The sequence below is a fragment of the Staurois parvus genome, unplaced genomic scaffold (genome assembly GCF_062004578.1).
Source record: "Staurois parvus isolate SC_StPar_1 unplaced genomic scaffold, SC_StPar_1.0 ptg000318l, whole genome shotgun sequence".
In the NCBI taxonomy this organism is placed as follows: domain Eukaryota; kingdom Metazoa; phylum Chordata; class Amphibia; order Anura; family Ranidae; genus Staurois; species Staurois parvus.
This window is the reverse complement of record NW_028318114.1, coordinates 2,658,128-2,723,080: the sequence shown is the minus strand read 5'-3', so window position 1 is coordinate 2,723,080 and position 64,953 is coordinate 2,658,128. Positions and strand designations below refer to the sequence as shown.

The following is a 64,953-nucleotide window of genomic DNA, read 5'->3' as shown; positions in this document are numbered from 1 at the left end:
CAAAACGGCCCTAGTGTGAACAGAGACTTAATGTTCTCATATATAAATTTTGCTACATTCTAGAGCTACTTTTACAAAGTATCAGAAATTCTAACTCTAATTCTAATACTACATACGTAGTTATCAAATATAATCTTGAATCTCTTAAAAGTATATTTTCCATCATAATGTATGCATTATAAACTCTCAGAATAGTTTAAAATTAGTTCTACCATTCTTAAAAACAAAATGCTCCCTGTTCCTTGTGTGTTGTGGTGGGTTTTTTATGTTCACAAAGCTTGACCAAAATGTAATTTTTTATTTTGGGTTTTTGAAACATCTAAGTCATGTTGTGTATGGAGTTATAAAATCAGAATATTAGATAAGGCCATTATTGTGTAGCATTGTAAGACCTGCTATAAAGAGAAATAATGGTTTGGGCACATTTTGATTTCAGGTTTATGAGACACTAGATGGCAACATTACATTACACAGCATTAACAGCTGAATACCAATAAAGATTTTTGTCTCCATCTCTGAATTTCTATTGCAAATATGACAAATGTGCTCAGGGCTTCTACACTGTGTGTGTATATATGTGTGTGTGTGTGTATGTGTCTGTTTGTCTGTGGGCGTTTGCATATCTCATCTGTATTGTATGTTTATGAAATAAAAACTTTTTCGAAAAAAGCTATCAAAACCATTTGTTATATTTTATTCAATAGACTAGGTAATGTGCATGACATAATGCTGCCTGTAGACACTGTTGCTATAATTTGCTATAACAAATGGACTTTGTGACAGTGTTTGCTGATGTATGACCTTGGTTATTTCTTTAAGTGCCTATGGGGCTGAAAAATTGAAAAAGATTTCATAATGTATGTAACGAAGGCCATACTGATGTATAGATCAGTTCATTGCTATACAGCATGAGCTATCAAGTGAAATTACATGTATGCTTATTTGTATTCTGATGTAAATGATAATGTATATATGGGTTGCTGAAAGTAGTATTGTTTCTTTTATGTATTATTATTATTATTAATATTATATTTTAATAGTAAATATAGAACAACAACTGATTTTTTTTTTATAAAAAATAAAATACTTTCCTAAATAGACTCATAATTACATAACTTAGTATTTGAAGGTACTGGAGTACAAAACGTTAAATGCTACCATCATGCAGTAGGAAAGGAAACCCCATATATATGTATAATTATTGGACAGAGCAGGAGATTATTAATTCTGCATTCTAAAAATAGGATACATTAGATTTTGCTGCTTAGATATATTATGCCTTCATAAGCCTTGGAGCCAGGGCCGGAGCTTCCACTAGGCAAACTAGGCAGCCATCTAAGACGCACTGCCACCTAGGGGTGCCTGAGTGCAGCACAGGCTGGCACTCTTTCTGTGTGGGACACCATCATGTCATGAATCCTTCACCTAAGGGGAGGGGTGACAGAGGGGGGGAAGATAGGACAGAGGAAGATGCCAGATGTCTGGGGCCAGTGTAGCAGCTGAACTGCTGCTTCCAGTGTTCCTCTCAGACTCAGTCCCTTACTGCAAGCCGGCTGGCAGCTGCTGCTCACTGTGGAGTTCCACAATTAGCTGGTCTTGTCTAGGGTGCAAAATAGTCTAGCATCTACAGAATCATGTTCAATATAATTCCTCCTTCACTGAAACATAAAACTTCTGGGTTTGATCCCTAAGCATTTTCAATTCAACAATCCTCTCCTAACCTTAAAAAAAGGAGATTCTAATTCTTAATCATTCATACCCGTAGTGGCTCACCTAACAGAAATACTTCCTTAGCAATTTATTTGTTTGGTTTCCTAGGCATCATATATATGCGTCAATATCATTAAGGTCATGGAAATGCAAATCTTACATTTTTAATGGCTTAATCTGTAGTTTTCACAATGGTTTAGTCAACAAATTTGTTAGTTTGTTACTGTCATGTGCTGGGTTCAGTTCTCTAAGCATTATACTTATATTAATTCCTTCTGGATCATTGGAACTTTACCTTGCCTGACAGACATAATCAAAGTTAAGGTTATTTAAAATTATATGACTCTTCTTTTATGGAATATTAATATTTTCTGCCTAAAGGTCTGATATGCCAAGAAATGCAGCATAACATGTTTCAGCACTATGATTATTGTAGTCTGGCAGATGTATACAACTGTGTGGTCTTACTATCCGCACTTTCATTAGAGAGTGATTTCAATGAAGTATAATGCAACAATTTATTGTATATAGCTGTTTTTCTACAGTGGACAACACATTTTAAATGCATATTCCTGGTGTCACAAAACAATATCCCCTTTTTAATGCATCATCTTGGCTAATGCAAAATATTACCCTTCTATGACATATTATACATATTGACCAAATATAGGTAATTAGGTAACCGGGAATATTATGTATTCTGGTAAGGGCAAAATAGTGAAAACTTCTCTTTGACAGGAATTGACGTGAATGTTTTTTATATAGTCTACAAAGTCATTCAGTATATATATTATACACATTTATTTGAGTTTGTTTCCCCCTTGCTAGCTTCAGAACATTTTTCCAGTACACCTCCTCATTTCATCAATTTCCTTCCATCCCATTCTTTACAATCCAGGTTCTATTACATGTATACCCATGTGTGTTGTACAGGCTGCATGAGAAACAGAGGCGAGTCCTAGAGCTACAGAGGACAGACAAATATCTGTGGCCAGTATATCTCCAGCAGTAGAGACACTCATAGAACTGTTAACATAGCAGTCAGCGAGATCAATGTATAATTAAAACAAAAGTGTTAAGCTGGGTATACACTCATAGGGTGTTATTATTCAGCCCTTGTAGATGTGAGTGTGTTAGAACAATAGATGGCTGTCACATTATTGTATTGGTGTTCTAATTTAAAGCCTAAGTTTATTTTTTTTAAATAGCACACAGGACAGTACTTACAGTCTTTGTGATGTGTCCCTTGTGATGCTGGCTCCTGCTTTAATTGAAATCCTCCTCCTCTGATTTCCCCTCCTATTCCCACTGCCATAATCTTCCAGTGTGGTGAGGAACCTGTCATATGCAGTCATCAAGTGTGCCAACTATGCCGACACTTTCAGCCCCTCTCCTCCATTCATAGAAGCTTTACTATAGCTTTTATAAATGAAAAATTATCTATGAATGAAGTACAGACAGATATATGAAAGGTTCACCTCCTCCATTCATAGATTTTATTTCATTCATATTAGGTATAGAACATCTTCTATTAATTGAGGAGGGGGGGGGGGGCTGAACAGGACAGAAATAGTCTGCACTCTTGAAGAGTGTGTATTACAGGTCCCTCAGCTCCATTGGAAAATTACAGCAGTGGGGGTGGGGTGAAATGAGAAAGACTGCAGCAGAAGCAAGGGACACATCATATTTACTGTAAATAATGCCCTGTGTACTGATCTTTTTCTTTTAAATAAGTTTAGACTTTAATGCTAAAAGCATCTGTCTGAGCCCATGCTTGTTCCATCTGTGGTGTTAACACTGACAGCTATATTATACATACAGTACTTTTACTGCAGACAGGCGGCAGCTACAGGCAAAGCGATGTACTGGTATGTCCCTCTGCCTGTACTAACATAGAGGTGCACAGAACCTACCCCCCCCCCCCAACACTGCTGTGTCCAGTAATCGTGACCCACTGATCATGTGATCGCTATGTAATCACATGATCACAATGCTAGCAAAGCTATTATGAATCATAACAGCTTTGCTACTGTTCCTGGTGGGCTGTGGTTGGCCCACGGCTCTCACATGGTACATGGGCCAATCATAGATCCCTGTACCATTTGACCAGCTGGAGTCAATCACAAATCACTGTATTTTGAACTGTCATTAACCCATTCATGACAGTTCAAAGCAAGCATTGCTTTGCAGAGCAATAATCTTTATCCGGCAATGCAAAGTGTAAAACAAAATCCTGACACTCCCCCCCCCCCCCCGGAGTAATACCATGTTACAGTGGTAACATGGCACTACTTTGATGAAAGCATTTTTTTAATAGTTAAAAAAAAGAAAATTAATATTAACAAATATATAAAAATAAAATAAAATACTGAGAACATTTAAAAACTATTTTTAAAGGTTTTTTTAAACTACTTGCCAACTGCCCGCCTACAATGTGTGGGCAAGCTATAGTTCTGGGCAAAGTGACGTACCCTTATGTTGCTTTTGATATCTGGGTGTGCCTGCGCATGCGTGCACCCCTTGCTGATCCCTATGCCATCCAGGGAGAAAAGAGAGAACACCACATTGTGTAAAAGCCCTACATTTTACACACCCACACATTAGATTAGCACATTTAACCCTTGTTTGTCCCTATTAACCTTTTCATGACCCCATCACCCAGCCAGTGCCTTTAATACAGTGTCAGTATATAGAACTATTCACTGATCACTGTATTTCTGCCATTAGCAACATCTGTAAGTACCCCTTGCAGCCAGGGTCAGCTAGCATTTGATTGTCTGCACACTATCGCAGTGCTGCTACAGGTTGCTGATCACCGCCATTACTGGTATACTGTTTGTACAAATCAATATATTGATCACGAACAGAGCTATACTAGTGCTTTTTTGGTATAGTGTCACCATAAATGCAGTATTAGCAGGATCAGTCCTGTTCACTGTCAGCACTAGCATTTGGACCCTCTGCTGTTTTTCATGGAAGATTTATATGAATGGATTATGGGCCAAAGCAATTTATACACATAACAGTACATCACCGCCCACCCAGATTTATCTCTTGGCAGAAAATTTGCATGAAAACCTATCACAGTTTCTGAATTTAAAACTTTGAGGTCTAACCCTCAATATGGGCATTACAAAAAAGAATGAATTGTGGTCATATTAGTCCACAGACCCAATTCATCATATGCCCATGTTCTCTGATGTTATATACACTTACCGGCCACTTTATTAGGTACACCTTGCTAGTGCCAAGAAAATATCCCCACATCATTACACCACCACCACCAGCCTGAACAGTTGATATAGGATGGGCTCCATGCTTTCATGTTGTTTACACCAAATTCTAACCCTACCATTTCAATGTCGCAGCAACCAGTCTGAGCATTCTCCTCTGATCTCTGACATCAACAAGACATTTTTGTCCACACAACTGCCACTTACTTGATAATTTCTCTTTTTGAACCATTCTTTGTAAACCCTAGAGATGGTTGTGTGTAAAAATCCCAGTAGATAAGCAGTTTCTGAAATACTCAGACCAGCCTGTCTGGCACCAACAACCATGCCACGTTCAAAGTCACTTAAATCCCCTTTCTTCCCCATTATGATGCTTGGTTTAAAGTTGTCTTCACCATTTCAGCATGCCTAAATGCATTGAGTTGCTGCCATGTAATTGGCTGATTAGCAATTTGTGTTATCAATTAATTGAACAGGTATACCTAATAAAGTGGCCAGTGAGTGTATATGCCCAACATGGCTTTCATGTAAAAGCAATCTTAGTGTGATCAGATGATTTAAGGGCAGAGGAGAGATCTATAGTCTAAAAACCCCCAGATTTTCCAGTACCTGTCACTGCCTATTGTTATCACAGGATATATTTACATTCCCTGTGATAACAATAAAAGTAATTACAAGAAATTAAAGAGACAGTGTAAAAAAAATCACCCCCACCTTCCCTTCCCAATCACGTGCAAAGGTGAACGCAAGCGTCGGTCCAGTGTCGGTATGTAAACAAAATTTTGCCATGCATGTGAGGTATCACCACTAACGTCAGATCAAAGGCAGTAATTATAGCACTAGACCTCCTGTGTAAATCTAAAGTGATAACCTGTAAAGGCTTTTAAAGCATCGCCTGTGGATTTTATAGCTTTACTTAGTTTGTCGCTATTGCACGGAAATGCACAACTTTAAAGCATGTCATGTTTAGTATTTATTTACTTGCTATAACATCCTTTTTTATATTTTATCAAACAAGTGGACAATATATTGTGTTTTTGTGCATTAAAATTCAAAAAGTGTATTATTTACAAAAAATGTGCGTTTGAAAAATCACTGTGTGACATAAAAAAATTGCAACACCCACCGTTTCATTCTCCAGGGCCTCTGCTTTAAAAAAATCTATAATGTTTGTGGGTTCAAAGTAATTTTCTAACAAAAAAAAAACAGCTTTTCTTATGTAAATAAAACGTGTTAGAAAAGGCTCAGTCTCAAGGTGATTATAAGAGTGGGTGATGTGTGGCATAAGCTTCTAAAGTTGGGCATAAAATTCCAGGATAGTAGAAGCACCCTCCCCCCCCAAATGACCCCTTTTTGGAAAGTAGACACTCCGAGGTATTTGCTAATGTGCTTGGTGAGTATTTTTGAGATCTAATTTGTTGCCACAAGTTTTTGGAAAACGAAAATGTACTTTTTTTGTTTATGTTCTTTTTCAAAACCCTGTGACAAAAAATTATATCTGAAAAATACTTACCATGGCTCTTATTAAATTCCTTGGGGTGTCTACTTTCCAAAAAGTGGTCATTTGGGGGGTGTTTGTACTATCCTGGCATTTTAGGGTCTCTGAAACTGTGATAGGTAGTGAGGAAGTGACATGAGTAAATATGCCCTTTCGAAGCCTGAAGGTGGTCGTTGGATTTAGGCTCCTGCATGTGACTAGGCTGCCAATAAGTTTCTCACATGTGGTATCCCCATACTCGGGAGAAGTAGAAGAATGTGTTTTGGGGTGCTATTCCACATATACCAACTGCATGTGTGAGCAATATATCATTTAAATGACAACTTTGTGTAAAAAACACAATACAAATACAATAAAATTGATTTATTATTTTCCAAAAATTCCTTGGGGTGTCTACTTTCCAAAAAGGGGTCATTTGGGGTTTTTTTTGTACTGCCCTGACCCTGGCTTAGAATCTCAAAAAATGTGATTGACCCTGAGAAAGTACAAACTTTGTAAAGTCCAATGTATACATTATATACCATATTTTGTAGACACTATGACCTTCACACAAACCAATAAATATATACATATTGGGATTTGTTTTACAAAACAAAGTACACATGTAACAGAATAAATGTTGGCCTACATTTATGACTATATTTGAGTTTTTTGGATATTTTCTATAGCAAAAAGTAGAAAATGTTGTTTTTTTTCTAAATTCATGTTGATTTTTCATTTATATCACAAATTATAAAAATCCCAGTGGTGATCGAATTCCACCAAAAGAAAGATCTATTTGTGTGAAAAAAGCACACAAATTTCATTAGAGTACAGTGTTGCATGACTGCGCAATTACCAGTTGAAATAGCACGGTGCAAAATAGCAAAAAGGCCAGGTCAGGAAGGAGGGTAAATATTCCAAAGGGCAAGTGGTTATGCAGTTTAATTCATTAAAATCTAAAATGAAAATGAAAAGGAAGCTATATATAATACATCTGCACATTTTTCTTATCTTTATCATGCAGCACTGATGCAGTGCCTAGCATAATCATTATCACATTATCAACTTAATGGTACAAATGATTTACACTGAAGGACATTATTACCTGGATTGAATTACCCATTGTTTTTTACAAATCTTTTTATGTTCTTGTACAAGTCTCCAGAAAACAATAACTTCCTTTGGACTTATTTCATGAGAAGTAATAAGCCTATTATAGGCACAAGGATTAAATTGAACTCTATAATTATTGAACAGAAATCTATCCAGAGGTGGAGTTATTTGTATGTGTTCTTTGTCAAGACAGATTCCTACAAAAACATCTTCAAGGTAAACATATTTCACATTAAAAGAGGCCCTTAAAATCTTTGGTGCAACATCCCCAGAAAATACATAGCCTGTTCCAGAGCAAAAGCTGGGGTAGATGTCATGAGGGTAGAGGGAATGTGGCATGTGCCATTTGCTATTCTTATTTCTGTGTGGCTGATGATTCTGAAGCAAAGAACCAGTAAAATAGTTTTGCTTTACAGGTTCATTTGGTTGTAAGAAGTCCAGGAGATGTTCAGTGTTGACAAACATATCGCTGTCTGTCTTCATTACATATTTTGCTCCTGCGCAATAGATGGAGACCCAATCAATGCCCATCATGGTTTTAATAGTCAAGTTTTTATAGGTATCCTGGAAATTTTTCTGGATGATATCATGATATCTCTCACTTTCCTGGAAAATTACATTGTGGTTCACCGTGCTATCAATGCCCAGCATGAACAGACGGACAATAGGAATGCCAGCCCCCAGGGACTCATTTCCCCATGATTGTCTTATGGCGTCTCGTTTTTCAATGTCTACTGCATTTGTTGCAATTATCAGGACTAAGAATGGACTTATGGCCTTACATTTGTTTGGTTCATTAATAATATATGGATAGAAGTTGATGTTTATATATCCTTCAGGAGGTGGTGACATAGTGCTAGGAATGCTATGAAGAGTCTTTCTAATCCATTCAAATGGAGTTGTTTCAGTCATTTCATGATAGTCTGAAAAAAGATCTTTCTTATCCACTGTTTCTGTTGGATAATTTGAATGAGCTTGCCAGTAAACTAGATATACAATAAGAGCACTGCAAGAAACAATGAAGTAAATTAAAAGCAAAATAAATGTCTTAATGGAACAAAATGGAATTTTCTTATTTAATGCCATCATGGATTTGCTGGTTACTCAACATGCAATTACGAAGGCTTTTGTCATTTTTATTTCACAGATGTAGCTTTGTTCAGTGATATTTAATTGCTCACCTACAATAAACAAACATAAACAATATTTAGTATACATGCAGTAGCAGACACCACTATGATAAAAATGGCAATGGTTAATAATAAAAATAAAAAATAATTAGTTGTAGTGGTACTAGACCTAACCATGATACAGGCAGTCCCCAAGTTACAAACATCCGCCTTACATCCGACTCATACTTAAGACCGGAGGCAGCATGACACCATGCTGGTCCTGGAAACCACCAGGCAGCCATCTTGCTGCTCACCCCATGCTGCCACCTACTGTCTGATGGACCTGTCAGCAATACCACATCACTGCAAGGGCAGTATACCCTTCCCTATGCTATCCAAAACTTAAAAATAATTTTTTGCCTGGAGTTACATTTAAAAAATGTACTTGTTCCAACTTATATACGTATTCAACATAAGAACAGACCTACTGTACTGAACTAATCTTTTTTGTAACCCAGGAACTGTCTGTATTAGTAGGTATTATTGATAAAATATGAAAGCATTACACACAATTTTAAATGTAGAGTAGATAAAAACCCTAACTGGGTCATGGGAAATTTGCTAAAGCACGTGTATCATAAACAATTGTACATTTTTTCAAATTCTGTTTCATCTTTTTTCCAAAGCTTTTGATTTGATATAACATATTTGGGAAATTCAGTATCCTTATTTTTTGTTTATTTGAGCCAGGGTTGCTAATTATTTTAGAAGGGTATAATGTCATTATTGCTACAAATGTTTAGCCCATTTGCTTTGCATGTTTTGTGCAGGTTTAAAAAATTGTTTTAGACCTAAATATTACATAAAACCCCAAAAATGTATATCTTCTGAAAGCAGACACCCTAGAGAATAAAATAGTAGTAGTTACATTTTTTTATGTCACACAATATTTGCACAATGGTTTATGAAACGCAAACTTTTGGTAATGAATACACTAAAGTGTTTGTGTGCCCAAAAGTTAACTTTAGGGCACACAAACATAATAGATTACCATATTTAATAGATATTTAAACATGTCAGACTTCAAAATTGGGCGTGCCAGCGAAACGGCAATACATTTCAGTACTCTATATTTTCCTTAGGTAGTGCAGGGCAATCAATGTTTTCATGCATGGACATTCTTGGCACTGCATTTACATTTGTGTGTAAAAAACTTTTTGGCTGGATATTAAGTGTTTGGGTGTAACTTTTTATACATTTTTTTTTACAAATTTTTTTTCCCCATCACATAGGGGACAAAAAGTCTCCTATGTAGCGCATTTTTTTGGTGGCAGGTTTTCCCTAATTACATATCCGGGGTATTTTAAACCCCTGATGTCTCACCTGTCCTCCAATGAAACTAACGGAGTTCAGATCACAGTCCATTAGTTTCTTCCTAAGTCCATTACACCAGGACCCGGAAGTAACATTCAACAAGTATTCAATGATCACCTTTCCCTTTACATGATGGCACCAAGCATGCTGGTCCTGGATCTGCCAATGGGCGTGCAAAGCCAGAGAAATATAGCAGAGGTGTATGGGAAGAGCTTCCATCTGACAGTCAGCTTGTCAGATTTACACACACTGCCATAGCCACCAGCACTGTGTGTAAAACCCTCCAAAGTAAAAGAGAAGGTATGAGGGTTTGAGTTTTAATTGTAGTCCAGGAATAGGAGGTTGTTCTTGGTTTTTTTTAAACAGAGTTTAGCAATGGCAGCCTTAGTAATTTCTAAGAAAATATTTCCTTCAATATAATGTTGGGGCTTTTTGCTATTTTGTCCAATAAATCATATTATTGGTAAAAAAAATAGCTGAATAGTAACATTTACCAAAATTTAAAAGAATCAGCTGTGAGCTGTCCATTGTGACATATGTCCTATTTTCAATATACAAACACATTAACGTGTATGTGTAATTCATTGTTCTATGTACTGTTCCTAAATTAAATAAATACAGTAAACTGTAGATTAAATTATCAAAAGATTTGTAAAGCCTATAATAAGCAGATAAATAGATAGGAAAATAAATAGGCTGCAATGGTCATATATACTAAAATATGAGAAGTCTTAAGTAGCATCATGTAGGTTAGTGCAATTTCATAGCTGAACTAAAGTATTTTGGCATTTGTTTTCTCTTTCACAATGTTTCCTGACACAACTGCCTAATTTTACAATACAGCATTTTTGTTTAAGTTTATTACACATGGTTTCTAATGAGCCCCTGCTTAAGAAATGTGCTCTTTGACCACAGCCTCATGGGTTGCGGTTACTTCCTCTGTTTCCCTTTCAAACAGATTTTTCTAAACACTGAAATGCACACATATAGCAATGAAGACATATGCACATTAGTTAAATGTTTAAACAGTCTGCTAAATCATCTGAAGCCTCCCACAGGGGCCAGCTGTATAGTTTAGACCCCGCTGCTCTTTTCTTTTATTTCCTAACAAGACCAACTGTGTGGCTGCCCTTTAGATGTCTTACAAAAGTTCCATTATTCATTATCTAATGATTTCAGCTGTTTAATAGGTGCCACTGTATGTTCACCTTTTCCAACCCAATGAAACAATCTCCATATACATATAGGAAGCTGTATTGAAGATTTTTTTTTACGGAGGATAAGCCATAGGAACATAACTGCAACTGTCAAGGCAAGCTACAGTTACAAGGAGACTATAATTAACACCTTTGTATAGAGTAACACATTACTTAGATTTCGGTACAATCTGCTAGACTGTGAATAATGCAGAAATCACTTTAGTTGTATTAAAGCAGCTCTATCTATAGGGTTTTGTCTGAACAATTGGTCCTGATAGGAAAAGCTCTAAAACTTCCCAGTAGTGTGTAAGCTTGCCATATTCTCCTGCTACCCACTCTTTAAGATTGTCCTACTGACCCATCACTATGACAGGCTGCTTTATTTACCAATAGGAAAAGCAGGAAGGGGGGTACAAGCAAGCTTAGACACTTTAAGAAAGTCTCCTATATTTACCTGTGAGAATGACTTGGAATTTAGTGTAATGGGGTGAGCTGGGGGCTGCAGAAAGTAGGTTTAGTAACATCACGTTTTTTGCACTTTATACCTAACAGCATTCCCCTTGATGAAAGAATTACTTTAATACATACTGTACTGTATATTATATAAAGGAAGGAGATAAACTTCCAGTTCACCCTCTTACAGTGTGCAGTGTGTAGCACAGTAAACCTTCTTTAGTTAATGGACTGCCCTAAACGCAATGTGCAGGAACTTGCAAAAAAGTGCACACACTCCAAGGCACCTGCATATCCTTAAAGTCAGTTTAAAGCTACAGTAAATCCCTTCTAAGGCTTCATGTACAGGAGCCTACCTTGACCACCGGCCACGGGAAAACGCATATCGCTGCAAAAACGCAGTACTGCGGTTACCATGTTTTGCGGTTTCCCGTGGCCGGCGGTTAAAACGTTCCTATCCTGAACATGAAAGAAAGAGGGAGGTTTAACCTCACCTAAACCCGGCAGCTCCTAAACTCTGCTAAAAGCCTATGTGTACATGGCCACATAGGCTTTTATGGAATTGAGTTTAGGAACTTTGGCAAAAAAATGCCGAAAGCTCCTAAACTCGAGTTTAGGACCTGCTCGTGTACATGAAGCCTTAAAGGAAGTGAAAGAGTAACAGATCTAATGACAACAGGTAATCTATGGTACTGTACATGGGATTCAGACAAATTGCTGTGCAAAATACTGGTGACAGCCTGCAGTGTAATCACATATCTTATCCCATCACATATCCCAAAAATAAGGATTATTTATCATTTCAGGACATACAAGCCATTCCTTTAAACCTGAACACCCAATGGATATCCAGAGCCACTGGTGTATGGTGCAAATATAGCTTAATAAAGTAGTAATATACATTCAGTTTTTTCATGTAATCATCACACCATCATCAGTGCAGTGTATGAAAACCATGGCTCCAGTAGGACATGGCTTGGGACTCAGTGAGACCTGTATGATTATACTGCTTTCTTACTGTATACAGTAAATGGATATTTGATGGATATTGTTAGAAAGTAATTCACACAAATTCAGCAGCAGTAGGAAAGATGATTATGGCACCAAAAAGCATACCTTTTTTTTTGAGCAGACAAAACTTAGGGATAGCACCAGTCATATCCAGTATTTACAGAAGGTGATGCTAAATGTAATGTATATTTACCAGCAGTAACACCACCAAAGCTTCCGGACTGATATGCAAAATTGCTAATTAGAACCATCTGCTCAGTGAAAACTTCTGCAAGCTGGATGAAAAGTGAAGGTTGATAGTGTTTTAGTTTACATCCCTTGCAGAAGCTTTATTTCATGATTCCTTTTTCCTATAGGGTTCAAAATTGTAATAATCCAAAACCCCATTCCCCTAGTCAATATCATATTATGATATTATAACATATCAGGTGTTTCTAAAAGGTTTGGTAAATGGCATCAGAAAACAAACAAAACAGAAGATACAAACATATTACCTTTATCGGCCTGCAAAATAATCAGCATCCTGCATAAAACACTTTTGGCAAATTTCATAAAGCTTCTGGAAACTCCTAAGGCCTCCTTAGGAATCGAACACAGAACCACTGTCACACATTTTTGGATTGCCACCATGTCCGCAAAACTTGTGCCTTGCATGACACTCTTCAGGTGGGGAAATAGAAAGAAGTCCGCAGGTGCCAGATCAAGGGAGTATAGTGGATGATCGAGAACAGGTACACCACGCTGAGCCAAGAATTGGCGCACACAAATCGCACAGTACATAGGCACGTTATTGTGCAGCAACTTTCACTGTCCAGCCCTGGGCAACTCTGGGTGAACATGGCAGATGCGTCACAAAAACTGTCCCAAAACTTCCTTGTAGAATGCAGTGTTCACGGTTTCCCCAAATCTTTAAGGACGATGGTGTGCACCATGTCCTTGCTAATGCCCAATTTCTCAGCCATCATTTGTAGAGTCAATCGCTGATCTCATGCCATCATGTATCACACTTGCTTGATCATGTCTGAGGTGCTGCATGCCAATAGCTGACCCGAACGTGCCTCATCCTCAGTCATTTTCTTCCTGTCGTGAAAGCGTTTGAACCAATTGGAAACACATTTTCTACTCGCGGCTCCCGGCCCGTACATTTGCACCAACATTTCATTCATCTCTGTCACCATTTTCTCCAATTTGTAGTAGAACTTGATGTTCACTTATTGCTCCACTGCACTGTAACCCTACTTCTCACACTTACTACTTTCGACTTCCTGCAGCAGATTTACCCTTAAGGTCATGTGTACTCCATGCAAGGTGGCTCTTCTTGACATGTCTCTGGATAGCAAAGTGCATACACAAGAACCTGGCCCGTGTTGCCGTTGAGATATCGGACCATTCACCAAACTTTTTTAGACACACCTTGTATACTTATAAATGTGTGTAGCTGTCAGGAATGGATTCACCACTGGTGGGGGACTCACCTGCCGTGTGGGCTGCAGTACCAGGGCTGGCCAACGGGTGCTCTCAGCAGCCAGAAGCTCACTCCTGCAATCAAGCCATCACCTGAGGCTGATTGCAGGAGGTTTATTTAAGGAATGGCCGGGCCTGCAGTCAGTGCCTTGGTGTATTGTTCCCATGAGCCCCTGTACCTGCATCCTGTCTGCTTCCTGCCTGATCCTGACTTTGCTTTGATACTGACTCTGCACAAACTCTGCCTGTACCGACCTCGGCTATTCCTGACCACTCTTCCACCTGCTCCTTGCACCTTGTCTGCCCGATTGCTACCGACCCGGCCCGCCTGACTACTTTTGGTGTTGTACATATTATTATCTGTTGGAGGTTTGGTTTGTTTGCACTGTGTTTATGTTAGCCTTTAATAAATTGTATTGTTTTATACTATACCTGAAGTCTGCGTTTCCCTGTGTTGGTCCACACATCTCTGGTCATACCCGGATTCCTGACAGTAGCTTCCCACACGTTCCAACTTCTATAAGGCCATAAAAGAATTGTTTTCTACTCCCCAAAGAGGCAGGTCTGCTAGTCAGAGAGGAAACCTCATCCCTGAGTACTAATCGTACTATCTCCTGCTCTTCTTCCTATTCCAAGCGATGCTGTCCCGCTTTATTTTTGTTTATTTCATTGCTGTGTCTTCCTTCAGTATGAGAATAGCAATGAGATAGTAAGCAGAACTCTAAAGTTGGTCTTCTTCTAGCACATTTGCTAATATAACAGAATGGCTGAGACTCTTAGTGACAGTGTTTTCCCAGTAATAAACCTGGTCACCTTCCTTTTTTTCCTCTCCTAAAAACCAGCACAATTTACACTTTCACAGAAACAGCTTTTCTAGGGATTTGTAGCATTGAACTGATTTCATGTGCTGATGGTGCTAGCTGTACCTTCCTCAGTGCCCATGGCAGAGATGTCCTTTCTCAGTGATATTTCAAGTTATTTTTTGTGATTCTGATGACACTTATTTCCTGAGAAGCTACTATATAGAAAGTGACTTTTTTCTGTAGTGGAACTCTTTTGTGGTAGATTCAGTATCTGATTGAATGAGACACTGATGGCTGTAATGGTATAATCGAAACTGTCACAGAACCATAAATACACAAATGTATATTTATTAGCAAAAGAAAAAGTAAATCAACAGTACCAATAGGTTGAGAAGATTTGTTTCTTTTTTTAATCAACAATACATACAGAAAAAGTTTCTAATGGACTTAGAAAACAAGGATCTCTACAACAATTTTCTCAAATAGAACTCATAGGGATAACTTACATATAATATAACATTGAGCCACTAGAGACCCTTAAATGTTTTCTGATTTGAATCAACTCAATTTTTTCATCTTACAACGTATATTCTTCAAAAATTTATAAAAATAAGAGTGCTGTCTACTACAAGTGACCTAAGTTTAGTTCTAGTAAAATACATTACTAATAAAAGTCATTAATATGACATGTCTTATACAATTACATTTTATCTCTAAAATAGATCTCAACTAAAGGTTAAAGTAGATCTTTTTTTTGTATTCTTCGATTTATATCCACTGTCCTTGACATATACAAGACACCTCACAACATGTAAAGAAATTATAAAAAAAAATATACAGTATACTTTCCAGCATGCTGGTACATGTTCTTGTGTCTAATTTTTTTCCTCTGCTGCATGCAGACATTGTATGTTTAAATAGTCTGGTATTTTAAGATATATAATAATAGTACACTTTTATTTTCCAGCATATTATTTTTTTTTGCCTCTATGGTTCTTTTGTGTCCTAGTACCTAACTTTAAACAGTCACTCCAACATTTAATTGAAATTTTGTTAAGGTTTAACAATGGAGAAATGCCATCTGTTACTGAAGGTTGGGGACAAGAGGTAGATGGATAAATAAGAATATAAAACACATAAAGTTACAGGAATTCTATTATAGTTTTATTGTGGAAGCCCTTTTCATAGACTTGTATAGATATGAGATATGAAGAGTAATGATCTTTGCATTTTAGTGAACTACCTATCTTTTTTTTTTCCCATAAATTGTTTATTAATAACAAATGGTATCAACAATTACAGGCCAGGATTATAGATAAGTGAAATCACAATAGCAAGAAAAGCAATACAGAAAAGGAAAACAAAACACGAATAATTGGTTTACAGCATAAGACCAGCAAGAAAGACCCATATCTTTTACAGTAGAAGAGAAGCATTCAAGCATTACTGTGCAACAATAATTCGCAAATCTCAAAAGTAGGTCTATCACATCACTGGTGTCCGTACAAAATGCAGCCAATTATGCTGCTCACTTATTAGCTCAGTTCGCTGGACCTACAAATATAACAGGGTTTCAAAATGAAAAACGAAAAAAAGAAAAAAAGGAAAGAGAAAATAAGAATAGGGGGGGGTAAGGTGAAGGGGGAAGGAAAAGGAAAGAAGAGGGTGTGCACCAGCCAATCGGCCCTCCTCTCCCACAAGGAAGAGTCTCCCCATCTAAGAAAACCTGATCTCCCCCCACTGTTAGTGTCCGGGGGGAACATCTAGGGCCAGGCTCCCCAACTGGCCCATCCAAAAAACAGAAATTCAGAAGAATGTCTCTCTGCGAATTCAGTTAAGCATATCTCAGATAGTCTGCAGTAGACTTAAAGCGGATCCAGTCAGACCAGATAACGTGAAATTTCTGTATGTTTTTGTGAGAAACATGAATAAGCTTTTCCATTTCTTCAGTTTTGTTAACTCACAAAAAGCATTCTCTAATCATTGGGATAATCTGTGAGTTCCAGTGGGTTGGTATACACATTATAGTCACATTTACCATGTGCATAGCAAGGGATTTGAAGTATACCCTGCTAGGGAGAGTAGAATGGTGCAACAGATATTGAGACAGGGTAAAATCCAGGGGCAACGTAATTTGATGAATTATTTTATGGACAGATGACCAGAAAGGTGTCAAAAGGTCACAACTCCACCACATGTGAAGCATAGATCCCTCCTGTTTGCAACACCTCCAACAGAGGGTAGATACTGAGGGGTAGCCACATTGAGTGAGCCTTTGTGCATTGAGCTTTTCCCAGTCATCATCTGAGAAAGACATTTGAAGTTCCCTTTCCCATGCCCCTCGTGCCCCATCCAGTATAGCAGGAGAGTCTGCTAGCAACATAGAGTATATTGAAGAAATCAAATGACGTTGGGGGTGCTTTCAAGTACACAGGGATTCAAAAGCCAATAGGGACCTATTCCAAGTTTGAATTTCAGTAATAGGTTGTAAAAGATGTTTGATTTGTCTATAGGTCCAAGAGGAAAAAGCCAAGAGGAGATGGATTCAAGGTATGTAGGCTTGACAAATTTACCCCGAAGGAAGAAATGACAGCTCAACACATCTTTGTGGGGCCACTCAGGTCTCAAAATGAATCTGATAGCTCTGGAGGAAAAGCCTTATTACTACGGAGGAATGTTAACGGGCCAGGGCTCGACAAAAAAAGTGGGGACTTACATGCCTCCTGAAAGCTTTAGAGTGAGGAACCTATGAGAGGATGAGTTAGTACAATTTTCAGCCAATGCTGGGGAAGCTCTAGGGTAGGACTCTCAAAGATTGTAGATTCAAATCCCTCTCCAGGTCTACCCATGCTTTTCCTGCAGCATGGATACAACGGTCCACAATGCAAACTAGTTGGCAGACTAAATAATATTTATGGAGATCCGGGAGGCCGATACCACCTTGCATTTTTGGAAGGGAAAGTCGAGAGTATTTGATTTGGGGTGCCAAATTATTCCAAATAAACTGGGCGCAGGAAGTCTTATATATTTTAAAAAACAGTTTAGGGAGAGCAATGGGAATAGTTTGCATTAAGTATAGCAATCTTGGAAGTATGTTCATCTTAATCAATGCGGACCTCCCAAACTATGAGATATTGAGACCAGCCCACCGTTTGAGGTTGCCTTGAATCGTATTAAGAATTAATTTTAAATTCCTATCATAGAGGTCAACAAGAGAGACTGAGATCTGAATACAAGGTAAGTAATAGCATGGTATTGCCAAGTAAATGGAAAGTGTTCCTTGCATTGGGTCAAGACAGGCTGTGGCAAATAGATTTTAAGCGCTTGAGATTTATGGTAATTGATCTTTAGTTTGGAGAGAGTGTTAAACCGATCCAATACAAAACTGTCCCTGAACCTCAAAAATTGGATGGCCAAACCTCTCTCTTTCTTTGGAAGGGCAGCTACGGTTAGGATGACCATCTTGCCTCTCATTCTATACCTTTTTCATACTTTTCCCATAGCCTTGCCGAAAAAGTGCTTTGCGCAACTGAATGCTGCAATACGATCTTTTATTTGGTCTAGCAGGAGACCTTGCATTGGCCTATGTATCCTTTCCAAACCAAAAACTGGTAGTGGAATAAACCTACCTAATTTCTTATTGTACTACCAAGCCACCCATATGGCACATACTGGACTGGAATTGCAATGCACATAATAAATATTGGGTGGCACTAGAAAGCAGCTTTTCCCAGACCCCATTACGGTTTACCCCATGGATTCCTTGAGAAATTTGCCTAAAACCTTTGAAAACACACCCTGTGATTGGAGCAACTTTACTTGGATTCCATAAGGTGTCTAAGAAACAAAACTACCATTCCTCTTTGGGGCCGTTGACCGCGTTGGCAAGAAACCCAGATTTTGTGGCAGAACTCACAGAGGCTAAACTGCCGCAAAGGCCAGACCATACCCCCTTGGTGGTGACCCATTGCCTCATTGGGGGCAAACTAAAACCCTTTAGGCAATTGCAAGATGAGATGCCTGCAACGCATTTCTCTATGTGGCAATATATACAACTTCATAGCTATGTCTCTTCTGCGAGTAGACGTGGATATTTCACCAGACCCTCGTCCTATTTTGAACAATTTTGCCTTAGAGGGGTTGAAATTGAAAAAACAACATCACTGATGTACAGCTGGTTGCAGTTTTTTGAGGAGGATGCAGCACTGGGCTCCCACAGGAGTTGGGAAAAGGCTTTTAATATGACATTTACAGATGAACAGTGGTGCAACGTATGCACACTAGCTCACAAATGTTCAATTGCCACCATTTTCCAAGAAACCTCATATAAATTCTTAACCAATTGGTACGCCACTCCAGTTCGACTGCATGCTTTGTTCCCCTCCACCTCAGATCTTTATTGGCGATGTGGACAAGAAAGGGGCACCATACTGCACATATGGTGGGAATATCGGTTGCTTGACACCTTTTGGAAAGAAGTTTGCGGTTTGATTAGACAAATCACAGAAACAAAATTACAACTCACACCAGAATACTGTTTATTACACATTTCCACGTTTTCGCTTGGTCAATACAAGAAATCCCTAGTAAGACACTTACTGACTGCCGCCAAAGTTCTTATTCCTAGACTTTGGAAAACGACACATGCACCTACCATCCCTGAATGGTTATGTTTAGAAGAGTACATTAGTGATATGGAAGAAACTGGCAATACAAGGCTTTGTGGAGACCGTGGTTTCTTTTTAAATATTCAACTTGTTATACTGCGTTGTGCAAGCAATGAACTTGCCTTTCATGATAACAGGGATACCTTATCCACAGCCAGTGATAACACCCCCCTTATCCCTCCCCTTACCCATATACTTTTTTATATTCCCTCCCTCGTCGCTTTTTTTTTTCTTTTATTATCTGACTTGTTTTGCTTTGTACTGAGCTCTTGGGTTTTCCTTTTTATCTTTCCCCTTTACAAGTACAAATATTTTCTTTTAAAGACATATTTATGCTGTAGTATGCAGAAGACCACTCAATCATTTTTGCTAAACACCTACAAAATATATTTCTTCTTCTGTGCAAGATAATCATTGTACCAAATGCATGCTGAACTAAGCTATTGTGTAGCATACAAAGTTTTTTTCTTCTCCATGTCAAACATGTCAAATATGTCTAATATGTTAAACATGACTTACTTTCCTCAATAAAAATTTAATTAACAAAAAAAAACAATCCAATTGATGAAGCAATACAGGCAAAGATAGTTGGGGTGATTGCAAGAACAGCATGAGATCATCAGCAAAAGCAGCCACCTTGTATTCGCTACCTCCCACAGGAAGGCCCTTTATATCCTGATGCAAACAAATTCTATTCAAAAAGGGCTCTAGCATTAAAACAAAAATGAGGGGGGATAGAGGACAACCTTGTCAGGTACCATTGGTTATAGAAAAGGCCTCTGACAGGTTCCCATTGGCCTGAACATGAGCGGTTGGGTTGGAGTATAATGCTAAAATATTGGTCATCATCCTAGGGAGTAACTCGGAGAACTTCCTGCATGTACGGCCAGGCTACCCTATCAAATGCCTTTTCAGCATCAAGGGACAGAAAAAAAACCTGGGTCTTGCTAGATGTAAGCCAATGGTGAAGGGTGAGCACTTTAATAGTGTTATTACGAGCCTCCCTTCCTGGAATAAAGCCCACCTGGTCTCACCCCACCAAAGATGGCAACAATCGAAGTAGTCCGTTTGCTAACATTTTTGCATACAGCTTTAAATCTACATTTAGAAGTGATATTGGTCTATAGCTTTCATCTCTTAACGCATCCTTGCCTTCCTTAGGGATTACCATAATATGTGCCTCCAAAAAGCTTTAGGAAAGGGGGCAGAGTCTGCTAGAGAATTAAACAGCTCCAGCAGTCTGGGTGCTATTACTTCTTGGAAGCATTTGTAGTATTGTAGCATCAGGCCATCTGAATCTGGGCTCTTTTCCTGGTTTCAACTGTTTCAAGGAAGTTATGAGTTCTTCTATAGAAAGGTTGTGTTCAAGGTCACAAGCCACCTGCCGGGAGATAGCTTTTAGGCCATATTCAGCCAGAAACCGTCCAATCTGGTGGGAATGGGAAATGGGAGCAATATGTTCTTCCGAGCGTAAATTGTAAAGATTCTTATAGTAGCATTCAAATTGGTGTACTATCTCATCATTTCTATAAAATAGTTAGTTTAGGGTATGATAGCACCACTAGAAAAACACCTAATTAAAAAAATATAATAAATCTATAAATAAAAGAGCAGCTAAAACCTCGCCCTCAAACAAGGTAAAAAGTGACAAAGATTGAAAAAAGGTAGCGCTCTAACCAAGTAATCAATAATAACAAAAAAAATCATTAGAACATAAAAAGAAAAAATATATTACTTAACTAAAAAAAGAAAAAAAGTGAAAAAATTGTCAAAATCCAAAAATATGATTGTAATTGCAAATGAATTATCCAGTATCATAATAAGAAAAATATATACTCTAAAAAATCAATATCAAGCATCAAAAAAAATGTCCAATAACAGTGTCCTTAGATATAAAAAAAATACGTGAAAAAAACTTTTTACATCAATCAGATTTCAATGTGTTAAAGGGTTGTCTTAAACTTCAGTGCTCCAAACTATTAATTCTTGAAATACACAAAAATAAATTTGAAAAAACCACTACCAGATGAATTAAATAAACTCACCAGAGCAACATGCTGCTCAAATTATAAACCAGCACACATGCTTTCGCTCTGGGAGCAACGATCTGCAGATTGATGGCCGGCAATTGGGAGGTGATTCAATGCGCATTAATATCTTCTTGACATCAAACACACTCATTAAGGAAGAGAGAGGGAACTAATAGTGTAAAATTGTATGGCAATTTTATTCATAAAAACAGTTAATAAATTACACTCACATTCCTTAGTGTCAAAGCCAACACTAGCTTGAACAGTGTATACAGCACAAATTCAAAAAAGCCCACTTCGGTGTCAGCTGACACCGACAGCTCACTGGCTGTGGTGACGTCACTCCAAAGCTCCACCCTATGCATTTCGTCACTTGACGTCCTCGAGGAAAAGAGTTCCGTAAAAGGGAAAAGAGTTCTGGACAGTCAGCAATCACCACAGGGGTTTACTGTAGGGGGGTTGAGGAAAGACTATGCCTGAATAGAGGCTGCGCAAGTGGGGGATATAGATTGTAGTAGCATGAGAGTCCACATAATGCATGAAGCAAATCTAATGGTGTTCCCTGCAAACAAGTCATATCCTGAATACTGTAGCAAAAGATCCATGTAAAAGAGGAACTTAAATGCTTTCAGAGAGGAAAAAAAAAGAAAACTCTTGAATTGCAGGTGATAGGGCAAGTAGCAGCTGAAGTTGGCCCACCTGCAATATGGAAGCATGATCTACGAACAGACGCGCTCCGCAAGAACCTGAGCGAGCACCGCTAGGCGAGATCAAGTCTCACTTCGCCCTTTCATTAGTACAAACACAGAACATCATGCGGTAACAGTTAAATCAACAATGACAAACATTCTAGATTTGTTTCACAGTGCTAGATTCCTCAGGGGCTGAACGACCCAAATGTCATCAACCCTTGATGTAAATAGCAATGTATGCTACTGGACTTGCACCTATTAGGATCCATTCCCTCTGCAGCATGTCACTGGGGTGCATAATGCAAGGGATGGCGGCCAATGATGGGAAATGCAATAAGACAGCTCCAGCATTATGAATAAGCCATCAACCCACTGCAATGAACAAAACTCAAGCAAGTTGTGACCATGCTCAAGGGTGAATGGATCTGCAAGCCAAACTCTGTTGTGCATCCAGACCACTACTTCTGTATGCCTAGTCATTAAGGTACACAAGTACAAGAGTACAAGGTACTGCAAGCAAGCCATTGTATAGCCATTACCTAATGTTCAGAACATGAAAACATGCAAAACTAACCCTGCAAGGGAGTAATAGTCACTGGCAACACATCCATGTTGTCATTGAGATTTCCGCCCTAGAAATGATTGGTTGTTTTATATTACAGGCAAATACTCCACAATCCTAAATAGGACAGGTGTAAATAAATCAGCACAAAGTATCTCTACAGTGCTCAGAGTAACATGAGATCTACCATACAGGTGCAAGGCACTCTCCTTAGCTACAGGCACACCAGTAGAAATGCCGAATTAACAATACATGCAGCACTTAGCTGTGCCAGATCAGGAAGGAGATCCGCAAAGTCAGTCTTTCCGGTGAATAGGTGAAAAACCTGGACTGCATCTGTCTGATTCCCTGCGAGGAGGACGAGGGGCTGGTGAGGTAAGGTCTAGACATCAGCGATGAGTGCGTGACCTTTGCGCTTTAGGTGAGGGATTACTGGATACTGTATTCCATGGTTCCAAAGGGAAGTAAAATGCATACCATTCGGGAAGTTTCATTGGGGGGATATCAAGTTCAGTGCAAAAAGCAAGGAGATCTTCAGGGGTGCGGAGAAGAGTAGTATGCACCCTAGAGGTTGCAGACAGACAAAAAGGAAACTTCTATCTATATGTGATGCCTCACATCCTAATAAGAACATCCAGCAGAAGTCGCAAAGCTCTACGATTTTGCCGTGTGAGTTGTGATAGATCCTGAAAATAATTTATTTCAGAGTCATTGTATGTAATGCGGTTCCTTTCTCTGGCTTTACGCATGATTTATTCCTTGAGCAGAAAGTTAACCAAACAGCATATAACATCCACAGGGGTTCTGAGTCTCGGAGCCATGGTCTCAGGGCTCTGTGAGCCCTTTCCAGTACTATAGGAGTATCTGGTGGATAGCCCATTAAATCATTAAAAATTGTGCACAGGGCAGGCTGCAAGGTTTCTGAAATACCCCACACTCCAATGTTATGGCGCCTGCCCCTATTGTCGAAATATTCAATGTGTCTATGCATGTCCAAAAGATGGAGTAGGTGGACATGATAGTTACACTTGTCTGATAGGTGACACTTGAGCTTGTCTGATAGCATCTGTGTGAAGATGGGAGGCCTGCTCAATTTCATCCAACCTGGAAGCCATAGCTTGTATGTCTGCTCTAAGCTCTAAGGTAGTGACTGTGTTCTTGATGTCAGAGGCCACTTTCTGGAGATCAAGGAGGTTCACACATTTAGTAGAGGAAGTGTAGGTGGCCTGGAAAGTGTCACCACCAGTGGCTGACAAGTCCAAACAGCTACTCGGGGATCGGGAGGTTCCAGTCTGGTAGGCCACATGGCTGCCCGAAGTCTGTGAGCGGAAGAGTTCTGGGATATGCCGGGAAAGTTGCGTACCAGGGTCACTCTGTTCCCAGGGGATCTAGGCACTCCGCCCGATCTTACCCATAGTCAGCCGGTGTTCATGGCTCTCAAAACAGGAGTAGTTTATCCCCCTTCATGCACGGCCATCTAAGGACAGCGGTCAGGTCCCGCCCCCTACCTATCCATTTTTCAAAATAACAGTTGCAGTGATAGGTATTCCATTTGTGTAGCTATTATGTAAGATATGTCTAAATGTTTATCTTTTGCATGGGATCTCTTTTAGTAATATAGGCTGCTGAGTCTCACAGGATGAAAGCTAATTACATACAACTGAGGTTGTTTTGGAATTCAACACTCATTCCTGAAGTGACCAAGCTTATAAATTAGATTTCTATTGAAAGCAGATTTGTTATGAGTAAGGCTTTGTAAGCCAAAATTCGTAAACTGCATCCATGATTTTTAATAAATAAATTCAGCCTATCTGTGAGACCAACTGCTGCATGGTGATAAAAGCCAAGAGGTGAAGATAAGATCGTTTGTTTGGTTAGTTTTGGAAAGAGTAGGATATAGTTGAAGAAGATTTAAAGTCTAAACTTTTACTTTTTTTTCTTGTTTAACCACCTCCCGCCCGCCATATAGTCCAATGACAGGCGCAAGGTGGTTCTCTCGTTCTGGGAGGATGTCATATGACGTCCTCCCATTCTCACCACGCATTCGCGGCTCAGGGAGCGTGCAGCATGGCGATCAGCGGTGCGCTGTGTCCCTCTGACACAGCGGATTACTGATCCATGGAAAGAGCCGAAGATGTTGGCTCGGTCATGTGATCAGCTATGTCCAATCACAGCAAATCACATGTAAACAGGGAAATGCCAGTTATCGGCATTTCTCTCCTCACGAGCTGTCACGCTGACAGAGGAGAGCCGGTAATCGGTATTCTGCGGAGGGGACATCTACACTGATTATCAGAGCACTGATGATCAGTGTAGCCCCAGCAATGCCACCTGTCAATGTCCATCAGTGCCAGCTGTCAGTTCTCATCAGTGCCACGTGCCAGTGCCCATCAGTGCCATATCAATGCCACATGTCAGTGCCTACCAGTGCACATCAATGCCACATATCAGTGCCCATCTGAGCTGCCATTCAGTGTCACCCATCATTGCCAGTCAGTGCCACCTATCAATGCCAATCAATGCCACCTAGCAGTGCCTCCTATCAGTGTGCATCAGTGCCATCTATCAGTGCCTGTCAGTGCCGCCTAACAGTGCCAGTCAGTGCCGCCTAACAGTGCCAGTCAGTGCCACCTATCAGTGCCAGTCAGTGCCGCCTATCAGTGGTTTTTGGTTTGTTTAAGAAAAAATAAAAAACCCAGAGTTGATAAATACCAACAAAATAAAGCTCTATCTGTCTCAAAAAAAATTTCATATGAGTACAGTGTTGCATGACCGCGCAATTGTCATTCAAAGTGTGACAGCGCTGAAAGCTGGAAATTATTCAAAAAAATGTTTGGGACTGCTGACATAGAGCTAGGGTTCTATTAGTGTGGGCAGGAAGTGATCCACCCAATCCATTGCCAGATTTTCCGATGTCATAGGATTTTATCTAAAATGGTCACCTCAATTTTACTGTGGATCATTGCCTGAGTGATCCTATTCAGTGATCCTATCCTCTGGCCAACCTGGACCTCATACAGGTGGGGTCCATCTAAGAAGAAGACCTTGCAATTTCACAAAGGAAATAATAGCTTGGGAGCGGCTATTTCCAAGTGTGGCAGCACTACCAAGCAGTGAGGGGTATCTGACCAGATCTGACCAGACCTACTGTAACGGAACCGGAACCCAGACCGCACTGAGTTTTTCCGTTATACCACAGCTTCCCCTGTCCGAACACCATCCACGGACCACACCCTTGAAATCCCTCAGGAAAAAGACAGCACCCAGCTCTTCTTAAAACAGGAAGCCAACTCTTTTTATTTTAACACAAAACACAGGATATATACAGAGGGCGGGGAAACACAACCAGGAACAGGAAATACATCATCACCCCTCCCCATCCCACCAAGACACAGAACAATGGGATGAAACACATGGCAAAGGACATTGACCAACCCCCACACCAATACACAAACAGTACATCCCATAATAGTTGGCTGGACAGGAAGACACAGCACAATGGGGGGTAGCACATGGCAAACAAACAATGGACAGCCATGTGGCCAAGAACAAAGGAACACACACTGTACACAAGACTCAGACATTCACATACACACCCTGTACCCCTTAACAGGCACAGGGTGCCTTAAACATAATGGGAATTTGGGAAGATGATACAGAGGTCCCCCCACCCCCAAAAGTCACTCCTGTTACATATCTCCCCTTTCGGCAGGAGACTAAAGCAGGAGTAAATCCCAGATGGATGTACTCTGAAGTTAGTCGGTACTTCCAGTCCCTCAATGCTGGCACCCACACAGTACCCCATGCAAATTGTCCCACACCAAGCGTTACTCACCCAGCCAACCTCTGCCTCTCCCATAGAACATACCTGCCGCTGGGGAGAAGTACAAACTGGTCCTTCTCCCAGAAATCCTCTCAGCCGCTGGGGAGAAGACAGGGTGGCTGGGCCACCTTCATCCTTCTGTGGGGGATCTGGGCTGACTTCCCAGCATCCCTGGGGTATCCAGGTGGTGGCTGTAGTTGCTAGGCAGAGGCCAGCGGCACTCTGCCCTGTTGCCAGCACTTCTGCTGGGGACCCCACATCTGCTCCGGCTAACTGTAGGGGAGGGAGGCCGGCTTCCTCCCCTCCCAGACTGTGGATCTGCTGCTGGGATGGAATTCCGCTGTCACTGTCCCCCTGGTGCACAGATCCTGGCTTGGGAGGGAAAACAGTTTCCTCCACTCTGGCTGACTGTGGGGGAGAGAGGACAACAATCTCCTCTCCCTTCTCACCCTGGGCCTCTGAAACTACCACAGGTGTGGGGCAGAGGTCAGTACCATTTGGCCCTGTTGCCAGGTCTACTGCTGGTTCCTCCTCAGCCAAGAAGTGTATCAGATCCCTGGTCTCTGGAATTGGTGTTTGGGGATCGGGGGTCACCATCTCCTGTCCGTGGAACTCAGGAGACATTACCGGTGCTGGGCAGAGTTCAGTACTGTTTGGCCCTGTTGCCAGGTCTACTGCTGGTTCCTCCTCAGCCGAGAGGTCTATCAGATCCCCAGTCTCTGGAATTTCCACTGCTGATTCTTGGGCATGCTGCTGAACATGTCCTAGCAGTTGCCTGTATGCCCTTTCTAGATCCAGTTCTTTCTTCAGCAGGTATTCCAGATCTGGTTTAAGTTCTGAGACCCCTGTGAGACTGAACATAGCCTCTCTGCCTTCTCGTAACTCCTTCAGAGTAGGTTCCCCTCTATCGCCAAACACAAAAAGATCTGTAAGGCTCTCCCACAGCAATCCAGGCCCACCAAAGTCAAGTCCCTCAGGAGAGCACTCTGTTGACACCCCTAAATATTCGAGCTCTGCGTACCACCGCAGAGCCCGATATCTATTGTCCAGTTCTATCTCCTGCTGGACCAGTCTGTCCAACTCAGCCACCCATTGCTCCTGGGGTTGCTCTCCTAGGAATGGCATCTGTGACTTCCGATTGTCCCTGGCCTGTTCCCCTGGGGTTGGGTAGCACTTGCCTTTGTCCATACCAGCAGCCTGGACCGCTCCTCTCCAAAGCACCTCCCAAATCCGCTGCCTGAGCTCCAGGTACTGATCCGTAGACACAGTCCTGGGGTATGTTGCAAGGACGATCTGCAGCAGCCCTGGGAACTCTGTTGCCAGGTCCATAGCTCCACTGGGGTGACTGACGTCTTTTCCTGCTCTTGAATCCCGGTGGTGGTTTGGATGTGTTTACAGCTGGAAGCACAATCCCACCGCTTGCCACCAATGTAACGGAACTGGAACCCAGACCGCACTGAGTTTTTCTGTTATACCACAGCTTCCCCTGTCCGAACACCATCCATGGACCACACCCTTGAAATCCCTCAGGAAAAAGACAGCACCCAGCTCTTCTTAATACAGGAAGCCAACTCTTTTTATTTTAACACAAAACACAGGATATATACAGAGGGCGGGGAAACACAACCAGGAACAGGAAATACATCATCACCCCTCCCCATCCCACCAAGACACAGAACAATGGGATGAAACACATGGCAAAGGACATTGACCAACCCCCACACCAATACACAAACAGTACATCCCATAATAGTTGGCTGGACAGGAAGAAAAAGCACAATGGGGGGTAGCACATGGCAAACAAACAATGGACAGCCATGTAGCCGAGAACAAAGGAACACACACTGTACACAAGACTCAGACATTCACATACACACCCTGTACCCCTTAACAGGCACAGGGTGCCTTAAACATAATGGGAATTTGGGAACAAATACAGAGGTCCCCCCACCCCCAAAAGTCACTCCTGTCACACCTACATAAGGATCTTTTATGTCCTGAGGTTACCCATTCTAATGCACATTGTGATTGTGTATCTGGTGAGTGCGCAATCTTTACATATTTTATCACCTCATCCACGGATCCAGCCACTGGATTTTTGAAGATCATCTGGGATCTTATTTGCACTCACACTATAGACTGTATTTGGTTTTAGTGTCCAACACCTATCAGTCACCAATTAGTGACATTTCTATTTGCACTTTGTCACCGATTTTATGTGATTTTCTATTATATTGCATTTTATATGAGGATGTTTGAACATAATATGTTTATACGATTTAGCGGATCATTTTAGCGCTGCACCCTGCTTTATTCTGATCCTATTTTTGATTTCTATAGAACAGAGTGATGGGGATTTCCAGGCCTTTGCTTTGGTCTGCTTCGTGGCTGTCAAGATTTGAATAGCAAGTTTCGATTGTGATTTTGTGAGATCAGGATGGCAATGATTCAGCACTGCAAAAGCAAGGTAGGGAGAGATTGGTTTATCAAACAAGGTGGAGAGAATTCTAAAGATATCAAACCAGAATTGCTACATGATCGGACAAGTCCACAAAATGTGTACATGTGTTCCCTGTTCACTGCAACCACGAAAGCAGGCAGAGGGGTAAATAGGAATAAATTTAGCAATTCTCGCTGGGACCAGATACCAACACAGGAGGACCTTATAGTTAGTTTCAACAGCTAGTATTATTTGTGAAGAAGAATTAGTCGTGGCCCAGATATCTTCCCAATCTTCCAATTCCAAGGTAATATTCAGGTCATTTAACCAGCAGATAGTGTAGGGGGGCAAACAGGAAAACGTGGTCGTAAGATGACAGTATAATAGTGAGATAATACATGGGGCATGGGGATCAGTGTTACAGATGCTTTCAAAAAGGGTCAGGCTGGTAAGTGAGGTGGAGGCTTGTATATATGGGGCAAAAAAGTGAGAGATCTGTAAATAGCGAAATAGTTCTCTACTAGGGATCTGAAATTGGTCCCATAGAGTTTGAAAAGGCTTCATAGTAGAGGAGATGACCAGAGTGGACAGTTTAGTCAAACCCAGGTGTTTCCAGATAACATTATTATTTTTTTTTTGAACAGCAAACTGATTTAAACTTATCTGCTCTGTGCAATGGAATTACACAAAGAGGGCCCGATCCTGCTCTTCTTGGGTCTCCTGCCAGTGCTCTTGGCTCCTCCTCTTCTTGGTGTGCCACCATAGGCGTGCCACTTCCTATCATGACACAATTGTGTGCTCGATCCCGAGCCCTGCTGTCTGTGTCCATTGACACAGACAGCAAAGCTCGGCCCTTCCTCAGTTTCCCACTCCCTCGTTACAGGATTTGACTGACAGCAGAGGGAAACAATGGCTCCTGACACTCTAATCAAAACCTATGAGAATGGGGAGAATGGCACTGCACTGAATCAAGCGAGGACTCAGTAAAGTATAAGAGGGTGAGGGGGCAATATTTTAACCTAAACATTTTTTATGCTTTAAAAAATGTTTAGGCTTTGAGACCACTTTTTAAACTGTCAGTTTTTTCCCATTTGTGTCCAACTAGGGAGAATTACTTTCTATTTTGCCCAGTACATATAAGAAAACATAAGAGGAAATCCCTCCAAAATAAGGAGAATCTCTTCATACAAAGGAATCAATGGAACACGTCTTCCCATTGGAGGATTTCCCTCTATTTATGTTCTGATAAGAACTCAAACTTTTGGATTATCTTTCATTTTCAGTCCTGGGACATTGGACATCAGCACAAATGGAAAAGGTAAATCTCCCCAACAAAGACATAGACATCAATTCAACCCAGATTAAAACAAAGTGTGAGGAACTGGACTGCTGTTTCAAATAGCTGTCCCAATGAGGCCTTGTTTACATAGGATGTATCAATGCGTCCCCTGCGTGAGGGCCATTTTTACCCATATGGGGATGCACGGGTGTTCCACGCATCTTCATGCAGGCAGCCCCACTGATGTCTAGTGGGAAGCAGTGGCTGCACGAACATAGCCGCTGATCTCAGTTCAACATCTAACATGGTGCAGGTGTATGGTCCAAACACAGAGAGTGTGCATGCTGTGTTGAGCAACATGGGTACTCACTGATACACCCCATGTGAATGAGGTCTAAGAGCTAAAGCCCAGGTCTGAAGAATATATTTTCTCATTTAGGCAGTTCTCCAGGGAAAGCCATGGAATGGCCCATCACTCTGGTAGACTGGAAATGTTTTGGTAGAGACTAGAAATTCGATTTATTGAGTTAGGTTTTCTGAAAATATGTCTAGCGCATTCCTCAAGCTCACCAGCAACAAAGACCTGACAGTGGTTCTAACCCTTCCCCACTCAATCCAAAACTTAAAAAAAAGGTTTGGCTTTAGAAACACTTAAACAAAGATGGAGAAACAGAAGGTTTTATGACAAAGTGTTAATATGGAGCTAGACCAGCAACACCTCAGACAGCAACTTTCTTATATGATGCTTTATTTTATTCTTACATTAATTGTCTGAATTTGTATTCCTATATGACCATCTCTGAACGTTGTGAGACACAGTTTATGTAACCACCTCCCAGCCGACTGCAATGCACTGCAGATGGCAGCCGCTGTAGGCAAAATTACGTACACATGCATCACTGCCTACTTCTGTGTTTCGGGCGCATACATTTGTGCCTCCTCTACAAATCAGGGATGGGAAACTAAGAGGTCTATTAGTAAAAGCAGCACATTTTACACACATTACACATAGTTAGGCACATCTTTAACCCCTTGATCACTCCAGAAATTAGCCCTTCCCAGCCAGTGCCATTAATACAGTGACAGTGTATAATATTATCACTGATCGCTGTATTAATGTCACTGGTGATGTCAGTGGCAGTTAGTCAGTTACTCTAGTGCCAGTTAGTTTCAGATTGCCTGCTGCACTATCACAGTCCCATTATAAGTCGCTGATCACCACCATCAGTAGTTAACTAAATAAATAAATAAATACATACATAAACATTCCAGTAAATGTATCATAGTTTGTAAGCACTCTAACTTTCATGCAAACCATTCAATATACATTTATTGGGACTTTTTATAGGAAAGACATGTAGCAGAATACATTTTGACCAAAATTTATGAAGATATTTTTTTTTCATTTATTGGATATGTTTTTTAGCAGAAAGTAAAAAATATATATTTTCGTTTTATACAGTATATTTATATTATATATATTTGTATACTTTCTTCATTTGTACCGCAAAAAATAAAACATCCAGTGGTGATCAAATACCACCAAAAGAAAGCTCTATTTGTGTGAAAAAAATTATATAAATTTTGTTTTGGGTACAGCATTGCATGACTGCACAAGTCTTGCGTTAAGGCTAATAATTACAAAGTCTCCAGCCTATCTGCTGGCTATCGTGGGCAATATATATGAGATGGAGGGAATGAGAGGGGCTAGGTGGCCCCATCAAAATCAAAACTTATCTTATCTTAAAAAAAAAAAGAGATTTGAGAAAAAAATGTCCTCTAAGGCACAAAAAAGACTGACAATCATTTTTTTTTTTTCAAACATCCAGGTTCTTTCCTCAAAACAACAGTACCAGCCACCCAGCAACTTCCCATTTCTATAAAAACAATTAATTAAAGAATAAAATGGTTGTTGTAAGGATTCTCCAAAAGCAAATAAAGGCATTTAAAGCAACCATACAGTGCACAGGAGTAAGGCAATCACAGACTGTAAAACTGAGTAAGATTGGAATTTGAAGAGTGGATTATGATATTTTAGACTTCTGTAACCTTCTCACCTTGCTCCACCCAGCTCTATCCTTCCTCACTCTGGACTTCTCACTCTGCTCCACCCATTTCTCTCCTTCGTCGCTTTGGACTTCTCACTCTGCTCCACCCAGTTCTCTCCTTCTTCACTGTGGACTTCTCACTCTGCGCCACTCAGGTCTCTCCTTCCTAGCTCCAAAGTTCTCCCCCTGCTCTGCCTAGGTCTCTCCTTCCTCACTCCGGACTTCTCACCCTGTTCCGCCCAGTTCTCTCCTTCCTTACTTTGAACTTCTGACTCTGCTCTGCCCAGGTCTCTACTTCCTTACTCCTGACCTCTCACCCTTCTCCACCCAGGTGTCTCCTTCCTCCCTCCAGACATCTCACCCTGCTTTGCCCTGGTCTCTCCTTCCTCACTCCTCCTAGGTGTCTCCTAGTCACGATCAGCGGGGAACCCAGGGTTAGAGGGTTGAGACAAACCATTTACCACTGACAGGGGTGCTTACAAATATATTTTTTTATTTACTGTTTATAAAGTGTGAGCTTGAGAGTGGCTTTAATTTTTTAGTGTATCCAAATCTGTACATCTAACACTCCCCTCTCCTCAGACTAGCAATGCTGATATCTCTGTTGCTCCTTCATTCAGAGTTGGGGCATGCTAAGCAACACAGGATTTGTGTTACTGGTCAGATCAGCAGGTGAAGAGCCTAAAACTAAAAAAGAAAGCTAATGCAGCCATCATATCTAAGGACTGGTAAACAGCAATATATTACATTTTTGGTTTTTATGTCAAACATCTCTGTGGCAGATTTGAGCAGTTTCACACAGTTTCACATTTGCTCTTTGTTCTAACTTGCTGTCCATGGTGAAATAGCAGACGTGGTAACACAAATGGTCAGAATAGCACCAGTTGCACAGCTCCCGATGTACACAGGATGATGTCTTTTGGCACACTGACTTATGAAAGTCGGTGTTCCCAGCCTTGTGCTGCTATCTGTTGGTGTGTTACAAAACTAGTATTGAAACATTTTGATACCACCTTGTTTTCCAAGAGAGGGACAGTTCCTCAAAATCAGGGACAGTTGGGAGTTATGTAAGGCTGGGTTCACTTCTCTGCTTCCACTATCATGCATTTTACCTGTGATTTATGTTCTTTAACCACTTGCAGACTGCCTGCCCCCAATGTACTGTGGATGGGCAGCCTGTACAGGCACAGCGATGTACCTTTTGGATGCTGGCCTTTTTTGGATACAGGGCGCACGACCCAACCCGCTCTCTCCTGCTGTGATTGTTCACAGTGGGAGTTTTTCAGCAGGTCCCAGCCAATGATTCATGGCTGGGACCTTCTGATTGGCTGTGTCCGATCACAGCCCAGAGCCTTGCATTGACAATCAGCACAGGGCTCTGTACAGAGGGAACAATTTCTCTGTTCTCCCTCCTGGCAGGAGAAAAGCTGCTGAAAAAAAACACACTTAAAGCTGTGTTCTTCAGATGCGTTTAGGCATGTTTAAACACTTTCAGGTACGTGGAGGTTTTTTTTATGAATTCCATTTCCCAGAATATTAATTTATTCTGGCCATTAGGAAGAATAAATGATTGAGCAATCCATGCATTTACTGTATGATCTGCATACATTTGTGGATTAAAACATTTTCTATGTCTGCAGGATGTCATTCAGATTGAGACACTGCTAATTCTACTGAGACTGTAAGTTATCTTGCCACAATTGGATCAGTTATAGAGATCAAGTACTTAAAGTACTTAGTTTGGAGAGGCAGAACACATCCTGTCCAAGAAATGCAGCAGGAAGTAAGAGAAAATCTCCATTAAGTGAGGATAATGCTCTCTTAATTATTTAATCTGTATATAATGATAAATAAATGATAGACAGTTATATTAGAAGGATTCCAGGGAGTCACAAGCAATATGTGTTACAGTACAGGGTGTGTCTGAGGATGTCACACTTCAGTCACCCACAAAAGTACCCAACCCCCATTTACAGTTTGCATACGTTCCAGTTCACTGCATACAGTGTGTGTCAGAAAATCCAGATGCTGGACCCTCTGTGTGTTTAAATGTCTTTGTTGATACGTTTTTATGTCTCTAAGAATTGCTCTAGACAGGAAGGTGGGACTGGCATGGTTCTTCATGTAAAACATCAATATCATACATTTAGTGGGAAGCAAGCTGCTGCCAGGGTGTGCAGAAAGGCACTCTTGAGCAAATGCAGGAGAGGGATTATGCCAGCAGTGATCATGGACTTTCATGGCTGACCAACATGAAGAAGTGAACAAAGAACATACTAAAATGACAGAAAGCAGGCTATAAAATCAAATTAAAAATATATGGGATGAAACCAGCCTATATCCCCGCGCTCAAGAAATGGTGAAAATATTGGTATACAAAAATAAAATAAAAGTGATTAAACCAGTTAATAAATATTTAAGTCAAGTTGCCGTTTTAAATAACCAAAAAATCTATAAACAGTGACTAAAAAAAGTACACATAAACAGCGCTATGTCAAAACATAATGTCCAATTGATATAAAAAGATAAAGGAAAGAAAAAACTTCCACCAAAAAAAATGATAAAATAAAATTATAACGTGAAAAGTTAAATTCATGCCAGTGGTAAGTGTCTCTTTAAGATAAAATGATCCACCATCCATGTGATCTTGCTGTGATTAAAACCCCATTGGATTCAACACTCACCAGAAGCTTACGAGTAACCAGCAGTTGAAAATTAGTAGGAATTCAATCAATCTCCTTAATAATGAATGGTTGTGAAATCTCGAACTTGATATTCAGCCAGCAGCCCAAAAGAACCTCCAATCAATCGATTATTAGTATCTCATACTCCGATCTACTCCTCATTCAGATTGAGAAATATCAATTCCGGGCAAAATAAAACAGCCACATAGCATGATACCGTAAAAACAATCATTTATTGCCATAGAAAACCTTCCCTAAGAAAATCACTCACATTGAGTAACATGGTAATGCCCTCAGAAGAAGTCGGTTATGATGATCAGTGCGTGACCATCTGTGACATCATAATGTACGTCGGGACCATGTGATGAGAGCACGTGATCGTTGTTTTAAGATCTTAGTTACCAGTGTGTGGTGAGACTGTCACTAGCTGTTGTGGTCGGAGGCCATTTTATTGGAAGTATATATACAGTGTGCATTACCATGTTACTCAATGTGAGTGCTTTGCTTAAGGAGGGTTTTCTATGGCAATAAATGATTGTTTTTATGGTATCACGCTATGTGGCTGTTTTATTTTGCCCACATATGGAATTGATATTTCTCAACCTGGAATGAATTGAACTTTTCACATTATAATTTTATTTTATAGTTTTTTTTCTTTCCTTTATCTTTTTATATCAATTGCACATTGTGTTTTGACATAGCGCTGTTTATGTGTACTTTTTTTAGTCTCTGTTTATAGGTTATAAAATCCTATACTTGTTGTTAGTGACAAATACAGGAAGTACAATGAAGTTGTATTTTCCCCTTAATTTGTCTGAGATAGAGACTGCAAGTCAAAAGATTAAAGTAGAACTGAAGGAAAAGCGTATTTTTTTTCATTTTTAATAGAGTAAGGGCAGATTATAACCTCTGACAGTTTTTACTTTCTTTTTGCCATTTGTGTCTCATTGAGGAAATTTTGCTTCACTTCCCATTTATACATACAGCAGGGGGTGAGCAGAAATCCCTCCAAAGTAAGGGAATCCCTGGTTGTCACCAGAACTTAAGCTCTAATTACAACTTTGCAACACAACACTGTGAAATTAAGGAGATGCACAAAACAAGCAGGATCTGGTAACCCCAAAATACGCATGGTATACAGCATTTATTTTTATGTACTCTGAAAATACAGGATATGAAAAAAATCACCCTGCAAAGAGATTATTTACAAGAGCTTTAAAGATAAAGTCACATAAATATCTAGAAGAACATATAGGGGTTGATTTACTAAAACTGGAGAGTGCAAAATCTGGGGCGGCAGTGCATGGTAGCCAATCAGCTTCTAACTTCAACTTGTTCAATTAAGTTTTAACCACTTCAATACCGGGCACTTTTACCTACTTCCTGCCCAGGCCAATTTTCAGCTTTCAGTGTTGTCACACTTTGAATGACAATTGTGCAGTCATGCAACACTGTACCCATAAAAAATTGTTATAGCTTTTTTGCACACAAATAAAACTTTCTTTTGATGATATTTAATCCCCACTGAGTTTTTTATTTTTTGCTAAATGCATTTTTCTTTGTTTCTGTTATACAATATTGCAAATACCGTATTTTTCGCTCCATAAGACGCACCTGACCATAAGACGCACCTAGGTTTTAGAGGTGAAAAACAAGAAAAAAAAATATTCTGAACCAATGAACTGCAGACACAGTACAGGGGATGACCAGAGACTGCGGACACAGTACAGGAGATGACCAGAGACTGCGGACATAGTACAGGAGATGACCAGAGACTGCGGACAAAGTACAGGGGATGACCAAGAGACTGCGGACATAGTACAGGGGATGACCAGAGACTGCGGACACAGTGCAGGAGATGACCAGAGACTGCGGACACAGTGCAGGAGATGACCAGAGACTGCGGACAGTGCAGGGAATGACCAGAGACTGCGGACAGTGCAGGGAATGACCAGAGACTGCGGACAGTGCAGGGAATGACCAGAGACTGCAGACAGTGCAGGGAATGACCAGAGACTGCAGACAGTGCAGGGAATGACCAGAGACTGCTGACCTTTGGGGAGGGAGGGGGAGCGGGTACCTGAATTTGACAGGTACCCGCTCCCACTTCCGCGGAGTTGCTTTCCCTCTTCTTCCCGGGCCGGCTTCTGTGACAGCCGGGTGCCCACTGCGCATGTGCGAGAAGCGCTGCGCTTTGTGAATTGCCCGGCGCCTTCTGGGACCTGTCATGTGTCCCAGAAGACACCGGATCATTCACAAAGCGCAGCACATGCGCAGTGGGCACCCGGCTGTCACAGAAGCCAGCGCTGGAAGACTGTGCAGCGCTGGAGCGAGGAACAGGTTAGGCCCTGCAGGAGAGAACAGCTGAGCGGCCGGCCCGGTATTCTGACATGGTGGCCACAAAAATACCGTACCGTCCGCTTTATATTTGCTCCATAAGACGCACTGACATTTCCCCCCCTTTTTTTGGGGGAAAAAAGTGTGTCTTATGGAGCGAAAAATACGGTAAATAAAATTTCTTCATACATTTAGGTCAAAACGTGTTCTGCTACATTTCTTTGGTGAAAATACCCCAAATTAGTATATATTATTTAGCCTGTAGGAAAGTTATAGAGTCTACAAACCATGATATATATATCTGACAATCGATCAGTCCTGATGTACTGATAGCCCATCTCATTTCTTGAGGCCCAAAAATGCCAGGATAGTACAAATTCCCTCCAAGTTACCCATTTTTGGAAAATAGACAGTGCAAGGTATTTATTAAGAGGCATGGTGAGTTTTTTTGGAGGTTGTAATTTTTTGTTACAATTTTTTGGAAAATGTAGACGTTAAAAAAAACCAAAATCACTTTTTTATTTATTTTTTTTAATTACAGCGTTATTATTATTATTTTCAAATTTCCAAAAAAAACTGGAAGCTGATTAGTTTCTATGTAGAGCTGCATCAGATCTACTCTCCATTTTTAGTAAATCAACCCCATAGATACAATTGACACAAAATCCTCAAATAGTCCTTGGGAAATAGAGGAAATCCCCTTTTAGACAGTTGTCACAGGAACAAGTGTACCCATTGGAAGATTTCCCCTCTATTCCTGTTTTGGTGACAGTCCAAAATTTTGAATTTTCTTTCACTTTCACTCTTACCACCAGGACAAGTAGAGAGGGAGAGAAACTCCCCAATGGGGGCACAGGTAGCAATAAAACCTGACAGGAGATATAATCCATCTTCACTCAGTTTTGTCTTAGTTACACTTTAATACATACAATTGAATAGCCCAGATAAAAAGAGTGTTGAGGTATCTGAATAAATAAAGTAAATGTGAAAAGTCAATAAAGAAAAAATAAACTAACTGCTTGTTACCCACTCACAGTACATCTACTGCAAGCGGGTGGCAGCTGCAGGCTTGGCAAGATACAGTACATGTACATCAACGCCCGATTCTGGGTTTTAAGGTGCATGTGTACACGCCCCCTGCTGACTCTTGCGGTGATTGGACATAGCACAAGTTTGTCAGCAGGTTTCAGACAATGATTTTGGCTGAAACTTGCTGAGGTCAATCACAGAACAGAGTTATGTGTTTACAAACACACAGAACACTGAGTAAACAGAACAGTGATCTGACTGTGTCTTTTCACTGAAAAGCAGGGAGAAAAAACAGCCAGATCTGTGAATAAAAGCAGTACATATTACACATTGTTAGGCACACAGTTAACTCCTTGATTTGCCCTTGATGTTAACCCCTTCCCAGCCAGTCTATTTAGTACAGTGTACAGTATTATATCTGATCACTGTATTAGTGTTACCAGCGACTTCAGTGTCAGTTAGTGTCCCTCCCAGCCAGTGTCTGTTAGTGCCAGATTGCCCAGCACACTATCATAGTCACACTATAAGTTGCTGATCACCATCATTACCAGTATAGCATTTATATCTGTGTACATTCCAATATATATACCATAGTTTGTAGGCGCTTTCACAGAAACCACTTAATATACACTTACTGGAATTTGTTTTACTAAAGACTTGTAGTAGAATACATTTTGGCCTAAATTTATGAAGAAATTAGATTTTTTTTTATTTTATTGGATATGTTTTATAATAAAAAGAAGAAAATATGTTTTTTTTTCAAAATGTTCTGTTTTTATTATTATTATTAACCTCAGTGTTAAGCAAATATCACCAAAAGAAAGCTCTATTTGTGTGGAAATGTTTCATTTGGGTACAGTGTTGCATGACCAAGCAATTGCCAGTTAAAGTAGCACAGTGCTGAATAGAAAAAAAAATACCCTAATCATAATGGGAGTAAAACCTTCTGGAGGTCAAGTGGATAAATGTGGATATACAGTATATTGGTGCCATGGTGTATGTGCCAATCTAGTCCTCTATTGCAATGGTGAACAAATGTGGCTGATATTGAGCTATGGGAGTGGCTTGGTGGCATGGTCCACCAACCTTTATTTGCAGGATTTTGCAGATCTTCTGTACTATAGAGAAGCAACTGTGCATGCACAGTAACTGATTTTGGGTCAGGCAAGTGATGACTGCCATTTTGCCTTAGCCTAGAGAGGCTACCACGTATGCTTACCATTGATACACCCGAGCACCTCGCCTCTTATCACCTATAGTATGCGTCTGCACACTTTGCCACTTACCACTACTGAACCTTCACAATGAATTTCCATGCACTGGCAAACTTTTGCTAGTCAAATAACAAGAGAACAAGACATAAAAAGGCTGATTAATAAGAGATAATAAGGCAAGAAATAGGTTGAGGGAGAATAGAGATGAAGATATGTAAAGCTAACCTGTACAGTAAAGTCTGATACACCAAATTTGATTTAGAAAGTACAACTTTACAGAACCACACCCTCTATGTTACAGTATGCCCTCATTTAACTGCCATTTATTGTATTTATGCTCCCATGTTTATGCTTTCATGTAAGCAACAGAGACTGCGGCATAATACATTTTTCACACTGTTGTAATTATTTGGACTTGCAGTTAAATATAGTTACTAAATTTAAAATTGCATTTTGAAATGAATGCAATTTCTTATCCAGTAATCTCCTACTTCATTCCTTTATCCAGGATGCTTATTGCATTTGACATGCACATAACCTCTGGAGGAGGACTCATCATTCAATTATTGAACAGCAAGTATGCAAAATGTGAAAGTCACACCAAATCCTTTCAGATAAAGTTTAAAATAATAAATGATTTACTCATGGACAGCAAACTATCATTTTGTTTATGTGGACTGGCATTGGAGATTTCTTGTTAGGTGCAGTATTTAACTTCTTTGGTTTTTAGCTTATTTAGTCCAGAAATACACAGAAAACCAAGTTTAGCTTTTATGTAAAACACGTGAATACAAAAAGTCCTAATCTTCATCAGCAATATTTTTATACATGTATTTTTTTAGCTGGTATGATGAGAAGAATCGGAAGGATGAGTGATTGCCTGTGTTTTCCTGTGATACTTGTAGTAACCAGAGAACCTGTTGTCTGCCACAATAATTGCACCTAGGAGATGTCCCCTTAGAAACCCATGAGGTTCTATCGCGCATGCTTGGACATTTTGAGGCCAGCCTGCAGGAAGTAAACATTGCGGTGAACTGCAGCTGCAAGAACTTGATAAGAATAGAGCTGAGGTAAGGTAGGTTAGTTAAGATCCGAAATAAACAACAAACCCATCTTAGCTTTTCTGCAGAACATATAAATAAAAAAAGAAATTTTTCTTACAAATGTATTTATTAGTTGACATAACTGTGGGAAGGAGTTTGGCAGAGTTGAGGTCTGAAAGGAAAAAATAAAGATAACATATCAGGATTAAAGTGTATTTCCACTTTTGCAAGCAAATTGGGATAACACCTACTTTAATTTTGTCACATGTTCTTATCAACATAGTAAAAAAAAATAAAAAAAAATTGCAAGTTACCCTTTTAAGTTTTTTTAGTTACTTAGAAATCACTACATGCTCTTCCTGCATTGCAATGTTTAGAAGGAGGCATGGAGTAATAATTAACATATTTCCTTGCTTCTACTGTTTTCACGGTTCTTCATTATCAGCTGTAAACTAGTTTTGAACACTGTCTGTCCTAGCAAAGGGTTAAAATTGTAGAAATCACCCTCCTGCATTTAATACATTAATTCCACAAGGTGGAATTGCTCAATCTATGTGGGGACAAAGACACTGTGAGACTGTCCAGAAGTTCTTAAAGTAAAAGGTCAAAGAGAGAGCCAAATGAAAAATTCCTAGGTGTCCAATGTCTTTATGTTTTTGATGATCAACTGGTTACAACAAGCAGGGCAAAGGACATCCAACATGTTTCGGGGGGCCACACAATCCCCCTTCATCAGGGCTAAGTAAAAGGGCAGAATGTTAAATGAACCCAACAATACTCCTAAGCAGACTGATCTGCAAGCAGAGATTGGCGATCAGCGACTTATGGTGGCGATCAGCGACATATGGCAATTCTCCGGGACTGCGGCGGACATTCTGACACTGGGGGGGGAACTGAATTGGGGTCACTGACATCACCAGTGACACCAATACAGTGATCAGTGCAAAAAAAAAACACTGACACTGTACTAATGGCACTGGGGAGGAAGGGGTTAACATTTTTAGGCAATCAAAGGGTTAACCGTGTGAGGGGAGTGTTTCACTAGGAGGCGGGGGGTGTTCTTCACAGGAAGACACTGACTGGAAAGCTAAACTCTGCTCTTCGGATCAGTGTGCTGGAAACTGACAGGGAGTAAACACTGCAGCCATCCTCTCTGTCAGTGATTGCCGGTAATCGCCGGCTCCAGCTGGTAATTGCTGGCCGGGACCATGTGATTGAAACCCGCGGCCACGATCAGTGGCGCAGGTAGGGCGGTCATGTGCCTCGTGCATGCCCCCTACCCGATATGCAAAATCACGTATATATATATGTGATTTTGCGCAGCGGTGCCACCCTGCCACAGTAAATGTACTGTGGCTGGTCGGCAACTGGTTAATGTATTCACATCTGTTTCCTGTGATTTCATTATAGATTCTTAAAAGCTAAGTTAACAAACAGAGCAGACAGCACAGTGCAGTAACCTATTTCATCTAATAATAAATCAATTTACTAATGTTGGAGCAGAACAAGATCAATTCTATCTGTCCTCTCAGGGTACCGCCCTGTGCCCAAGCATTTGGCTTCTTGTATGATTTTCTGACTTTGTCAATATACGTTCAACCACTTACCACCCACTCACAGTACATCTGGTGTGAGCTCCATGTTTTTGGGAGCTGTGATTGGACACAAAACATTTGTCAGCAAGTTTCAACCAATGATTTCAGCTGAAGCTTGCTAATCACAGAGTTCAGTGTTTACAAACAGACAGAGCTCTGTGTAAACAGAACATCAATCTGACTGTTTCTTCTCCCTGAAAAGCAGGGAGAAAAAAAAACAGACAGACTTGTGAGTAAAAGCGGCACACATTACACACATCACACTTGTTAAGCACACAGTTGACTCCTTTGTTGCCCCTTGATATTAAACCCTTCCCAGCCAGTGTCACTAGTGCAGTGTACAGTATTTTCACTGATCACTCTATTAGTGTTGATAGCAACATCAATGTTAGTGTCCCTCCCAGCCAATGTCTGCTATTGCCAGATTGCCCACCACACTATCACAGTCACACTAGGGGGTTTATTTACTGAAGATGGAGAGTGCAAAATCAGATTCACTTCTGCATAGAAACTAATCAGATTCTAACCTCAGCTTGTTCAACTAACCTTTGGTAATAAAGCCTGGAATCTGATTGATTTCTGTGCAGAAGCGAGCCTGATTTTGCACCCTCCAACTTTAGTAAATAAATCCCTATAAGCCTTTGATCAGCGCCATTACAAGTATAGTAAATTCCAGCATAAATACTATAGTTTGTAAGCACTATAAATTTCACACAAGCAAATTAATACACACTTATTAGGATTTATTTATTTTTTACCAAAGACATGTGGCATAATACATTTTGGCCTAAATTTATGAAAAAATTAGATGTATTGTTATTTTTTTTTAATGTTTGATCTTTCTTAGTTTATATATAAATAAATTAAGAAAAAAAACCAGTGATGATCAAATTCCACCAAAATAAAACTATTATGTGTGAAATAAATTATATTAATTTCATTTGGGTACAGTGTTGTATGGCTGAGCAATTTCCAGTTAAATTAGCACAGTGCTGAATAGCAAATAAATGCCCTGGTCACGAAGGGGATAATGCCTTTGGGAGGTCAAGTGGTTAATCTCAAACTGAACTTTTGGTTAAAATCTGCTAAATACAGTACATCCTAGGTGCATCAAAACAAAAAGTTGACAAAGTCTTACAGTTTGTTTTTTATAAAAAGCCACAACCCACGGAGAAGAGCCTGTCCCCTGACAGCATTCTGTAAAGAAGGACGCTTTCTCTGTGTGAAAGCAGTTGTCTCTGTGCAGAAGTCAGAAATAAAGGTCTTAAATCAACAAGGAGCATGAGCTTTACTGACTGCAAATCTCCTGTGGGGGTGTGTTGATCCTCTGTATAGAGACCACACCTTGCACACAGTGAGAACAGGTCCTTATCTGCATCATGGTGGTAGAAGACAGGCTTTAGAAAATGTGTTGTTTTAATTAATCTGGAATGTATTTCGCTGATCTAAACTGAAAATCTATTTGGATTTTAAAGCATCACAGTGTTTGAGTCCTACGTATATTTGAGTAAAATTGTGGTTATTTATTGCTTTATTAATTATTTTTTTTGTTTATCTAGCAAGCAAGGTTGGAAAATAAGTAAGGGGTACATGGTACTCCTTGTTACTCATTCATAAAAATGTTCAATGGAAAATCAAAACACAAACACCATTAAAAAATTATTTTTTAAAAAAACGCCCCCCTATGTAAATATCACATCAGTCATAACTAAGTATGTAGATCCAAGATCATTCAAGATTATTTATGCCCTGCCCACCTGATGATCCAACATCACGATGACCCTCCCCCATCACTGCTTCCATCACCTGTGATCCCAGGACATACAGCAGTCTTCTAGGGAGCCATCATTTGCAACAGTAATAGAGGTAGAAAAAAGTGGTGAGAGTAGTGGCGTCAGGACATTGTTCATCTTGATTGACGTTGGATTTACATTGAATAATATTGTTTATTTTTCTTTTTTAATAAAGGACTTTATCATGATGTTGGAATTTTCATTTACTATTTATCTTTTTATGTGAATGAATAACAAGGAGTACTATGTACTCCTTATTCCTTCATGTATTGGGAGAGCTGGACATCTGGGGGCAGTGGCACTTTCAGAATCTGAAAAGTTCCTTCAAATCCCCACATCCAGAAGGCCAGGGATGTAGGAATGAGATCATGGTCTCATACGAACACCCATGATCAGGGATTGGTATGAATATTTAATAATATTCCCCTGTCAAGTATTGGGAAACCCCTCTATTGGATTCAGGTGTTCCAATCACCTTCATGGCCACAGGTGTATAAAATCAAGCACCTAGGCATGCAGACTGCTTCTACAAACATTTGGAAAAGAATGGGTCGCTCTCAGGAGCTCAGTGAATTCAAGTGTGGCATCATGATATGTTGCCGCCTGTGCAATAAGTCCATTATAAGAAAATGGAAGCAACTAGAAACAACAGCAACTGAAGTGGTAGGCCATGTAAAATGGCAGAGCGGGGTCAGTGCATGCTGAAATACTCAGTGCACAGAAGTCATCAACTAGTTAGAGTGCAATGCAACTAGCCAAGTGCAATGCAAAGCATCAGATGCAGAGGTGTAAAGCAGGTTGCTACTGGATTCTAGAGCACTGGAGGTGTGTTAACTTGAGTGATGAATCACGCTTCACTGTCTGGCAATCTGATGAACCTGTCTGGGTTTGGCAGTTGCCAGGAGAATGGCACTTGCCTGACTGCATTGTGCTAAGTGTTAAGTTTGGTGGGGGAGGGGATTATGATGTGGGGTTGTTTCTCATGGTTTGGGCTTGGCCCCTTAGTTCCAGTGAAGGGAACTCTTAAGGCATCAGCATACCAAGACATTTTGGACAATTTCATGCTCCCAACTTTGTAGGAACAGTTTGGGGATGGTCCCTTCCTGTTCTAACATGATTGCACACCAGTGCACAAAGCAAGGTCCATAAAGACATGGATGAGCGAGTTTGGGGTGGAGGAACTTGACTGGCCTGCACAGAGTCCTGACCTCAACCCGAGAGAACACCTTTGGGATGAATTAGAGTGGAGACTGCGAGCCAGGCCTTCTCATCTGACATCAGTGCCTGACCTCACAAGTGCGCTTCTGGAAGAATGGTCAAACATTCCCATAGACACACTTCTAAACCTTGTGGACAGACTTCCTAGAAGAGTTGAAGCTGTTACAGCTGCAAAGGGTAGACCAACTCAACATTCAACCCTGCGGACTAAGACTGGGATGCCATTAAAGTTCATGTGCATGTAAAGGCAGGCGTTCCAATACTTTTGTCAATATAGTGAGGGTGTCTATGGAAAGAGTGAGAGATACGGTTCACATACAGCTCGTTTAGAACAAAAATGTTGATTTAGTTGCATTACTAACAATGTTTAACATTTCAAACTGCAGAATGGAGGGTTATGGAATATACCAAAACACATGTCCTCTTAATGTAAATAATGATGGTTTGCCAAAAAGTGCTGGAAACGGATTTCCAATGACACACACAAGCTATGGCGTAAATCTGGAAATGTAACAAAGTGTGCCAAGTAACCTCTTTTGTAGGTAGACTTTACTATGCATTGCCATGCTAAGGCTGACCAATACACATATTTGGAGCTCTTTGTGAAACTGCTAATTGTAATAGTCAACATTTCTCCTTTATATGAACCAGTTCTTCTGGAGTTGTTTGAGTCCTCTGAAGAAGCTGCGGAAGTGTTTACAGAGACTGCTGAGGGGGTGGAAATTTAGGAGGGCCAGAAAATGTGATAAAAAATAAAGTTTAATGAAAAAAGCATAAAAAAAATAAAAGTTTCACCAAAGTACTTAAACCCCAAAAAAATATTGAGATCCCCTATCCCCACCTAGGTGAACATACAAGCACATGTGAACATAGGCTTATGCATCAGGGGCATCTATGCATGAAAAAATCCATTGTGCTACACATGTGACATATCACTGCACATACTGGGGTCAGGGCAATAACTCTTGGGGTACTATTTATGGTAATTCCAAACTGATGATCTTTCAATGTCTCATACACACAGGGGTTATAATGTCCTTTTTACAGGTGTTTGACCTTTTTTATTCAGCCTGTAAAAGCACCTCTATGTTAACCTATGTGTCCATGCACATATACACATTTACAGACAGATTACATGAAGCTGCAAATAAAAACAATCTCCAATACATTCAGGAGAGGAGCTTTTAGGCAGAAAAAAATGTTTGAGCGTTCATTTATTTCAATGGTCAGAATAAGTTCATATTCTGGCCAATAGAATACATTTTCTGGCCAATGGAATCCATAAATAATCAAACACCTTGATGTGCCTAAACCTGCCTAAATAAATGTGAAATAAATGGCTTTAGACACATTTTTAAAGCTGCTTTTTCATGCCAGGAGTAAAAGGGAATTCAGAGGAGAATTCCAAATGCCCTGTGTGCATGAGCCCTAAAGCTTCACCTATAGAAAATTTTGGAAACCAAAGTTTGTCGCTCTTTGACGGGTACATGGAGTTTTATGACTTGACATTTTGGGTATCTATTTGCTTGGCACAGCTTCATCTTTTACATTTTACAAAAAAGTGCGTAATATGTTTTGTTTGTATGGCCTAAAATTAATTTTAGTGCATTCTTTAATGAATGTTTGCACTTGATAAATATCGGGTGACATCAAATCACCATTTTTTTTTAGTTTGCTTTAGAAAATATGTAATATTATGTGCAGGGGCGGACTGACCATTTGGAAACTCGGGCACTGCCTGAGGGCCCAGGGTCAGTAGGGGGCCCCATGAGGTGCCCCTGGTACCTTTTTCATAGGCTTTTTTTTAGTTTGGGCAAGGACACAGGGGCCCCATGATCTCCTATTGCCCAGGGGCCCCATAAGTTGTCAGTCCGCCCCTAATTATGTGGGTGTTAAGTAATCTTCAGGTCTAAAATAATTTTTTGCACAAAAAACAGCTCTGGCAGTGAAAGGGTTAAAGATATTAATTATTATACAGGTTGCTATATTGGTTCCCCTGTCAAATGTTCAATGATATTTGCCAATTTGGAGTCAATGATTTGCAGGGATGATAAATACAGAGATTATATTCAAAGTCCTCCAGCGCTTAGGTGAACCTGTGACTAAAGCTGCTAACACCTAACCATATACCAAAAAAATGGTCAACACAAATTGTAAAATGTGGTGCTGCACTAATAAACTATATGTGAACCCCAATACTTAGTATACAATAAATAGGTGAATAATATCCCCTTAAAATCAATAATAGATAACAAAATCAAATAAGACAAAAACCCCAGAACCTCTCCACCCCCTCTCCTAAATAAGATAATCCACAAATACACACAATATTAATACACATACATTAAATGCCGTGAAACTGAGAAAACTCCTGAACGACAACACCAGTGAAAAAATATAGTGACATAAACGCATGTAAACTTTACATGCCCTGGATAAACTAGTGTGAAAGAAATAATAGTGATCCCACTGGAGGATAAAGACAAAGTGAATCAGTGAAACCACTCCTTGTGGTAAACCTACGAAAAAAGAAGAAAGAGGAATCAAATGAATAAACACATGTATAAGCTCAAAATAACTTGCCAGTGATCCCAATATGGGATAAATAAAGTGAATCAGTGAAACCACAAATGTGGTAATTAAGAAAGAAAGAAAAAATCAGGCTCAATTCTTGTAAATCACTAACAATCACTATATACACAATAGTGACCCCCTACTGGGAATAGGTGAACACCAAAAAAAAAAAAAAAAATAGGCTATAGATGTGATACGTAACCCCAGATGGGGGTTCTAAATAAGCATGAAAATAAGTGACTTCAAACAATGCTTCACACTTTCTGTATATCCACAAAGATATATATAACTACAGTGGATAATCAACCCACTAACATAAACAAAAAAACCAAACCCCCAAAATAATAATTATCGTGTCCTAAAAAGTGAAAAAATTAAGTGTCCAATCTGTAGAAAGTGTCCAGAACCATCCAAATGGTGGAGGTGTTATGTAGTCCTGTAATCACCAAAATGTGCAACAGGATGCTATGAATCCCACTCTAGGTGCAATGGCCCCTCACCTCCATGCGGTGACCCTGCAGGGGCAAAATGCTTTAAACAATCAAACACAATCAAACACCACCGGTCTGGAACCCGGACTCCCTCCAATGGATGTCAGGTCCACCGCCGTATCAATTCCCTCTCTGGTAACCAAGGTCCTGCATACAGCCTCATCTCAGTGGTCCTCGAAGTGTTAGCTCCTCATTCGCCCAGAAAGAGAATACAAAATGCTCCCATAATGTATTACCGTTTAATAACTCAAATGGATAAAAACGTTACAAATCCCACTTACATTTGACTAGAAATTACAAGCCTTTAGTACCTATCCACATGCTGTGGGTGTACTAATACAATGACCTCAATAGGAGTTCCAAGATGGCGTCCACACGGGAAGTTGCATCAGCACGCCGGAAGTTGTGTCACCATGAGCCCACACGTATCATCACGATGTCACATGACTTCATCTGGGATGGTTCCCTCTGTACAGATCTCTGTGTTGATTGTCAACACAGAACTCTGGGCTGTGATTTTACACAGCTGATCAGCAGGTCCCAACTCTAAATCATTGGCTGGGACCAGGGGCGGACTGACAACTCATGGGGCCCCCAGGCAATAGGTGAACATGGGGCCCCTGTGTCCTTGTTCACACTCAAAACACACCCAAAAAAGCCTATAAAAAGGTACCAGGGGCATTTCATGGGGCCCCCTACTGACCCCGGGCCCTCAGGCAGTGCTCAAATGGTCAGTCCACCCCTTGGCTGGGACTTGCTGACAGGCTCCCACTGTGTACAACCACAGTAGATGCCAGCCAAGGAGTGCATGCGTGTGCCCAAAACATGGAAGTAGACAACAACATATGGGAATATTGCTTTGCCTACAGTGGTCACCTGTCTGCAGTACATTGCTAGTGGGCAGACATTCACAATTGTTATTAGGCTTACCTCCTAAAATATGGATTGTGGCAAACATGTCTACAGTCATGTCAACTTTATCTGTGATTCATCAGCTTTCTGCACATTGTTCCAGAAAGCCTGGTTGTTGTCTTTATGTCCAATAGCAAATTGTAAACTTACTTTCATGCTAAGCAAAGGCTTTTTCTTAATGCACTTCACATGCACATTAATTGATGCAATCTCTTTCTGATTACAGATACATGCACTTTGACCAAACTGTGGCAAAAGTTAACTGAAAACCCCACTATGGACTATTAGGGTTTTTGGAGACTTCTTTAAGCACCAAATGGTCACCTCTTTGGTTGAATTTTCTTGCCTGGACAGTCCTGTAAAAATGATCAGTTGTTTGAAATCTGTAGATTTGATTCTTTACAGAGGAATCTTTTATTTTAAAACACTTGTCAATATTTTAAGGCCTTTCCAGACTCATAGGCATCAACAACTTTCTTTCTGAAGTCCTTACAGAGCGTTAATAATCTTAGCATGGTGACAAATCACATATCAGTAGCAAAGAGAACACCACCAGGTGTATAGTGTGATTTAAATAAGATAGGTTTACTCTGCATACTACTTAAGGAGGTTCTAACCCAGTCTTTATCAACCTTTTTAACACAGAGGAACCCTTTAAATAACTTTCCAAGCTCGGGAAACCCCTAATTACTATATCTACAACTCATGATACATTAGTGTTATATTCAGTGGGAAGAATGCTCCTTACAGTCATTAGGAAGAATTCCCCCTCACAAAAAGCTAAAAAGAGCAATGGTGTTGGTGTAAACTTAGCTGAGAGGCAGAAATTGCTCATTGCTCAAGGAATGCCTAGCAACTTCTGGGAGAATTCACCTTTACACAAACTCTTTCTATGTGGTATATCTCAGTTGGCCAGGCCACTGATGAAGGAGCTGGATGACATTAGATGCAATTCAGACAGTCAATGTAATAGGCTCAAGAGAAATTTTTAGGAGAAGATTGTAAACAGCAATACAGCATCTAAGGCTACATTCACACTAGCCTTGTTAGCAGGCAGCAGACAGGCATTTGGGAAGTGTTTTTACCATTTCTAAAATGCCAGGGAAAATTCTACACATTGCAGCACATAGTGCTGTTCAAAGGGGAGCGTTAGCGTTGTGTTGCATGGCATCGTGGCAAAACGGATGCCTCCGGTAGAGTCAGGAGGAGTTGAAGCCTCCTATTCAAGTCTATGGTGCCGCTCTGGGCGTTTGCGGTTTGGTTGCGATGCGGTTGCGAGGCATTTGCGGAGCGGTAACACCATTCAAACTTCATTATAGGCCTTTTTTGGGGCATTTTTATCGCTTGGCAAACGCCTAGCAACCACCACTAAACCGCACATGCAGCGTTTGTGGAGCATTAAAAACGCTCTGCAAACGCCGGACCAACGCTTGTCAAACGCTATAGGGGCGGGTGGCAAGATTTGGAAAAACAGTCAAGTGTGAACAAGCCCTAAAAAGAACTTTTCACAGCAAAAGCACATAGAGAACATACCTGACTGGTATTCTTAGGCTGGAGTTGCCATAATCTAATAATAGCACCACTTTTTTGCAGTCATGTTACCCACTGCCCACTGCCAGGCATTCTCTCATCCCTATGTGGCACCAAGTCAGATGGCTTAGCTAAGAGCTGTTTGTATAGCCTTACAAGGCCCATTACTTAAAAAAAACTGTTCCCTGGTAGGCTCCCTGTTATGATGGATTTTTGGTTATACAGTATATTCTGTTTGTTCCTTTAAAACATGTTCATACTACAGGTAGGTACACTAAGAAACCAGACTACTGAAGTGTTCAAGCTATTCAGGCAGGAATTAATTCTTTCAAAGGGTTCTATCTCTAAAATTATCTATAAGAAGAGTTGTTTTAGTATTTAATTTTATCCCATGAAATTAAAGCTTTCATCCTCTAAACATCAATTTCCACATTTGAATATGGTTGCTTACTGTGTGTTTTTATACTGTTCCAACAAACATTAGACAGTAAATAAGGACTTGAAAATTGATACTTGTTTGTCTTTCTATCGTAGAGACTCCAAGGATATTTTTCTAACATATGCACTCACTGAGTGTTAAAAGTCTTTGTTGGGTTACTGCTGATATTTAATCCTTTATTTCTCAACCTCTTAGTCAGGCTCTTGTTGCACTAGAATTTCATTTCACAAATACAGAGTATACTCTTGCACATTCATTCCTGAAAATGTTTATTTGATACCTCACTGTTATTCTAGGTTTCACAAAATTTTCTATATGCAAATTTTTGTGGAGCCACGTCAGTTATGTATTTTAATTCTTGCACAAGATGCAAGGTGTATGAGTGATGCTGAGAAGGCTACTATGCTAGTCCTGTTTTAAAACTTGTTAGTCATTAGACAATTTCATAATGACCAAGTTATTTTTTTCAATTTAAAGTGTTTTGTCATGCTGAACAGTATTACAAGAGGATTGCAATATTACAATATCACAGAAATATTGCAGTAGCTGAGTGTAAACTTTTTTTCTGTACCTTTTTTCTGTACAATAACGTTCATATATAGTTTATATTATGTTATAATGATTGAATTTTTATCTTGTCTATATTCTTTAGGTTGGCTTGTGACACCTGTGACTTGCATGTGTAATTGATGCAGAGGGTGTAGCTGTTATTTAAACCATGTGTACCATTGTCCAAGTAGCTACTGTATAACTACAGTTACTTTTGTCAGAAAGACAAAACATGTCTTGGTTCCTGTATTGTATGCATGTTAAAATGGGTGTGCCCTGAATCGTCTATCAAGCACTCCAGGCCCACACAAAGTACTATTTAGTCCAGGGCTTAAAATTTCAAGTCCTGGGCTACTAGCCAGGCCTTAAGAGTTACTCGCCACCAACAAACACACACAAACAGAGACACCTGTACACACACATACATGTACATACACACATACACATGTGACAGAATGGAATATTTATAACATTTTTTTTTTTTTTTTGCAGAAATTCTGAGAAATTCCTATGCTCCAAATTCCATTATTATTTATAGGAACAATGTTAACAAAGCTTGTTTATACAAAATTACGGAACAAAAGTGAGAAGTGGATTTATATTTTTTATTTATATTTTTACTGTCAGTTTAGTGAATGAGAAAAGCATTGCCAGCATAAGAGGGTAGATAGAAACAATGTAACTGTTCCCATAATGGTGCACTTCATTCCAACACTTTAATTTTAGGGTTGGGATGAGCTGAATCATTTCAGACTGATGTTTTGAGAAGAACCCCATTATTTTTGAAGCCCACACATAATGCTTAAGGCCATAAAAGCATAGGCTAATAGAACAAGGGGCCCATGTACTTATGATCATCTTAAAATGAGGACTCCTGTCTGTAATTCGAATGTTTCCGGTTGCTTTCATATTGCGTATGATAATATTAAAACATGAAAATGGTAAAAAGAAAGAAAAATTCCATATCAGTAAATCGAATCTTATTTCCAGGCCTTAATTTGATGTAGTACTGGTAAAACTGAGTTTTAATTATGTATTCCTCCCTATTAAGAAACTTTAAATTATTTGTAAACTATATGCTGGTTAAGAATTAAAAAAGTATATTGGAAAACTACAGACATACACAATGTAGTTATTTGAGCAGTTAGGTGTACAGGTGTATAATATATACTTACATTTTCTTGACTATATGCAAATAAACTCTCAAATAAACACATTTAGAAAAAATATTACGAATAAAGAATGTAAACCTATAACCCTTTTTGTAAAACTGTACCATCTTTGTATACTACAATATTTTTATAGTGATTACAACTATCTCTGCATTTCTAAGAATATCCATATTTACTATAAGGTTACAGTTACTGCTTTTAAACTAGTTATACCATTTTATTTGATTTATTTTCTGTTGGACATCTGGTATTTTTTGTCCATTTTAAGTGTATTTTCTTTCTTAAAAATGCAAAATATATCCCCGTCGGTTGAATTGTCCAGTCATCCTTCTAATATCTGTGCAGTTGGTATGTATGCAGCATGATACATTCAGGGTGATGACCTACAATGGCTCATTTATAAGGCCAGGTCAAAGTATTGCAGAAATACAAAGTACCAACATATCAAGTTTCAATATAATTTCTCAGTAGATCAGAAATTATATGTTCTTACACAGAGTACCAAGAAATATAAAATTTATCCTACCTGTATCTTGTGTGTTTTCTCTTTCAGGAGTCTTACGAGTGTCACTGCATGTGAATAGCATCACACAAAGATTACATGTCCTAATAATGTACCTGTTAACCACACCTTTCTTGCATTGTGCTGTGACACTGGAGGAACATTTCAAAACACGTACTGTCACTTTAACTTCATGCAAGTATATTGCAATCTTGCAATAGGATGAAAAAGTATCATTTTGCAAGTGTATACTTCTCCTTTTCAGAATGACATTTGGGATTTCCATCTTATATATTTGTAGAACACTGCATGATGCTGAAACTTCCTGTTTGTGACATGTTACAATTTTTGCTGCTTTACAGATCTGCAAGTGTCTTCATTATATTTTATAAGGGTGTGTATGTGTTCATCATCTTTTAAGAATACAGGAGTAGTTAAAAAAGGTACAGAATTGCTAATTATTTATTCTATAGCCATTTGTTACAGCTAAACTCCAATCAAGTAGCTATAATACATGCACAGCAAAGTTATTTACTAAAACTGGAGAGTGCAAAATCTGGTGCAATTCTGCATAGAAACCAATCAGCTTCCAGGTTTTATTACCAAAGCTTAATTGAACAAGTTAAAGCTAGGATCTGATTGGCTACTATGCACAGATGCACCAGAGTCTGAGTGCACATGTTTTAGTAAATCTAAATTTACTGTGTGTTTTTTTCAGAAGGATTTGTAACATTATGCAGCCAGTTTTGTGATCTAGGCACAACCAGATCTGCAACCTCCATTACAGTTGCAGCACAGCTTGATCAAGAACACTGGCCAGAGCACACCCCTTTCTCATGAAAGGACAATGAAGGATCAGCAGACTGATGATGTCATACCTCTTCTCCAACTGCTCTCTCTTCCTTTCATCAAGTACCTTGTCAGCACATGTGCATGCAACAGAAGATTTTTGGCTAGAGTCGATGTGCTTTCCTTTCTAAGTTCCACAGCTGCTGTAAATGGGATAATAGAAGACAAATTACTCATTAGTCTCATTTGTACAGGTACTCATCCCTTTTGCATTGGTAAATAAAATACTGATGTAGACAATGCACTCAATGTGAAAACTCTGAAATAATAAAAATCTATCTTAACCTCCCTGGCGGTATTCCCGAGTGTAGCTCGGGGTAACATTTCAGTACCAAAAGCGGTAACCCCGAGCTACACTCGGGCTTACCCTGCGGCACTGCTCCGGCATGTGTTCTTCACTTACCTTACCCTGCGCTCCCACGATGTGTCCCCTGCAGCGTCCCCGGCCATCTCCTCCGGCCGATGCCAGCATCCGGCTTCTGTGTCCTGTCCCTGTGACGTCGGGACGTACGGGCGCCGCCGCCGACGGCGGCGGGAAATTTAAAAATTTTAAAAAATGTCATTTTTTTTTTTTTACATTTTACATAGTAAAACATTGCTGTCTCAACCAATTTCACATACATTTTGTTCCGAGTGCTTTGTCCTGCGCCCTGCCTGCATTTTGTCTGTTCTTTCTGCCTGGAAACTGAGAAATGTCCATGGCGTCCAAAAAGTGTCCCTTTAGGTCAAAAGCGGTTTAGATCAGCTAGAGAACAGCGATAGTAAATCAGAACCATTTGCAGAATTGAGTGATAATGATTCGTGGGGGAAATTCCTCATCAGACACTGAAAACGATTTTGCGACTTTGCTCAGCAATGTGCGAACTTGGCGCTATATTTCAAATTTCCGTGTTTTTGGTTTGATTATATTATTGAATTAAATTTTTTATTATTTTTATATTATTTTTATGATTATTTATTAAATTATAATTTATGATTTTGTGTTTCAAATTTTATCATACCCGGGATGTTTACTAGACTCTTGTTCGGACAGATTTCAGTGAGTTTTTCCTAAAAATTACAGCCTACAATAAAAAAAATACATATTTCCATGCAAAAAAATGGTACCGCTTTCAGCACCAAAAATCTGAAATAATCATACCGCCAGGGAGGTTAAAGTGACTCTAAATCTATTATGTATTTATTTAAAATAACAAACATGTCATACTTATCTGATCCTCTTATTCTTGGATCCCCCACTGGTGCTCCTGGCTCTTTCCCACCTCTGAGTGCCCCCATAGCAAGCTACTTGCTATGGAAGATCTCAGGTGTGCTCATTCCCAAGCTGGCTCTATGTGTCTATTGACACACAGAGAGCGACTCGGCCCTACATCCCGCTCTGTCCTCACTGGTTGTAATTTACAGCAGCAGGAACCATCTCTGTCCAATAAGGAGAGATAGAGTTGAGAAAGCTGCTGATCTTGTACACATTGCTGGATTGAAATCAAGCTCAGGTAAGTATTGGGGGGGAGGGGGGTTGCTAGGGGTGAATCTGCATTCAGAAGGTTTTTTACCTTAATGAATAGAATGCATTAAAGTGTTACTAACCTCAGGACCCTGCATTCACTATATCTGGTCTCCCACAGTACACCGAACATGGAAGTGCAATTATTTTAGTAAATATAAACTGCTAAATACCTTTTCTCATCAGCAGATAGAACAGTCTTGTGATGTTTATCAGTGTTTAGCAGTGCACTGAGTAATCTTGTGGGAGGAGTTTTCTTTCTGTTCTAGGAGGATGCAGAACCCCTGACCCTCTGTCTGGACAGTGCTGATTGGCTCTCTGATGATCGCATGCACTCTTCCAAGGAAAAAAAAAACCTCTCTAGCAATACACACCAAGTGAGCATGTGTAGAGTGACTCCACACAATATGTCTTTTCAGGAGATAAGATAAGATACACTGGAAAAAGCACTGCATTACACAATGCAGAGGATTAGTCCTTTAGGTTCCACAGTGAGCATAACAAGCATGTTTTACTGCATATACAGACTAACTTTACTGTTGTGGGTTTAGTAACACTTTAAGGCAAAAAACCTTCTGCCTTTAGTATCATTTTAAGCTTTATTAAGTAAATATAGGCTAGTGTAAGTTTACTCTTTAGTACATCAGCCACATAAACCAGTAATGTTAGAAATGTAGGCTTCTGGGTTAGTTGCTGGGCTTTGTCTTGCTTTATAGTTTTGGGGCAAACATTTAGAATATGAAAACTAGTGAATGGCAAAATTATTTGTCCATAATTGTCACTAGTACTGAATCTAATGCATCAGAGTGACAGCCAGCCACCATGCATTTTCAAATAGTGTTTAGTCTTTCATTCATTTTGTGACCGATTTTCCTGCATCTTATGAAATAAAACTCAAACTTACAAGTAGAGTGAAGTGAATAACCTTCAACCTCGGTGGTGTTCTTTATACCCCCTGAATTCAGTGGTGGCAATTCACTGGACTGAACTCAATAAACTAAGGAAAAAATGATGATTTTAACTTTTAAATTTATAAATCACTTTGTAAATCTGTATGCCTATATCAGGTGAAAATAAGCTCCCAGCAACTGACCCTTCAAGAAATTTACAAGCCTTGTGATGTTGTTATATGGAGTAATAAAAAAGCTGTTTCTTGCTACAGCAATCAGAAAAAAAAAGAATTCTGGGACATGCTCTAGAGCAGTGGTTCTCAACCTTTCTAATGCCGCGACCCCTTAATACAGTTCCTCATGTTGTGGTGACCCCCAACCATAAAATTATTTTCGTTGCTACTTCATAACTGTAATTTTGCAGTGGGAGGAATAGTGCCTCATCATTGGTATCAGTGGGAGGAATAGTGCCCTATCATTGATATCAGTGGGAGGAATAGTGCCCCATCACTGATGTCAATGGGAGGAATAGTGCCCCATCATTGGTATCAGTGGTAGGAATAGTGCCCCCATCATTGGTGTCAGTGGTAGGAATAGTGCCCCATCATTGGTGTCAGTGGTAGGAATAGTGCCCCATCATTGGTGTGAGTGGGAGGAATAGTGCCCCATCATTGGTGTCAGTGGGAGGAATAGTGCCCCATCGTTGGTGTCAGTGGGGGAGGAATAGTGCCCCATCGTTGGTGTCAATGGGAGGAATAGTGCCCCATCATAGGTGTCAGTGGGGGGAATAGTGCCCCATCATTGGTGTCAGTGGGGGGAATAGTGCCCCATCATTGGTGTCAGTGGGGGGAATAGTGCCCCATCATTGGTGTCAGTGGGGGGAATAGTGCCCCATCATTGGTGTCAGTGGGGGGAATAGTGCCCCATCATTGGTGTCAGTGGGGGGAATAGTGCCCCATCATTGGTGTCAGTGGGAGGAATAGTGCCCCATCACTGGTGTCAGTGGGAGGAATAGTGTCCCATCACTGGTGTCAGTGGGAGGAATAGTGTCCCATCACTGGTGTCAGTGGGAGGAAAAGTGCCCCATCACTGGTGTCAGTGGGAGGAATAGTGCCCCATCACTGGTGTCAGTGGGAGGAATAGTGCCCCATCACTGGTGTCAGTGGGAGGAATAGTGCCCCATCATTGGTGTCAGTGGGGGGAATACGGCCCCATTATTGGTGTCAGTGGGAGGAATAGTGCCCCATCATTGGTGTCAGTGGGAGGAATAGTGCCCCCATCATTGGTGTCAGTGGGAGGAATAGTGCCCCATCGCTGGCATCAGGGGGAGCAATAGTGCCCCAACATTGGTGTCAGTGGGAGGAATAGTGCCCCATCGTTGGTATCAGAGGGAAGTATAGTGCCCCATCGTTGGTGTCAGTGGGAGGAATAGTGCCCCATCGTTGGTGTCAGTGGGAGGAATAGTGCCCCATCGTTGGTGTCAGTGGGAGGAATAGTGCCCCATCGTTGGTGTCAGTGGGAGGAATAGTGCCCCATCGTTGGTGTCAGTGGGAGGAATAGTGCCCCATCGTTGGTGTCAGTGGGGGGAGGAATAGTGCCCCATCGTTGGTGTCAATGGGAGGAATAGTGCCCCATCATAGGTGTCAGTGGGGGGAATAGTGCCCCATCATTGGTGTCAGTGGGGGGAATAGTGCCCCATCATTGGTGTCAGTGGGGGGAATAGTGCCCCATCATTGGTGTCAGTGGGGGGAATAGTGCCCCATCATTGGTGTCAGTGGGAGGAATAGTGCCCCATCACTGGTGTCAGTGGGAGGAATAGTGTCCCATCACTGGTGTCAGTGGGAGGAAAAGTGCCCCATCATTGGTGTCAGTGGGAGGAATAGTGCCCCATCACTGGTGTCAGTGGGAGGAATAGTGCCCCATCATTGGTGTCAGTGGGGGGAATACGGCCCCATTATTGGTGTCAGTGGGAGGAATAGTGCCCCATCATTGGTGTCAGTGGGAGGAATAGTGCCCCATCATTGGTATCAGTGGGAGGAATAGTGCCCCCATCATTGGTGTCAGTGGGAGGAATAGTGCCCCATCGTTGGCATCAGGGGGAGCAATAGTGCCCCAACATTGGTGTCAGTGGGAGGAATAGTGCCCCGTCGTTGGTATCAGAGGGAAGTATAGTGCCCCATCGTTGGTGTCAGTGGGAGGAATAGTGCCCCATCGTTGGTGTCAGTGGGAGGAATAGTGCCCCATCGTTGGTGTCAGTGGGAGGAATAGTGCCCCATCGTTGGTGTCAGTGGGGGGAGGAATAGTGCCCCATCGTTGGTGTCAGTGGGAGGAGGAATAGTGCCCCATCATTGGTAATAGTGACACCAATGATTGGGCACTATTCCTCCCACTGACACCAATGATACTTACCTTGCTGACCCCTGCTCCAGCCTGGGCTCGCTCCCTCCCTCTCCCATGGTACAAACACTTACCAGTCAGATGGCTTCCTTCTCCGGCCGCTTTCCTCCTCTTCACTCGCTCGTGCTTCGCGGTGCCGCTCGGCTCCTCCTTTCCAAGCTCCACCTCCTCGCCGGTGATTGGCCGCCTGTGTGCCTCTCTTGAGCTACAGTTCCGGCGGCCAATCACCGACGAGGAAGGATTGATCCCGGGGGTGTGTCCAGATGACAGAGACGGCATGTCATCCCGCCCACACCTGCAGACGGATCAAGGAGCGGTGTCTCGGTTCCTAAGGCCATCGGAAATATGTGTTTTCCGATGGTCTTAGGCGACCCCTGGGAAAGTGTCGTTCGACCCCCAAAGGGGTCGCGACCCCCAGGTTGAGAACCGCTGCTCTAGAGCATGGGTGTCAAACTGGCAGCCCTCCAGCTATTGCCAAACTAGAAGTCCCATAAGACATTGCAAGATTGACAGTTACAAGCATGGCTCCCAAAAGCAGAGGCATGATGGGACTTGTAGTTTTGCAACAGCTGGTTGACACCCCTGCTTTAGAGGGTAAGAAGATGGTTTGGGGTTATATTTGGGTAATGCCTAGGTAAATTTAGGTTTGCACATAACATGACTCCCAGCAACAGCTAATAATCTTTGCTCACAGTAGACATGTGCACGCTGTAAATTCGTGTTCCGTTTCTGATGCATTTGTTAATTGAGGAAATTTGTTTTATCATATGCATTATGTTGAACTGATTTGATTTTGGGGTTCATTTCATATCTTCACCATTTGTTTCTTTGATTTTTTGGTCTGGGTGGATTCAAAAACTCTTGCAGTTTTTTGGGAAGATTGCCATATATTTGATATACACCGCTAAAAAAAAAATTAAAGCAACATTTTGAAAACACATCAGATTTCAATGGTGAAAAATATCATGCTGGACATCTATACTGATAAGGACCTGGTAATTTGTTAAGAACGTTTGATGGAAATGAGAATTATCAACCTACAGAGGACTGAATTCAAAGACACCTCAAAAATCAAAGTGAAAAAATGATGCAGCAAGCTAGTCCATTTTGCTGAAATTTCATTGTAGCAACTCAAAATGATACTCAGTAGTTTGTATGGCCTCCATGTGTTTGTATGCATGCCTGACAATGTCAGGGCATGCACCTAATGAGACAACGGATGGTGTCCTGGGGTATTTCCTCCCAGATCTGGACCAGGGCATTACTGAGCTCCTGGAAGTCTGAGGAGAAACCGGACAGCATTGGATGGACCGAAACATGATATTCCAGAGGTGTTCTATTGGATTTAGGGAACCAGTGATCACAGGGTAATTACATTCAGCATAAATCACAAGATACAGAGGCACATGGGTAGTGCAAGAACACTTAATTTCAAAAGAGCCAACTTTTCTAAACTACGCTCAATACTACAAGATATTAAAAGGGACAAAACCCTATTGAACTCTGAGGAAAACTGGGAGTATTTTAGGAATATATTAAAAGAGGTATCAGCCAGTGTATTCCAATAGGCAATGGATATAAAAGTGCTAGGATTAAACATATTACATATTAAAGAGAAAAAAAGACCTTTCAAAAATATAAAGCAGATAGAACATTGCTGGCATTTCAACTCTACAAAGAATGCAACAAGAAATGTAAAAGCACAATCAAGGCAGCTACAATAAACCATGAGAGACGCATAGTGGAGGAAAGGAAAAAAAAATCCCCCAAAATTCTTTATATTATTAGTAAAAAAGCGAGGACAGAACATATTGGCACTATTAAGGATGATGAAGGAAAGTTGGTTATAAATTATAAGAAGGCAACTGCACTAAATGCATTCTCCTTTTTACAAAGTAAAAAGAGGGGTATAGTAATCAAGACTGTATCATTAGTAATGCATCACAGAATGTACCCTTCTGGCATACAGAAGCCAGTGTCTGAAAAAGAGTTGAAACGCTTATCACAAATAAAAACAGTATCATTAGTAGTAATCAGCATACGAAAGGTCGTTCTTGCCAAATGAACCTGTTAACATTCAGTGAGCTGCCATCTTGATAAGGGAAGGCCTGTGTATGTGGTGTATCTGTATTTTCTAAAAGCATTCAATACAATTCCCCTAAATTTCTAATTTAACTGAGGTCTGTAGGCATATACCATACGGTTTGTTCCTGGATAGAAAACTGGTTACAGGGACACATCCAGAGGATGGTGATAAATAATGTGTACTCAGATGTATGTGGTGGTAAGTGGGGTACCCCAGGGCTCTGTCATTGGATCAATTCTGTTTAATCTATGCAGCAATGATTTAGAGGTTGGCCTGAATAGCTCAATATCAGTGTTTCCTGACAATATAATCAGGGCAATAACTTCACAGCATAATATAGAAACTTTACAAGAAGACCTTAAACAAACAAAGGGGTGGGCAACTACATGACAAATGCACTTGGTGGCTAAAATAAACATATATTATTCACTAGGGAGAGAACCTCTGGGGGAATCCAGGATGGAAAAGGATCTGGGGGTCCTAATAGATGACAGACTCAGCAACAGCAAGCAATGCCAAGCTGCAACAAGCAAAGCCAGCACAATATTACCATGCATAAAAAAGGGTATTTACTCAAGAGATAAAACTATAATCCTGACACTTTGTAAAACTCTGGTTCGGCCACATATGGAGTATGCCATCCAGTTCTGGTCACCAATCCTCAGTAAGGATGTGCTGAAACAGAGTCTAGAGAAGGGTGACAAAGCTAATAAGGAGGCTGGAGGACCTCAGTTACAAGGAATGACTATAAATATTAAACTTATTTACCTGGAGAAAAGACATTTGAGAGAAGATACAGTTGTGACCAAAATTATTCAACCCCCAATGCTGTAAAGGGGTTTAGGGACTATAGTGTACATTTGGAATTGTATTCAGAATCAAATCCTACAAGGACGTTGTAACTACCCAAATGCAACTAAAATGACATCAATTGTTTATGTAATACAGTAGTAAATGGTTCTTATGTGGTTTCTTCATTGCCACAATTATTCAACCCCTTAAAGACTACCACTCTGAAGAACAGAGGTTCATACAGGTGCTTTCCATCAGGTATTGAAAACACCTGTGGATGTCACCGAGCAGCAATCAAGCATAATAAGCACCAATTAGGCAGCTTTAAAATGACTGTGATACTCAGCTCCTTCTAGACATTTACTGGTGTGGTTACAAACATGGTGAAGGCAAGAGAATGGTCCAGGAAGACAAGAGAAGAGGTGATTTCTCTTCACAGGAAGGGCAATGGCTATAAGAAGATTGCAAAGATGTTAAACATACCAAGAGACACCTTAGGAAGCATCATTCGCAAATTCAAGGCAAAGGGCACTGTTGAAACGCTACCTGGTCGTGGCAGAAAGAAGATGCTGACTTCGACTGCTGTGCGCTACCTGAAGCGTAGAGTGGAGAGAAGTCCCCGTGTGACTGCTGAGGAACTGAGAAAAGATTTGTCAGATGTGGGTACAGAAGTTTCAGCCCAGACAATAAGACGCACACTGCGTAATGAAGGCCTCCGTGCCAGAACTCCCAGGCGTACCCCCTTGCTGTCTCCAAAGAATAAGAAGAGTCGACTGCAGTATGCCAAAAGCCATGTGGACAAACCACAAAAGTTGTGGGATAGTGTTCTGTGGACTGATGAAACAAAATTAGAACTGTTTGGGCCCATGGATCAACGCTATGTTTGGAGGAGGAAGAACAAGGCCTATGATGAAAAGAACACCTTGCCTACTGTGAAGCATGGTGGAGGGTCAATCATGCTTTGGGGCTGTTTTGCTTCTGCAGGTACAGGGAAGCTTCAGCGTGTGCAAGGTACCATGAATTCTCTTCAGTACCAGGAGATATTGGATGGAAACGTGATGCAGTCCGTCACACACCTGAGGCTTGGGAGACGTTGGACCTTTCAACAGGACAATGATCCCAAGCATACCTCCAAGTCCACTAGAGCATGGTTGCAGAGGAAAGGCTGGAACATTTTGGAGTGGCCATCGCAGTCACCAGACTTAAATCCGATTGAGAACCTCTGGTGGGACTTAAAGAAAGCAGTTGCAGTGCGCAAGCCTAAGAATGTGACTGAACTGGAGGCCTTTGCCCATGAAGAATGGGCGAAGATACCCGTAGATCGCTGCAAGACACTTGTGTCAAGCTATGCTTCACGTTTAAAAGCTGTTATAACTGTAAAAGGATGCTGTACTAAGTACTAAGATTGAATGTCACTTGGGGGTTGAATAAAACTGATAATGCTGTGAGCACAGAAAAGACATTTGTGGTTATTTCATTATAACTGTTATGTTATATTTGTCTGACCTACAAGTGCCTCTTTAATGTAAATGTAAGCAAGATGACTGAATGATCAAAAGCAATGTCAAACTGGCCAAAACACTCAATTTCAGTGGGGGTTGAATAATTTTGGTCACAACTGTATATAGCAATATACAAATACCTCAATGGTGATGCTAGCATAGGGAATAAACTATTCAGTCTCAGGGAGTATAAGAAGATGCAGGGCCACTCATTGAAACTGCAGGAGAAGCAGATTAACCTTAAACTGTGCAGGGGTTTTTTCACTGTCAAGGGCGGTAAGGATGTGGAACTCACGTCCACAATCAGTAGTGTTAGCGGGAAGTATTGATAGTTTAAAAAAAAAACCTCTTGGATGGGCATCTTATAGACACGGATATAGGATAGGATTTTTTACATGAACACACACACACCCACACAAGTTGAACTGGATGGGCTGGTGTCTTTATTCAACCTCAATAACTATGTAACTATGTAAATGACATGATAAAAACAGAAAAAGATCTGGCGCTCAGAGCATAGATACTTCACAATGCAGTAAAGGGAGTAGGGATAAAAATGAATAGTATAGTTCAACATGAACTAGCAAAAAACCATAATAAGAACTGTAGGCACACAAGTGGTAAATACATAAAGTCCAAAAAGAGTCTCTGTATAATGACATGGTAATTAGTTAATGGCAGCCATGGAAAGCAGCACTAGTGGGTTTTCTATTTATGTGGATTATTTTCTGCAACCCTTAGCCCAGAACTTGTCTATATTAGAGACGGCATTCATCTCCTAGAGATATTGATGCCCTATAGTTGCGAACCCACATACTGTACCTCTGGGTATCATTGGACGTCACATCCCTTTACACCTCAATCCCACATGAGGTAGGACTCCAAGCTGTCCAAAACTTTTTGGCAGAGGATCCACTGATGAACCCCAGACAAGCTCAGTTCATCTTGGATGCCACACATTTTTGCCTACATCACAATTTTGCCCCAAGCTATGCAAGCCTCACGATGTTTTTTTGGGAACTATAGTATATTACCAGCAATAATCCCTTTGCTTCCCATATTGTCTTCTATGGGAGGTACATAGATGACATTATCATTATATGGGATGGCCCTTTTCCTTTCCAAAAACGATGTCAAGCCCACAGCTGGCAACTCTTACCTCCACTATCAGAGCTGCCACTACCATAGGTGGGTCAGAAACATCCCCAAGAGTCAATTTTGTCGACTCGGGAACAACTGTACTAGGGAAGCCAATTATATCACACAGGGTGATATCCTAACTAAAAAATTCCTGGAAAAAGGATGTCCCACTTCTCTCATTCAAGAATCATTTCTCTATTACTACAATAAACCCACTC

General features: G+C 40.5%; 1 protein-coding gene across 2 annotated transcripts; it reads right to left on the bottom strand.

The window, feature by feature from the left end:
- Positions 1–6,789: 6,789 nt before the first annotated feature.
- Positions 6,790–53,759, bottom strand: LOC149457496 (beta-1,3-galactosyltransferase 2-like). 2 transcript variants are annotated; one of them, XM_089683635.1, is made up of 3 exons: positions 53,600–53,759; positions 40,919–40,972; positions 6,790–8,717 (listed from the first exon to the last, which is right to left on the bottom strand). In XM_089683635.1, exon 3 carries the CDS (start codon positions 8,623–8,625, stop codon positions 7,525–7,527), a length of 1,101 nt encoding a protein of 366 aa, XP_089539761.1. In that variant the 5' UTR covers positions 8,626–8,717; positions 40,919–40,972; positions 53,600–53,759; the 3' UTR covers positions 6,790–7,524. The 2 variants fall into 2 exon arrangements, with proteins under 2 accessions (XP_089539761.1, XP_089539762.1); XM_089683636.1 differs by lacking the exon at positions 40,919–40,972.
- Between the last annotated feature and the right edge of the window lie 11,194 nt (positions 53,760–64,953).

Coding starts and splice junctions, on each gene's coding strand:
- LOC149457496 (XM_089683635.1), bottom strand. CDS start 8,625: ATGATGGCATTAAATAAGAAAATTCCATTTTGTTCCATTAAGACATTT.